At 35.9% G+C, this 52,688-nt stretch overlaps 1 protein-coding gene across 1 annotated transcript; it reads right to left on the bottom strand.

Moving 5' to 3' along the window:
• Positions 1-1,352: 1,352 nt before the first annotated feature.
• Positions 1,353-52,313, bottom strand: PLEKHH2 (pleckstrin homology, MyTH4 and FERM domain containing H2). Its single transcript, XM_082480423.1, has 29 exons — positions 52,188-52,313; positions 37,854-37,916; positions 36,665-36,814; positions 36,146-36,229; positions 34,555-34,636; positions 32,609-32,791; positions 29,856-30,844; positions 28,773-28,848; positions 28,199-28,293; positions 27,419-27,563; positions 25,079-25,215; positions 23,915-24,025; positions 23,566-23,652; positions 22,886-23,044; positions 22,127-22,207; positions 18,771-18,950; positions 17,927-18,035; positions 17,712-17,824; positions 15,324-15,503; positions 13,423-13,520; positions 12,772-12,949; positions 10,785-10,940; positions 9,590-9,687; positions 9,058-9,199; positions 8,162-8,307; positions 6,381-6,510; positions 5,440-5,526; positions 3,585-3,722; positions 1,353-2,500 (listed from the first exon to the last, which is right to left on the bottom strand). Exons 1-29 carry the CDS (start codon positions 52,308-52,310, stop codon positions 2,318-2,320), a joined length of 4,503 nt encoding a protein of 1,500 aa, XP_082336549.1. The 5' UTR covers positions 52,311-52,313; the 3' UTR covers positions 1,353-2,317.
• Positions 52,314-52,688: the final 375 nt, after the last annotated feature.

Here is a 52,688-nt window from a genome sequence, read left to right as displayed (position 1 = left end):
GAAAACTCTGTAAAAGACTCAAAATCTGCACATCAGCTGTTTGTATTGTGTATCATGTTGTCTCCAAATTTACCAAAGATTTTTAAAACTACATGAACAAGCTCACTAGCAAAATGCTCCACTTTTTTTTTTGCCTTCTAATAGAACCTGATCTGCCACATTCACTTAAAACTGGACAATTAGAAAAGAATTACTAGCTGGAGTATTCTAGGTTGACAGTTATCGTAATTTCACAATGACATGAAGATTTTTGTATTCGTAAATTGATGTTTGTAATTGTATTTGAGAAACTTTAGACTACAACCTGAATATAACTGATACAGTAGCATCTGTTTGAATTTGCAAACACCCTGCCCCCTCAAATCTTAAAAGTTAACTATTCTGCTGATTGCAAAGGGATGTTAATTCCTAACTCAATTTCATTATGGCATCTGCATCACTTCATGTGGGGTGCTGCACAAAAAGATGCTGCAGTTGATGTCAAGGTCTCTTGTAGCTTCCAATATGCTTTCCTTAATGATGGCAGGAGATTGGCTGCCCACCTGGAGGTAAACCTCCTGCTGCTGGCCCTGCCTTGTTGAAAGAGAACGATCTAGTACCACAACCCCCACCAAAGGGTACAAGTTACCAGGAAGCTCTTCCCGCATTGCAAATGTGAAAGCATATACTATGCTTGTTATTTGCTGGTAATTTTCAAGACAAAGCATTAGCCCATAGTACCGCTCATAAAATGATGCTTGAGTCCTGCAGACTTAAGTAGCTGTGGCAGCACTGACAGCTTTCAGAAGAAATGTATTTATGAAGTCAGCTTGCCAATTTGTCTTTCCACAACCTGTAACTTCCTTCCAATCTATTTTAATTCTTCAGGAGGATACATCCTACCTTTCATAGAGGGCAAACAGCTGAACAGTCGTTTTCTTTCAATATGAGTATGTATATATCTGAAATGTTTAAATGTCATAAAACAAAGGAGATTTTCACCCTTTCAATATTAAAATTCATCATTGTGAAATTACTTCAGTTTTAGGTAATTAAAAAACTCTAAAATGATGAGGGCTAGTAGTAAGGGATTAATGATCCATGCTCACTACCTTCTCTACGGTTGGAAGTGAATCATCTATTAGAGTATGCTGCTGATCCATTTCAGAGCAGGCAGAGATGGTTTTGTTGCATGGAAATGCAAATGTGAGGATTGGAAGAAAAAACGGGTGTAATTTCTATATATTTAACCTTCTGTAGCACTGAGGCTTGCAGCTGAAAAAGGCAAACAGAAAGTGCTCCCAGGTCCAGTAGTGCAGATGCAGCATTATGTCTTCAATGTGCAAGAACATTATATTCTTATTATGATATGAAATGTATAGATACAAATGAAAAACAAAAAGTACAACTTTTACAAAATATTATTCTGAATCATTGTATATACATTATACACATTATACATGGATGTTATGTGACATATGCCTCCAAGTTTAGACACAATTCAAGCAATGTCTTTCTGTGTTATTCTTGTGTTTTCAATTGTGAGTCATTCTTGCATCTGTATTGTATTATTATTATGGATTAAAGAACAAATTAGGTGTGGGATCTCATTTAACAAAATTATACTGTCCAATTTAGACTTTTCCAAAAGGCTGGGGCAGAGAGGGTTTATTTAGAAATTTACCAGACCAAGGCTGCAGATTTGCCAAGTAAAATAGCTGTATAACAAAGGCTAGAGTGTATCATGAGAATATGCTTTAGATTTATAATAGTTACATGATGTGCTTATGTTTTTTTTTAAAGGGGAAACAATTATACAAATCAAACAATTCATTCTTTTTAGTCCCACGATGCTTGTATTGCAAATAAGGAGGCATGCTGGAAGTGGAAAATATTCTGTGTTTGACTTTTTTCTTTAAACAAAGATTCCTTTTCAAAATGAAGGTTATACAACTTGTATAATTTTGGAAAATAGAGATGAAGATTTGAAGACGGTTTGGTCCCTGAGAAAATATCTGGAAAACTACTAAAATCTATACAATTGTTCCCAAGGCCACCTTTCCCCATCACTATCAACAGACACATTTATTTTTGAGCTGTAGGCACAAGCCACCTGCAGTAAAGCAGAATCCTCAAATTGGCTCATCATCATTCCAGTTCAGGCCAGGGCTTTAATTAAAGGGCTCCTCCTATTATGTACCATTGAAATGAATGTAAACCTGTCTGCCTTTCTTTTGTTTATGGACCCGCTTATGCTCTATGTCTTGTACATCAAAAAGTTTTCAATCTGGGTAGAAAACCCTGTAAGAAAGCTGCGTTATCACGATACATAATCCTTTCATAACAAAGTGGGACATTTAGTTGGTCTGTTGTTTGCAAGAAGTGGATGACTCCCCATTTCCTTGAGTTTCTGTCCACTTTGAGGTGTCAGTAATGCCGGAGCAGAGAGGTGATGAGAAGCTCCTTTCAGCTGATGAAAGTTGTTTATATAGCTGGCAATCAGTAGAGTGATCTCAAGAATCTGTAACAGGAACATACAAAACTCTGAAAAATACAGTGATGTGTTTTGACTGCTGAAAAAAATAGCTAACTTTTTAGCAAGTGACAATCGCCATCAACTGGAAAAGTACTTGTACTTTATCAAATAAATTAATGATGGGGAGTGAGGAGATGCCTAATAGAGCTTTTTTCTATTGCTCCCCGCCAATAATGTAATGTTATTCCCATTAGTGTGCTGGATACTTTGTCTTCCACAGTCTTAAACAATTCAAACAGATGGTTTCTTTCACTTCCGAGAGAGATTTTGAAGACCATAAGATGTCGCGCTCAGAAAAAACTTTCATGATGTGTTCCCTCAACTTTGCTTGAAAATACCTAGTGCTCAGAGAACTAAAGACACAGCGTAGATAAAAGGAATAAAGACTTCTGGTAGATTTTCACCATATTTTCTCTTTGCAACCCACATAACCTTGCCTATGAGGGAAGGAAACTTGAACAGATATATTTTACTATGCTATGAAGTGTTGTGTTTGGACCCAAATTTATATGTGGAATTTTGTATTCTTTTTCATAATTATTCTGACTAACAGCAAAGGACTTTGAAATCTTTACTTTTTAAAAGACATAGTCAATCTTACCAGTGAAGGAAAGAATCTAGATTTAAAAAGCAACAGTTTTCTTCACAAAAGGTAAAAATATCCTGGCATTGTTAAGAAGTGACTGATCTTTCAGACCTTTTGTTCTACAAGTCCACTGTAGAACACAAATGTACCTTCTTAAAAATTATGTCTGGTGCTGATCAAGCAAATCAACTAGTTATAAGGTACTGCATATACTTTCTGTCTTTAATAGCCTTCTTTGTCCTATGAAAAAATTAGAATGTTATAGACAGGGACATGAAAAGAAAGGGAACACATCAGTATTGTCACTGTTAGCTCTTATATTACTAATTGTTTCACTCTCTAAAACCATCTGGCAAAAGTCAATAATCTGAGAATGCTAGGAATAAAGGAGGTGTTTCATCTTTTACATCTGTTAAGGATTACCCACTAGAAAAAATAGAAAAGTAGCAGATGGTAGGAAACTATTTCAGGTAATATACCAACCTTTGGTTTTGTCATGGCAAAAAGGTGTTTTTCAGTTGATTTGTCCTTTGTCTGAGCATTGTTAACAACCAACATAAAATCATCTTGATAGCCTCCGAAAGTCATCAGACTCTTATATGTATATGTAATTGTTAATCGCTTAAAAAAGAAAACCCAAAAAACAAAATGCAAAGCTATAAGCAGGACAATGCAGGAAAAACAGATTATGACAAATACTTCTTTTAAAAATATAATTACACATGTATTTTTCAAAATGTTGTTGTTGGCCTCTTATGAATCTTGAATTTAATTGTAAATTTTGGGATAGTTTCATTCAGACCTTTGCTATGAGGAATTTCCATTGCAAATGATAACTCTTGTAAGTTTCACCTCTGTTTCTCTTCCTAATTAATTAGATAGAAGATATTGTAAGCGGGTTTCAGCTCAAGTGTGTTATTTAATTTACACAAGTCTTCACTGACTTTAAGAGAAGTTAATCTTAGGAATTCCACTTGAAATCGAAGCCGTGTCTAAATAAATTAAATGGCAGAGTATGAGACATCTAAAGGGATTTAATTCCAGGACTTCTTTTTGTGCAGTGATGTAGTTTACATACACACGAATGAAACTAAATTTTTCACACCTCTGATGAAACATAAATGCTCTTCAAGGCTCCTCTGCTTTCCATGCCTCAGCTCTTATAGTGCAGTGTTCAACACTACACTAGTGGCCTTTGAGTCTATGATTAGCATTTAATTTATCATTATGACTCTCATTAATTTGCTGCAGATGTTCACATTCAAAATTCATCGTAAGACAATATCTGTACAATAACTGATTTAACGTCCTTTAGTTACTAAACCTTTTTTTGACTCACTTTGAAATGGTGTTTTTTCTGACCACCCTTGCAACATCATTTCTGATACCCTTGATACTTCCTACAGAAAAATCAGAATATTCCCCAGAGACTGAGCATTTCTTGAATGGTGAGTAAGGCCTGCTGATACTGTAAACTGGAAGTGCTCTGCAGAAATGCCATAGCAAGCTCTATAAGTAGATAGTGTTTATAGAGCTTTCTGCAGTCTGATGCGAGCTTATTTTGCATGTTCTCTGAACAGAGCTGCTGTTTGCTCTCCTCATGTTCTTTGTTTTATGATTTCTTTAACTGCAAAGAAACATAATGAAAAGGTCCATATCAGTACAATTATAAAGTTGAGATTTTAATTTTCTGATATTCAATATTAGCACTTGCTAATAGCACCATGCCATTCTGTTTCTTTGCAGGATATAAATTAAAGCAGGGAACTTCTCAGGCATTGCTTTTTTGTACTGATTACCATGAGTCGTTTTCTATGAAAACTTTTATTGCAAATCAAAGAAAAATCAGAGCCTAAAATGACATAATTAAATAACACTGGGTTATATTACCTACTATTAAACAAAAATAATACAATGAAAATAACAATCTTTTAAAGTAACTGCTCTTTGCAGAGTGTATGTATTATGAATAATAATAGAAAATGAAGTCTCCAGGAAAAGAAAATTAATGTTATTGTAAGAACTGTAACTATGGATCTACTGACATCTGAATGATTAAAAAATTAACATTTCATTAAAAGATATAAAAACTGTATCTGATAAACAAAAATAAATTCTGTGCAAAGAATTCATTACTTATTTCTATTATTAGTGCTACTATAATGATGATAACATTAAAGTGTTTTGAAAGGCATGAATTTTTGCTTTAAGAGAAAGACTACAGATAACTTAGCAGGGAAGGCTAATGCCATCTTTTATGTAGTATGGTGGTGAATCTCTCCATATACTCAGTATTAAAACCTACTTTGACCAACATTAACAAAGAAATTTCTCATACCATGGAGTTGTAATCTAGGATGCTTATGCCATCTTCATGCACAGCAAACCATATGAAGGACTTCTCAACTGAGGATGCTGCTAGAGGCTACAAAGAGAAATGTTCTTTAATTAGTAATCCAAAATGAGGCAATATGTAAATAATTATTAACTCTCAGCTATTATAGAGCTCTCTCCATCCACAGATCTTACTGACATTTACACTGGGAGGGAACTGATGTAACGCAATTGAAGTAGCTGCCCAAAGCCACGTAGGCGGCCAGTGGCAGAACTATGAACTCAACCTAATACTCCTGAAGCCTCCCCTGGTGCTTAGTCCAGTAAAATGTATAGTCTTATTAACAAAATAAAATAAAAAGCCAGATGTTTTAAAGTTTGTTCACTAGCACATATGTCTACCTATGCAAAGAACAGAGTGCTGATAAGCAATTATATATATATATACTGGGATTACCTAATAACACATGAGGGGTGAGGTGGCAGTTCTGTTTAACATAGCTGTTACTTGAATCAAGAGAATTAAGGTAATAGTGGTTTAAGAGAAATTGAGAGAGGCCAGAGAGTGCTCTAAATACCCTTAACATTTAGTGTTTCTGCAAGGTTCAGCTTCCACAGCTAGTTAATGATGCCTTTTTAATATTCTACTAGTTACGAGGTAAAAAAAGTCTGAAACAAAAAGGCTATCTCAAACTAAGATATAAGAAAATGGAAATATAACACCTAGATTAAAAATGTAAACCAAGCAAATATTGGAAAGTTACTATCATGGTACACTTAGTACTATGGCTATTACATTTCACCAGTATATGGCTTAAACAAGTTAGTAATTTGACATGAGATTCAATCAGCACATGTAGAACACACTCATTTTCAACAAAAAGGTATCACTATTTGCAAATTATATTAAAAAACCCCCACCACTCAAACTCAGTAGTTTCTTACTTTTGCTGCAAACAATTTAGCACCAAAGAAAGACCATTTTCTGGCTACGGTGAGATAAATGCGCACACAGTCTGCAGCACTGTGCCCCCGGAGAGCCATCCATCTTGTAGACAATCGCTGACAAAGCTGTCTGTTGAAATTAAATATGTAATTTAGTTATTGAAAGGAATTTAAATGCTTACCCATAGCGAGTTTAATGAGCAAAAAATAATCCATTTGTTAAAATGATAATTTAATACAACTATCACTTATACAGTATTAAATAAATCCAAAACATCATTTAATATTTTTATGCACATGAAAATTATGAAGTATCTTCTAATTTCTACAACATTATGATTAAATATTGATGTAGCAGTTGCAGCATAAAGGGAAAAAGTCTAGGACAGCTTTTAATGTGTCTCTACAGGTAATCAATCTTCCTTTATCAGTACTCAACAGCTATGCCAGTTGTCATTCCAAAAATCCATCCAGCTTAGCACATTTCTTTACCTGTGGCTAGTAGTAGATGTGGAAGATATGGCTTAATGCTACTCTTGTTTAGTGTATCTGGGTGCTGCTACCAAAAAGGGTGCTTCTGATGCATGATGTGTTCACACTGGCTCTTTTCTTTTGTGGCCCCATGGTGAGCTGGTTCAATAAAATGATCCTATGGAAAACTAATCCTCAAAATCCCCACCCCAGAGTACCTTTCTAACACACTGACCTGCAGGAATGACTCACTGGGCAGCTACAATACTATTAGATGCAGCCCAAGAAAAGGGAGGGGGAATGTGTAATAAAGGGAGATCTTTCACTTGCAGCTTACTCTTCCTGGAAGTTTATGAAGTCAAACTGCACCCTCAGCAAAAGAATAGAAGCAACAGGGCAGGTATAGAGCGATTCTTTCCCTGCCACGGACTTCCAGCCCTGGCAATGGGTAGTTTAGGGACTACTTGAACAGTTTAACAGATGTTTGACTTACCTTCTGTGATTTAGTCTGATCTAGGACCTCTTACACTTTGTTCTTTAAAATTAATTGCACAACTTTCTATTTGTTGCGCATATACTTTTGAGTGTCCTTATTATCTTCTGAGTATGTAATAATGTTACTTTGTGCATATGATAATAACTTTAAACTTTCTCAACCCTGTAGTGAAGAATGAGGGAAACATTTCTATGATGTTTATTGGACTTCAAAATTGCTGTATCATAGAATCATAGAATCATAGAATGGTTTAGAGTTGGAAAGGACCTTGAAGATCATAGAGTTCCAACCCCCCTATCATTGACTTTGGATAATTTATTACACTGTTCTGCTCGTCTTCGTATTAGTAGATGTTGATTGAAATGATACTAATTTTAAATTAAGTGCTACCTTACTAGCAAGTCCACTAAATTAACGTATCGCAAATTTGACTGGCTGCCAGAGATTGCATGTTTGAGTAGCAAACACTCAGGTCATATCCTCATGTCCTTTACTTTCAGTAGTTCTTTAGTCTGTGCACAGACTTAATTTAGATTTGCTGCATAAGAAAAATATGAATTTCAAAATCGCTGGGTTTTGTAACACTATGTAGTAACTTGTACAGCTTTTGCTGGAATGTGTGCTTAATGATGGTCCTCTGTTTAGATTAGAAATATACAGAGGAAATAGGTTATGCAATTTAGTAAGAAAACGAGTTTCAAACACAGGTTTAGGCAAATATGACATAACAGTAAGTTGTACCTAATGACAATTTAAAACTTCCTTATTTCACTCCTAGATTTGTAGAGGATATGAATCACAAAATACATCTCACCTTAATTGTTCCTCTGAACAACCATGCCTGTACCTCTTAGGGTAGAATCTCTCCAAAACTTGTTTTAATGTTTGATTGGACTTAGACTGGGAAGTGACTTGCCCTGCTGGAGTTGAGAAGGGCCGTTCAAAATCTCCAATCTCTACCTAAGGGAAAGACCACGAAGGAAAATTTTTTTGTTACTCCAGAGTAATTTTCTAGCTGGGTATTATGAGCTGTCTTCTCCTCTGTCCTACCAAGTATAAAATGAAAAACAGTTTGTTAATTAATGTATATTTTTCACTGATATAAAAGTCATGCAAGTAATTTTATTTTTCTTATTTTATATTTCCCATGGAAAAAGGATAAATATCAAGTATCAATTGTATAAATATCATACTTACTAATTCTGCTCTGAGATTGCTACATCTCCAGCTGACAAAAAACAGTTTAGATTTATTGAGTAACACCATCAAAAAAATTTCTCAATAACCTTCCCCTGAGACTTTAATTTTTTTAAAAATATAACATCTTTTCAAGACGATGTCTGGTAACAGAGTCTTAGCTTTTCATTAAACAGCTGTTACTTTGGTGTATTAACTTGCAGAAATCATGTAAGGAATAGTGAATGAAGAAATAGTACATGATTACATGATACTTAATCAAAGAGGGCCTGACTGTGTAGGAGGTAAAGCATGTTTTATCCGTACTGGTGCCACCAGCAGCATAGGCTGTAAAGCATTTCCACTGAAGTACTGAGTTAGCCTTACACAAAGATTCCAGCCCAGTCTATTTCCTGCACTGTCACATGTAGAAAGTGGAGGTCACTGGACTGTCAAGCAATCCTGGACCCCTTTCTTTATTCAAGTTTTTCATCTGTAAAACTGCTGTGTGAGTCATTAATGCACAAGGATTACCTGAGCTAAAAGAGCTGTCAATTCCATCGCTAGTTCTTTGTTTACGGGGAAAAGTCCATTGACTATTTGATCATTTGTCTGATATACTAGCAGCAGCTTCTCTCTGTCTGTCTCCCCATGGACTTGAACTGAAAAATACAGCCTACAGAAAAGACAGAATGTTATTAAATAAAGAAGATAGGGAAATGCATTAGCCCTGAGGATTAGCAGTATCTGCTCTGAATGTGACATGTTTACGTTAGCGTCAAAACACATTAGCAGAGCAACACTTGCACTTGAACCAGTGGGCAAATATTTAATTTCAGTCTTCTGAGTTCAGCGTTGCCTTTTTTGGGTTTTTTTTGGCAGCCCTGCTCACCTCTTAAGAACTAGCAAAAATTAACTATATTTTTTTTAAAAAAATCTTGTTACACCGATTTACTATTTTTGTTGCAAGCTTTGAGTCAGCCAATATTTTTCAGATGAAGGAGCTCTGCAGAAATTAAAAACAAATCTTGGGACAAGGCAGAGATGTTATACTTGCTAAACAAACCTATTTTTGTAAGTAAGGCGGACAGTCCTTGTGCCTTCACATTTCCCAGGGTGCTGTTCTTTGGAGGCTTGCTCCCATTTTGAAATAATGTCACAGATCTAGAAGGAAAGCAATACAAAACTGACTTTGCCATGTATTCTTCTTTCAAAATACCTTTGAACAGAAATTGTCAACTTATTTTAATATCTTTTACCTATTACATATCAGAAACATACACAGCTTGAATTTTTAAACTTACTGAAAGATAACTTTACTTGCATTTCTTAGTTGGAGAATTTAATAATTAACATTTTTATTGTTTGTTTATCCTGCAACACACATACTACCTCTGGAAATGGGCCATAACATTAGTGTGAACAGCTTCTAAAGTTACATTTACCAATAAGTACATTTTTTATACATTTTGCTCTCCATATGGTAATTTTTCTGGTAGAGGGAGAGGGCTGATCGTGATGACCCTGCTTCTTTGTCACTGGGGCCTGGTTGTACTGCACCTTGTAGCTCAAAGTGCAGCTGTGAACATTGGCCAAAGGGTGCAAAAGACTACTTGGTGGAAACACAAAAAACTCATTATTCCTTAGTTGCTTAAAGGCTTGGAAAATATCTAATATTTTATGAAAGCTCAGATTGTACTGCATTTTGCCACTCTTTACTGCAAAGAATTTAATTCAAGCAATAGAACTAAAATTCAAAATTCAGAACAAAGATAAACCAAACATTGGAAATTTCCTAAACTGAATCCTAATTTTTCTGTATGTAGATGAGGAACACTTTCTTTGTTTTCTTCCCCAGGATCTCCACACCAGTATCAATGACTTTTGGACCTCAAAATGGTAATCTTTTGGTGCTATACCAAAAATGCTAACTGAAATCTCTAAAAGCATGTTGGACTCCAGTTGCTTTTCGAAGAACTGTGATTAGTAACAGTGTACTTTTTCTTTTTTAACCCAGCTGTTACTTCTCTGAATAATATCAGTCTCCTAGACAAAGCTTTTAAATATAGTTCACTGAACGAATTTCAGCAATTGAAAAAGTGATGTTTTTTAAAAAATCTTTCCTTTTACATTACGAAGAAAAAAACCTAAAGACAGTTTTCAGCCTCAAAAAGGTTTTTCTTTACATTGTCTGGAGAGGTCTGTAAAATAAAGATATTTTGTTGTTTTATATGCAGAGCTCATTAAAGGCTTTTGTTTACCTTGATGTTTCCTTGAAGACAGTGCTCTATATCTTTGCCAGAAGGATCATCAGAAAACAGTGCAAATCCTGACTGAGCTGGTTTCCTCATCCCTGTATCCTGATTCAGGGTGTTCAGAAATTCCTCCACAGTGGTAGAGGCATCAAACCCAACAACCTAAAAAACCAGCCAGAACGTATTTTGCTATCAAACTTATACACCACCACCCCCCCCCTTAAATCTGAGATTTTGAAAGATAATACATCTAGAATAACAGTGGGAATATAAGACCCATTCCGTCCTCTGTGAATAACTTACTGTCATTGGAAATTAAAAATTTCTATAAAAATATCTGTAAAAGATTCAAGATTTCCACATGGGAAGTCACTTTAGTGGAGTTTTCTTCATGCAAAAAATGAATTTCCCAGCAGATTGTAACTTACTGCATTTTGTTTATTAAATCAACGTCACTATCAAAATGCTTCCAAATGTAATACTTTTGGTTTTATTTTCTTTGTTTATACTGTTTTCTTTGCACTTGCTAAACTTGAATTTCAGCTACAGAATTTATATAACAGAAAGCAATCTAGTATCTGATTTTTTTTGTGAAAAATACCACTGAAAAATGAAGAAAACTATAATTTCTTATACTTTTCAATACAGTGGTGAAACAAGTAAGATCAATTAATCATTTTTCATCAAGTGCAACTTCAGAGAGATATTAGATGGAAGATCTACACTGGCAGATCCAAAATATTTTAGAAATGTTGCTCTGTCAGTACTACGTAGGTCAATAATATACAGGGCCTTCTGAGTTTTATTTTCCCAAACCCGAATTTTTATCTGTTGTTAGTAGTACTAAAGCATTTTAGCAAGAGATGACAAATGGCTTTTATACAGATACTAGTTGCTGATGTTTACTTAAATCTGTTTTGAGGGTGTTTTCCTGTACTTGACATATGGAAGGTATTTTAGTCTTTTAGTAGACAAATTTCTTGAAAATGGACCTTGGACTTCTGTTTGGGGCTTCTCAGTGGTTGGCATTAAAAAAAAAATCTGCTGAATCTAGCTTCAGAGATGAATACAAGATTTTTAAATACCACTATAATTGCTTATTTGCTGATCCCGCTGAAGTAATTTATGTATTTAATTATAATTTTCGTAGCCCTCAGAAGTATACATTTTTGAGCAATAAATAACTAATGAGCAGTTATTCCTTTTCTTCGTCAAACTTCAATTTTGAAACCTTTTAGGATGATTTAAATACATGTTGTTTTTTCTGTTTCACTGGTGAAGCAGCGAGCAATTAAGAAACTTAGAGGGGAAAAAAACTCAGAATTCTTCTGTGACCTGAAATGAAAGGTTTATTCGATATTGCTTTGATTTCATATAAAAACTTGCTTTCTATCTAGGAATACTGTGAATTATTAAAAAACTCTTTTCAGCCAGCTCTCACAGTTAGAAATACGAACCAGGATGTGAAGCAGTATGCATGGAAGCCCACGGAAACTTTCCTACTTTCCTACAGGCTTTGACTGATGAAGTCCCAAAAGAGTTAAGAATGAAGCTGTGTTTGTTCTGTAACAAATATGGTTATCCTTCATGACTGATAATGGGAGTTACAGCTGTGCCTCCAGGCCTTCACCAAGATATTTAACTTTCATGATGTCTGATGAAAGGAAGTGGAATTTAATACCTTTCCCTTTTCTTCAGTCTAATTCATTCATCTGGTAGTCAGGTTAAATAAGAAACAGAACTTTAGTATTTCTCACTCTTAAGACATTTTAATTTTTTTCTTTCTTTTAAAGATTTTTTCGAAAACCTTTACTCTTTGTTTATCAAATCAGATCACAAGTACTTTGTGTATGCCATTGCTAGCGCTGGCACAGGATGAAATGAACCATGTTTACCTTAACACTTATAATTCTGTTTCCAATAGACTGATTTATGTATATGCTATTAGGAAGGGGTTAGAAGAGCTCAGATTTCGTGGTCTACCTGACATTACCTGATAGATGCCGTTCATGAAATGAACTGGAATACTAAAGGGCAGTGAATGGTGGTAGGGGTTTCTTAGAAGTGTGGAAAGGATTTCCATTCTGGAAGGTCTGGCTTCTCGGTCTCCGTTCTGCTGGGTACGCTCTACACATCGCTGACAATATATTGCGTATTTCCCAAATTCAGTCCTGTGACAAAAAGAGAAATAAGGCAGTTCCTGGGGACTGACTGAAAGGATAGTAAACTGTGAGTATATCTCTCTGGGGATGCCAGATGGGAGGAGCACTCAGATTGCATTCTGTGAGATTTCCAACACATTTTTCTGTGTGGATTATAGAGAATTAGTCCACTGAGACCAACAGAATTGTGCCAAAGATGAACATGGCTCAGAGTGTTTTGTGAAACTGCCATATTTTGGTTTTCATGGTTTTGCAACATACAGTCAGAGCTCTGCTGCAGAGTATTTTTCAAAACAAAGGATAAATTTCCCAAGCGATGCATAGAAGTAACATGTAATACATTTCAGTAGCACTGGAGCACGTTTCTACTCAAATTTATTTTAAAATACATGACAAAAGATCTGAAATATTAAATGAAAGATTGAAAATAAGGTACTTCAGAAAGACTAGTTGACTAGCTGGGTAGTAATATTCAGGCACACCTGGAATCTGCATTCTTCTTTAGATGAAGTTTAAGAAGCCAAAGGAATGGGTGCTGAGGCAGAAAGAGTCCAACGCAGAGAGCCAAGAGCTGCAAGCCCTGGACAAAAGGAAGACATTCACTGTTTTAAACATCTTACAAAGTAAAACTTCCTGCTGGGGCTCCTGGCCAGCAGTGCAGCTTACTGTGCCAAGTCAAGTAACAGACAGCTGTAAATAGGAATAAAAAATCAAAACACGGAGAAAAAGCTGAGTAAATAAGCATGTCACCTCATTGGAAGGCCAAAGTGCTCTCTTTCTATTTACTTGTGTACAGCAAATTTCTTTCAGGGCTGGAAACGGGAAAGCAGATCGTTTGTATAAAAAGCAGTTAATACACAGGAAAAATATACTAAGGCTGCAAGGCCAAGCACTAAGAAATGCCTGTGTAATTTTAACTCAGCTTCAGTTACATATATAATGAAGCAACCCATGAGACATTTTCCTCCTATTAAGTAGGTAGTAACTATTGAAAAAACAATTATTCGATATTTAGGTATATTTTCATTTCTCAATATGTATCCATAGGCTGACTTAATACAGACAGCTCTCATGTACTCTGGATATACGCTTACCATCACTGCAACTACTTTTCTCAGAACTGTATCAATGCATCACACTGAAATTTAGAACATGGGGTTTCTCTATCTTGATTTATCTGACTTGTCTGGTATTGAATAGAAATTTGACAGCACAGCCACAGATACTCCCTTTCATCAAATACCTGTACTTTGATGGAGGATAGCATCGGCTCTGTTTCAGGAAAACACTGCAGTAGAGGCAAGTGTGGGAGACTACAGCATGAATTTAGGCCTTAAAAAATTAATGTGAGGCTGCAAACATTTTACTGAGTGTGTTAACTCTTAAAAATCATGCCAGTGGATTATGATAGCAACAATTTATTGATCTGTATCAGAGGGAAGGCCTTGGCAGTGGTACGAAAAGTATCAAAGAAGGATTACGATTAAATTCCATCAGCCATATGTAACTTCAGTGTGTGCTAATGGACATGAACGTGCTATATCTGTTATAAAAGCTTTGTGGATGTTTTAGTGATGCACACATACTGGCCATATCCCAAATACGGGCTGCTTCTAGATAATAGGTATGTCTCCTGGTGATGTTCTGTGTTCTGTGGCAAGAGAAAAATGTGACTATTACAAAAGCCTTAATATGGTAATTTCCTGTCTCATTTTCTGATCCATCTTCTAGTTCTGTAGGTATTGCTCCATCATAAGCACTATTGTTCCAGTTCTGTTAATTCTGCACAAACTACTAGCTTTCCTTTCCATTTCAGTTCATTTGATTGTTACATATTTGGATACCAGGGAATAGCTGGCAGTAGAAAAAGTGAAGAATTTTAAGTATGTATTTATAATGTAGCGTGCAGGGTGGATGCAGAACAGCACGACATATGAAAGGTGACATCTGTCAGAAACCCTGAGCATATCTGAGATTCCACAACATGGCACTACAGCTTTTCTTCACACTCATGCTATAGAGGCATCTGACGTGTTTTAGCCCACCAAGCTTCCTGATGCAGCACCTCTCTTTCAAAAGATGCGGTAAAAGAGAATTAGGTTCCATACATGATGTCTTACTCAACACTTGAAGATAGCCCAGCCTTTAAAACCAGCACAGGCACAGATACACTTTTATCAGCAGATACACGTACTTTGATGGAGGATAGCATCAGCTTAATTTCAGGAAGACACAGCAGTAATAAGATGTTAGCTCAGGTTTTTATCTGATTTTAAGTAAGCAGATGCTACAGAAGAGTTGAGCCCCTTTACCATTCTAAACAGTCTGGGTAGTTCCTTCACTGCTGTTGAAATAGATACCATTAAAATAAATGCTGGGTTACCTGTATTGGTCCTGCCTGGTTTTGTGGATGTCGACGTCTAGTCTGTTTAATAAGCTGACAACAGATCTCATTTTGAAGTTCAGGATGCGTGAGGCAGATCTGCAAAGCACTTTGGGCCAAAGATACATGGTAATCAATGGCAGGAGAGTCAACTGCAGCATTTATGAACAACTGGCAGGTCTAGATATAAAATAATAAGCAAGTGAGTTTACATACAAAAAGATCAAACAAATCTTTTAGATGTTCTGTATAACAAGGTGTGCTATACTTGAAGTCACAATTAGTCAGTTTACCAGTAGATTAAGGAAACCCTGCTGGCCCTGCAAAAAGGGGTGAAAAGGGGCCAGAATGGATGAAAAGCTATACAGAGAGACTTAAGACAAAAACACTTCTTAAAAAACATGCTTTTCACTTGGTATCTAAAGGAGTGAGCTCTAGCTGGAGCTGCAACAGTTGTGGTAGTAGGCAAGCTTAAGGACATGCTGAACATAGCTTACCCCTCTACCGAACTTTAAAATGCAAAGAGTACAGCTCTCAATGGCAGCCAGTGTAAAATGTTTGTCCAAGTAGTGAGCACAACAGAGCAGAATATACACAGATAAGAAAACCATAACTCAAAGCCATTTGTTTTACGTCTTGGCATTCACTGGTATTTTTACTGTGGGTAAGTATAACCTTTCATATCCTCAGTACTGTTAGGAAAACAAGGTGTTAAGCATTTGTTGTGCTGTATTAGAAGAAAGCTTATGTATCACTCATTGCATTTACTCTGTATAATGGCTGATGAATTTTCAAGGTATATAAGCAAAATATAAGAAATGGATGGAAGCATTTCTAGTCTATATGAAAATATGTGGATGCACACTACTAATTTTTATCAGCAATGGAATAAGTGAAACATGACTATCTGTTTCTACATCAGTTCCCTACCTGACTTTTAAACTGATTTATACAAAGTTTCAATAAAGGTCATACAAGTCATCTCTTATTTATTTATTTTAGGCAAGTGTCTGTGATTTGAATTAGGTCTGAAATATATTTCAGAGAGTGATTTCCAAATAGATATAAATTTATTTGTATCAGAGAAGTACATTTCCTTTTAAATTTTCATGCTGCAAGATTGCAGAACATAACATGGATGTACTTCTTTAAAGTGCTCGAAACATTTCAGAGGAAGAAGCTGGAAAGTTTGCCTACAAGTGGCTGTGACTGATCATACGGTGCTTGCCTTGAATTACTTTCTAGATCTGAACCATTACATCAAAATTCTCCAAATAGTTGATGCTTCAGGGTATTTTGTCTTTAGACTGGTATAAGTTCTGTGGAGAAAGTTCATTCATCCAAACTCCATGCCTTCCAACTTCTAATTCATTTCACAACGTACAGAAAAAGGAAGAGCAAGATTTTATTTTGTCTCTGAAATAGACTTTATAGCGTGGCTATTAGTTAACGTTCAAGAGTCATTTTACCTGGGTGAGGGCAGGAGAGAGGAGTAAGAAGATTACTGGCTTTGCAGCATACTCCCTCTCAAAGATATCAACCACCTATCTGGCCTTTAACTGGGAAAGATATTACTGGCATACAAAAATTCTCAAGAAACTAGCTGCAGCACAGCAGTTATGAACCATTAGGTGTCTCTTAATCATAAAGCCTTTTCACTACTACTGGGAGATACATTTGTGTGTTTTTAAAGGTGTATGGATATCTTTAAAAGTGAATTCAAAAAACTGTTGTGAAATACTTTCAATAATTTTACTCTGTAATATTTTCTCTATTTATATTACTAGAATACCTAATCAGTCTTTTAAGAATAACTACTTCATATGAAGATTTTCTTTTTATGAAAAAGAGCAGTAGAATCTCTAACTTCTACCTCAATTTCAGGTATCTATGACTTGCTTAAACTTAAACTTTGGTTTGTTTTTCTTCCAGTTCTGAAAATGTCTTCTAGCTGATTTAAATATATCTGCAACAAAACTTTCACCTACCACTTGTTCTTCCTGAAATCTAATTGAAAAAATAGTATTTGAGATACAGTTCTCTGAACAGACAGATCCATCAATGCTGTGATAAAATTATCATCCAGGATGGCTGTGGATTTTTCTACTAACTTGCAGATTATCAATAACCTCAGTAGAAAGGCCAAAAGTTGAAGCCTAAACTGCTCTGTCACAAGTAAAAGTGGTCTCTTTACATTGGAAGTGATAGTCTTTGGTGAGATAATATGGGTACGTTCTGCTACTGTCCATTAGTTACCTCCATTAAAGATGAGCCAACTTCTCCATTCTTATCTGTTGAACATCTCTAGTAAGCCAATTAATAGCCATTCTTTAGCTAAGAGTTAAATTGTAAGTCAGTTAATAAAAAAGGCATCTGCTGTGGTTTTACCTTAAATAATTTAATTGCTTCAGTTTGCAAGGCTTCTGATGGCAGAGTTGTAAGAGGGGAAGTAATTCCTTCTTTGCTGTGGCAAAGGGTAGGATGTCTCCAAATCTGAGAAGCTAAACAGATAAAATATATAGCTTTTGCAATTAATTCAGTTCATAGTACATTCAGTAAATAAGTATTAGCAGATTAGTATGTTGAAACAAAACCAAACTTACTGGTATCGCCTTCCACATTTAATAATTTGCAAATAAGTTGTTCAAAGTCAGATCCAACATTTACACTGGTACTTCCAGCTGCAACTGTCAGATGATAAAGCCATGTGTCCTAAAGTAGAAAAACACAGCAGCTCACTCATTCCATGTTGGAAGGAGCTGCTTCATCAGGATTTTGCTCTCAACTTGAAACACTACCAAAGGAATTTGCCTTTGTTTGAATACACCTGTATTCATGGTGTCTACTTTACAAATATTAAGCAAGGAAGATTGGACAGGGCTCTCTTCAGAAGTCTTTTACCCTCAGAAATCGTGGGTAATTATCAGGGCACTCTTCCTTTCCTCTTCAGAAAGCTAACAGTAGTGCCTTTTTATCAGTGCCAGATCCTGCTAACCTGGGGATAAGGCCAGAAAGCAAAATGAGATCTACAAGATTACTTGAGAACAATGAAGGAATAACAATAAAAATGGTTTTAACCATCCCTCTTATTTCTCCTTCACTTCAGTAGGGCAGTCTTCCCTAGTGTTAGTCTTATCAGTGAAAATAACTAACAGTTATTTTAAGGAAGGTCTGCTAGAAGTCTATCTACAAGTTAGTGTAATGTGAGCAAAGTTCTCCAATTACAGCATATTTGAAATTCTCCAATTACAGCATATTTGATATTCTGCACCACCTCCTTATGTAGGCAAGCCTGCTTACGTTAATGAAGGACCTTCTCCTTGCTTATTATATTAAACTACAAGCCAGATGACTTGTAGGTCCTCCTTCTCTTTAAGAAATGTTTGTATCACAGCACCATAATCACAGACATGTTACTGGAACTCAATAAAAAAGTCCTTTTATTACCTTCTCGTGTTTGGATCCTATAAGGAGATAAGTGGGTCCTTGATCCTTGGGGTGGATAACAACAGTGTAATGTGTTGATAATAAACTGCGACCACTAGCCTCATAATCTTCATCAGAATCACATGACCTATCAACTTCTTCAACCTTCGCCTCAAAAAGCTTGATTTGACCAAGAGGAAACTGAAAGTAAATATCAGAAGTGGTGAGAGAGCAAACACTTGTTTTAGTGCACACTGATTTTATATTTATTATTCTACAAACAAAAAGAAAAACATGAACTACCATCAATACCCATTTGTATTTATTCATTTTAAGTCCTGCCAAGGAATGCCAGATAAGCCAGCTGTTGCTGACAGCAGAAGGAGAATGGTATGTGCCAAAGTCTGAAAGTGAGATTTTTAAAAAAATCTTTTCCAGGTTTGCTTCTGTATCTAGTTAATGCAATAAATGTCTGTTAGGTGAGAGAAGTAATTCTTCAGAGTTTCCAGACCTGGTTCCAAGCAAAAATCACTGGGTCAAGCCTAGTACTTTAATTATAATCTTGTTATTTCAGAGGACAGCAGTGTACTGTCGATGCATCTATTTTGTTCATGCTATAAATTCAAAAGGTAATTTTTTTGTGTGGTAGACCTTCTCAGTTGGTTTCATTCTCCAGTCTGATAGATCACAGTACTTGAGTCTTGATTTGTATATGTAGTTATCATCATTTATCAGTAAGTATTTTAGATGAAAAGTCATTCAAAAGGAGATTTTCACAGAAGTAATTATTTCATAGTCATTATCAACAGGAAGCCAGGACGAACACAAATACAGCATGCAATCTTCACAACTGGGTGACAGGACTGACAGAGGGTGGCAGTCCTTACTGGCTATTGTAAACAAAGCTCCCTCCCTTCCCACAGCACCACTGCTCTTTCTCTAGCCCTTCAGACATCAGGATGTTCGAAAGAGTGTTATTTAATGGTATGATGAAGAAGCCTTGGCTACTGTGTTTCTGTGTTGTGATGTCTACTAATGCCTAGTGATTCAGCAGAAAGAGAGGGATATTTGTTTCCCTTTGCTAAAAGGCTGGTTGGGCACTACAGTAACTAGCATCTTATTTATGCCACGTGCAAGTGTAAGCCTGAAGTAAGTTGTCTTGAAATATCAACACCAGTGAAAAGCAGATAAGGCCTCTCAGTAATACTGTTTAAAAATTGAAAATACCATACTGGAGTGTAGCTGGCAAGTTTGACTCAATCTAGGGTGGGCTTCTTGAATAGTGATTTGATAAAGTGAGCTGTTAATAATATCATTTTGAAGAAAACATGACATAGTGGTGGCTCTTTATTCCAGCGCTTTCACTAGTAAGAACTAAAGATGCATGTGGTTATTTGTATTTTCTGTGGTGCTTCTGAAGCATTCAACTTTTTGAACAAGAAAAGATTCTGAGAATCAAGAGATGTCATGTCACATGGAAATAGTCAAGACTGAGTTATTCACGAAGTTTAACTAAGACACAGTTGGCTGATTTTTTAATTCGAATTCCATTTTGAAAGGAGGCCACTTAAATGGACTCTGTTACTATATTAACCACTGCAGATATTGTGTAATTTGTTTCCACACAGACACATTCAGCTACAGGAAACATGTTTTTAATTAGCAAATTATTGAACATTAGAAATGAACTAGCTTTGGAAAACTTTTCATACATATTCTGCTTACGAAAGCTAAATTCTTACTCTGTTACAAGCTAGCAAATTAGTTTTGGTTTTGCTTTAAAAGGGCAGCAAAACTTGTTCCAAATGTGAGGGAAATATTCACCAGACTCCAGCAAAATTCTTAAATGTTTCTAAAGGGCATGCTAAAACCCCAAAATCTTAACTGATAAAAATGTGTAAATTTAGATACTTTAAACATAGATGTTTCTTCTAGGAGGAAATGCAAGTTAATTTTAATGTCTCTGTAAAATGAGCTAGAGATTAATAATCTAGTCATTTGATTCAGCAGCCCTGTATTACACTTTTTTAAAGTGTAATTAAAATGTTTTTATGGATGGTTACTGCTTATTCATATAGTTCTAGAAATAAGGTTTAGTTTTAACGTTTAAAAATTGCTTAAAAAAGATAGGATAACAAAGGGAATAACTAGCTTTATACAAAGACTATGAATTACTGGGTCCAATGTGATTATTAGGTTAGATTACAAGTAACAAATGAGGGTTTCTGCATTTTTTTTGAAGTGTTGGTTATAATGGCTCAGTGGACTGTTACCATTTTGTCAAGTGTCAGCAGTCTTTTTGGTACAGCTAGGTAATAAGGGTATGAATCAAATATTCATAACCTCAGCAGTATTAACAGGAATTCTCGTAGTAGTTTCCCAAATCTTGTTCCTTTCCCATGTGCATTAAAAAGATGTTTCTTGATGACAAAACACAATGCCTTGGTAGCAAAGGACAGGCGAAAAGTATGTTTAGGAATTGTCCCTTTGTCCTGTCTCTGTAGGTAAATATGACTGGAAATATTAGGACCAACAATGTTCAGAAGTGTGGGTAGAGAACTAAAGCTCAGGCTCAATGTGGAAGAGCCAGGTCTTGCTCTTCCTCAGCTCCTTGTGTCCTACAGGATATGGGATGTTGGGAGGCTAACTTAACGCGGATTGGATCCTATTTCTTCCTTTTCTTCCTCAAACAGTATTTTTCCTAGGTTTTAGAAATAATTTTCTCATCCCTTTCTTTTGCTGTCCTCCATCTCTGTTTCTGTCCACTTCATCACTTGTAGACAGTGAGCTCCTTTTCCATAATCCTGATGAGGAGTGGGAACAAATCCCCTCCACAGACACACATCTGCAAAACAGCAAACTCCGCACCCTGCTAGGGTTTGGGGTTTTTTGCCTTCTTTGCAGCACTGTGGAGGTACGGTGGCATACCAAAGAACAGGATTTGGAAGTCAATTAATGGATAAAAATTTAATTTATTGGAACTCGCAGTCACTGCCCACTGCAAACATACATTAGAAAGGATCAGCTTCCAGAAGTAAGTGGCAGCCAGGTCTTTTCTGATGAGTCTCATGCCTGTCAGAAAGGGAGGCCTGAACTGTCAGCAAATTGGTGTGCCCCTTTGGCTAGAGATAAGAAGATGCAGAATATATATCATGTCCTGTAGGAGAAGACGACCCATGGGTGTGCCCTGGAGTACTGTCTATTAGATAGGAACTTTCCAAGTTGACAATCTGTGAAGTCTAAATATCTGGTAATCATGATAAAATGGGCATATACTACCCAGGCTAATTGTACCTTAATAACGCTGTACCTTACTGTTTAAAGTCTACTTCAGTATGTTATCTTCCATTCACTGAGGAAACAAGTAAGGGACCAACCTTGTCTTCTTGATTACGGAAATAATACAGAACTTTTCCAACTAGGGTACACCAAACTCTTTTGGAATATCCGTGTTTCACCTGAAATTACAGAACATTAGGAACAAGCACAGCCAGAGAAATACAGACTGCATTTCACCATCTCTGAATTTTGGTGATGTTGGGAGTAAATGCCTTAGTTCAAATTCCTTTCCACATAGACAAATAATTAAAACTGAGTAACTGTATTAAGGGCATAAGAATTAAAGCATTAGATGCTCATCTAAAGCCCAGTAAGGCCAGTGTGGGTTTTTCATTTGGCTTTGGATCAGGCCTAAATTAGTGGAAGCTAAGGAAATGGAAAAAATTAAAAGAGAACAATTCCTTTTATACAGTATCGTTATTATCTTGAAATAATCTGTTCCGGTGAGTACTATAGAAAAAGAGCACTCCTCTGAAATAAGGTAGGTCAAGTAGCTACTGAAACATGTGCTGAACTAGGATATCACTGAAGTGCAAATGAGGAACTCAACACAGGAACTCATGAATTAAAAAGACAAAAAGAAAAACCAAATCAAATCAAACATCCAGAGGAAAAACACATTGCCCAAAGTAGGTGAGATGATAGTCCTTCTGGATTGTTCACATTGTAAAGCACTGGGAAACCAAATACGCGTCTGTTTTGCTTGTATTTATTTTATTGTAGGGCCATTTTCATCTAGATATTATTCTTAAGAAATATGGAATAAGGCAGATTGGGGGGAAGGAAAGTGTTCCTACCTTTGTAAGTAATCCTTTCATGGTTGGCTTGATTTCGGGCTGTATGAAAAGTGGGCTTGCAGCCTGTATTTTAAGAACATTTTGTAGTACTTTGATCCATTCTTCTAAGATGTTGGGAGAATCTGCAGTCAGGTAGTATGTTCGTTTTTCTGTGGTCAGCTGTGTAGTAACAAAAGAGTTTTGAGCTTTAGGAACACTACATGTTTGACCCCACAGTGTGAAGATTATAACATATACTTCCCAATGTAGTTTCACAACTTTGGGGGATTTTTTTTCCCCAATGTACTTTTCATTAATGAAACATTCTGTGGCCAGACAAAGCAGACAGACCCTTTCTAAGGCTTTATCTGAAAAGTTCCAGGACAGCAGAGTTGAGAAAACTCAATCTCCTTTCAGAGAAACAACTTCTCTCAACCCTAATGGCTGGCCCCAAGACTACTCTCTTTATTTATATCTATTATGTGATGATCTGACCTTTGTAGCAATACAAACAAGACTACACATGTAGGCCTTTTTATAGTTTCTGTAACTGAAATGATACTTTGCTTTCAAATGAAGGGCACTGATTAATTCCAAGTCCACATTTGGACTTCCAGTGCAATAGGGACTGGAACAAGGGGTCAGTTTTGGGGATGGAGGGAATAAATACCCACTGAAACACAGATGAGAAAAGCAGGCACCTGAATTGTTTGTTTTCCATCACCCCTTTCAATGTGGCTAGATGCATTTAGCTCAATTTGACCTTGGGGTTTTCTAATGACATCACTCTGTATGGAAAGAATGGAAAAAGAATATTTTAAATCTACAGACAAATTGCAATAAATAATTATAGAACTCATTTAAACATTAATCTTGATAACTACTTCCTAGTTAGACATTGAGTATCTTGTACACCTCTTGAGGAACTGAATGCTGAATCACTCTCTAACAGCTCAGACACCAGGAATGCATTTCCTTTCCTTCTAGCAGCCCTAGATTCTCAGTAAAAACAACGTAATATTAAATAGCAGATAAGTTACATGTACTTACTGGAGATTTGTAGTACAGTAATTCGCCTCCTTTTAGCACAAACCAGCGTCGTTTCCAGGTCTTTACTTTACCACTCATTTTTAACAGATATCCAGATTTTTCCAAAGGTTCCTGATTATTCAGAAATTAGATAAAAAGCAGTTAGGTACACATACATACCTATACCCCTTAGAGATATGTATAAATACACACACGCACGCACAGATATTTTAATAACTTAAAAGCATGCTAAATAATAATTACACTATTTGATAAGACAGTCCAATGACAAAGTTTTTACAAGCATCAATTAAGACAAATGCCATGCATGTTGGATAGCTAATTAATACCCCTACTTACTGTTATAGTACATGAAGGAGAGTAAGTGATTTGCCCAGAACTATACAAAAGAATGAAGAATATGATGATTCCTGATTTTACTTTCTACTTATTTGTATTAAACAAGGAACACAATGAATACAATGTAAATATGTATCTTTTCCCAACTACAGGGCCTAACATACAGACCAGATATAGAGCACCATAATCCAGAGCTCCGCACAGACATACTTTTTAGTATGTACACCTATAGACAGAGTTCACAGATTTGCTCTGTGAAGAAAGCTTAAAATAAATTATCTTCATCACCAGGCAGTCAATCCACTTGTATGTTAAGACTCTAACTACCAACACAGGCCATTAAAAAACTCCCGGAGACAGACCAATACCTCATAATGGTTTGGTTTCTTTGATCTGTCCTCTCATGTTGCTGTACTTGCAGTTTCTCTGATGCGTAAAGTTTTCCCTGTATGAGGAAACTATAGAAACGTATCACTGCCCACAGATTTCTACTGATGTCTCCAACTCCTTCAGTGGAATGCCAAGCTGATTTTAGTATTTCATATGCAATCTGATACCAGATCTGGTTCCAAGAAAGGAAAATCTCAAGTGCTTTGAGTTGTCTATCTATTTCCATTCATTATATAGAAGCTCAGAATTATCCTCCGCTTTTCTTCAATCATTATAGTCTTATATGGCTACCACTGTTGGGATATTTTGCTATTTGTACTCATAAGGCAGTCTGTGAGTCAGCAAGACTGAATATAGAGATTTGGCACCAGTCTCTCAACATAAATATACACACAGCACCACAGGTACATGTTTTCACAGAACTTCAGTACTCACATTTTTTCCATTATCACTAGATGAGGAAGAGGTCTTAGGAAGTTTTTGCTCTGGCTCTGAATAGTCTGTATCTACTGAATACGCATCTGGAGGAATAGCATAGTCACTTTCTGAGGTCACAGAAGACAGAGACACACCTGCATTAAAAGAATGAAGGTTTTTTTTTTTTATTACGTTAGAAACAAATGAGATCAGAATATCCATGCAGAAAGAATATCTAAGTAGGATCTGCAGGCAAACACAAGTACCAACATAAATCCACTGGAACCAAGCATTTTTTAAAATATCAGCATATTGAACTATTAGCACAGTGCTAATATCTGAATCCCATTTTCTTCATAATTAAACAGAGTTTAAGTCACTTGTGAATGAAACAACAAATACATGTCTTCTCTATATAATCACATTCTGTTATATTACTGCAGCTTTTTTAAAGAGGGAGTTAGTGCCATGCATCAGACTCATTCTCTAGAAAATGAATACAGGATCTTTAATTAAACTAAGCAACTTTCCCCTTCCCCTTTCTATCATTCACTCTAGTATCTGGATTTCTCATGCAACTGCTTGTGTACTAAGAAGCTATGCTCAAGATCTGCTATGTATTGAAGCTGTAGGTGACTGTTTATTTTGCAATTATTATGAATTTTTATAGTGAGGATTTCTAAAAATCTGAATTCCAGATTTCAGGATATTTTTTTTTTTAGTTTATTAGCTTTAATCCTGAAAAAAAAAATGCACCTGGTTTTCAATTATAGTGAATCATCAATAAAAATTCACACTCCTCCCCTATTCATCATAGAAATAATTATTTTCAAACATGTGAACATGTCCTTTTGTCCTACTCTGAAAGGTTACTCTCCAAGATAGAAATGAAGATGCCTTGTTTCCTTTGTTTCATTAATTTCCATACTCATTTGCCAATTTTATTTTTGAAAAAAATCTTTTCTCATTTATTGCTTTGGTAAACCACCTGGGCTTTCAGTGGTCTCTTCTCTCCTCAAGCAGGATCTTTAATAAGAAATATGCAGCAAGCTAATTATGTGCCTAAATTTGTGACTGCCTAGATTTTTAAACAAAGCGATCTCAACAAACGTATGTACATATATCCTTTGTGGTTAAGAAAGGTTTCCATGCATGAAACAATGCAAGGACTATTTTATGAGAAGAAAGCATGAACAAAAGGAATGGTTCCATTTTACAGCCAAGGATATAAATTGTAGGTGAAACCAGCTATTAAATTAGCTAATTCACTTTTCCTGTTGTGCAAGCATGTAACAAGTCTGCAGCCACGACACTGGTTTTCACTCAGCAAGATGGAGCTGCTGGGAAGCAGGAACTCTGCGTCCTTTTCACACTGACGTAGCAAAACTGTAGCTACACCACTGGAAACGGGACTCGACGCCACGTGTGGCTGGCACTGGAAAACTCCTTGTGGACCAGTGACTCTGTCTACCTGCTCAAGCGTGACCAAGTGGAGCATCTGCTAACTGGGATTTTAATAGGTATAACACAGAGTACTGAATAATGTTATTTTGCATTTCTAAAGCAATGTACAATGAAGGATCTTAACACTTGGCCTCACAGGGATCTTAGTCTCCCTTGGTTTACCCAGTGAAGAAATATTCACAGGGATATAACACTGATACTGTCACCCCATGAGGAAGCGTTATATCTTTCAATGTTATGAAGCACATTATTTTCATTCTGCAGATGGAAAACACACAGTTACCTAGAGCCATGAGAACTGTCTTCCACAAAAGACAGAACATTACTGGATTCAAGTGTTTTAACTAAATCTGTGCACAGGACTTTGAGACAGTCACTGTACAAATGAAAGAAGTCCTTTATTGCATGAGATGACAGAATGAAATACTCTGTTGAGGGAACTTTTCTACCTGCTTTCTAACCACATGAAACTGTTACTTTGTTTTATAAACTTGAATATATGCATTTTTTTTTCTGATGGCAATTACTTTTTTCTCTATGTCATTTTTACCTACCTACACGTAAAGGTCATAGGAAGTCATTGGCATGACAGAGTACAGATAGAATGGAGCTTCTTGCTTTAAATGTACAAGGCACTTTGCCCTCCTGACAACAGCCAGCTCCTAGATTAATGCCTTAAAAAGGTATCTATAATAACAGCAATAAAAAGAAAGCCATGTGTAATAGTCCTTTCTCCTGCTTGAATAATAGATCTAGGCTTTGGTAGCTGAGACAAAAACCTAGATTTAAGATGTCTGTGCTGTTTAAGAAGAAGTCAATTTCTAAGAAGATCATGTAAACTGCCTAGTTTTCCAAACTTCCCAGAAGTTACTCATTCTTACAGTTTTTGCCTACCTCGTTTCATAGCCCGAGGACTACCCGGACCACTTCTGCTTCGAGAATCAGACCCAGAAGTCCTTGAGCTGGACCGAGAGCTGTCTTCTTCCTCAGATCCTGACGACTCATCGATAAATGGGCTGTTGCTTATTTGAGTTGCTTTCTGCAGAAATTAACACAACATTCCTTGCTACCTTGCACAAAGGGTATCAGTCATTTCCTTCATACTGTGGCAGAGCTCTGCTGACTTTGTAACATTCAAAGCTGTTCTTACTTGGGTTGTGAGTTTTGGCACACAAATATAACATAAAACTGAATTCCCTCTGCCCTCTGTATACTTAACCACCCCCACACTTTGAAACAGAAACCTGAGGCAGCTCAAGACATGGGTCTTTCCAAATCACAAAAGGCTGCCAGAAAATAAACAATGCTGTGATTAGTTACTGCTGGCTGGCTGACTATAAACAGCTTTGGCACTGACACAAGGACATTTCTACGCATACACACACTTTTAATTATGGCATTGAACACCACGTGGCTCTGTTCAATAATTAACAAGCCTTTGGAAAAAATCAGCAAAGAATCTAAGAAGAACTGACCTGGGCTAGTAACATTTTATAAGCAGCAGTAATTTTTTTTTTCAGCTATTTGACATTTCCATTACTTTGGAGGTTCTGTGATCTCTAAACATCATCTTATGACATATTTGGCATGGTAGCATCAAATGTGAAACAGCAAGTTCCTGGATGTGAAGCCTAATGGTATTTAAAAATTTCCTTTAAACAGTAATACAGTTACCCCTTTCAAAGTGGTGTAGACAGGAGTGGTCATGTTCTTATATATCAGAGATGTATATAATCCAGATATGGAGTATGAAGTTAGTGAAACAGCACCTAAAAGAGCAACATATTTTATAAATTTACCCCTCAATTAACCACATTCAAATGTGAGGTTTTGCATTGTATAACTGCTATAAAAAGCAAACTAACTCCTGAACTGTTTTAGATATGAGATTTATAGCTTTTTTGAAATTTACAATGGTTTTAAGGAGTACAAATAAATGGTAGTGATGACCACTAACCCCTTTTTAAACTGGAAGTATAATCTTTTACCTTGGTACCTGGTATAGAATCTTAAAAATGAATTGCAAAGAAAACTGGAGCCAACAAAGTACAAATTCAGCACAAAGTCAAGAGGCAAGGTAAGAGAAGACAATGGAAATATAACCAATGATCTTCTAGGTATTAAATAGCAGATAACTGAATCTTTGTAAAAATATCTTAGAGGAACATGGGACATTTGGTCCTTGCTTACAAATCACTAGAAGAAGAGAATTTTTGTTGATGAGATAATGAAGAGCCAAACCACTTACTTTTGTTAAGAGATTCCATGGTGAAAGCTTCAGACATCCTTAAACCAGATTTGGCTACAGCATAAATTCTGCTTTCCTATACCAGCAGAATAGATTTGATTGTAAATAATTAAAACATAACAATTACTTTTCTTCTGTTTAACCTCCCCATAGCCTCCTAGTCTTTGTATTAGTGCAATGTGATAAAATGGTTGATAAAATGGTGTCATCAGTAGCAACTGAAAAATGCATCCTTGTTTTATATGCCATACCCATCACATCCATAGTCTGTTTCACCTTTTTTTTCACACGATGCTTGCCCTGTAGGTAACTTATTTTTAAAAATACTATTATCAGGGACCAAACAAACTATAGCGAGAATATTTTTTAATGGAAGATTGTTAAGAACAGAGAAATGCCATTAGGAGGCAACTTTCCAACCATTTTGTGTTAAAAGGCCACCATAAGAAAATGTATAATGAAAAAATATGCACTAAAATATATACATAGAGAAGCTGTTACATTAATGCATTATTCCTCTCTGAATCATTAATAAATCTCTGACTGTGGAACTGCAGAATCGGTGACTCTTGACAGAGTTAATTTTGGATTTCTTGTCAGACATATTAATATCTATTTTAATTCCCTGATTGATGCCTTTAAAATTTTACTTGGAAATTTGATCAATAACTTCTGTAATCTGTAGTTGTCTTCTGTCAACTTGTCTAGACTGTGAATGGTACAATGGTTATAGCAAAGGCATTGACACCAGCACTCTTAGGCTCTGTTGGTATTAAGATAAATAAATAAATGCAGTCACAAGCATTACCTCCTTTGATACACTCAAAAGGACATATGTAACTTAAATGCGACATGAAAAAAATTTGCTTTATCTACAGAAATAGTGACCATGTTTTTCAACAGCAGAAATACTGTGCTTCAAATCAAATTTGCTTCTGAGTTTGTCTTAGTTCCAATTGAGGTAATGCCCTGTCTTGTCATCAAACAGAGAATAAGAAAGGCAGAGGCAAGAAAAATCATAGCAGAGAGGCATGAAAATGAGTTAGTTTCACCAGCAGGAAAAATATCTATAATTACACTTACCCAGGAAGGAAATCGATGTAATGGAGGGGTTGGAGGTTTGTTGCTAGCACCCTTTTTTGTCATATCACAAGGTTCCTGGGGTTCAGCATTTTGTGCTTCAGTGCAGTCATAGGTAAACACTCCTTCATCACAGCCCATCTCCATTTTCTCTAAAATATCAGTATCTTCTCCATCCACCAGGTCAATGTCTGTTTCCTGAGGTCTCCACGGACGTATCATGCTTATGGCATTTCTATTTCTACCAAACATTCTGTCAGAACTCAGCTGGGGCTGGCTTAGATGTTTCTTTGCTAATGCTGAATTTATATTAAACACGTTAGGAGTCCGTAACTTTGGAGGTGGCAAATTTGAGGGGGAATCTGATGGCATTGTGCATTGAGAACCTCCAGAAGTTGCTAGAATTGGGTGTTTGGGTGTCAGAGCAGGGGTTAAAATTGGACTTGGGGTATTTGCCTCACTGGATGAGGATGAATAATCTAGCCTCTGAGATTGAAATTTCTTATTCAGTTCATCTGAAGAACTATCTTGGTCTTTCTTTTTACTTGTGAAGTCAGAGTTGCACTTTCCACTTGGATTGTTTTGGCCTTTTCTTTGGGACCCTTGCTGCCAGGAGTACAACTTCTTGTGCTGAGTCCTCTGAACACCAAAACTCTCATCTTCAAATAGAGAACTACTGTCATCAGATGCTGTCAAATACATTTCGCTTCCCACTCTACTGTACCTTGCATTCTCTTCAGATGTGTGGCTTGAAAGAGTTGATGCACACCTGGATTTCAATCCTTTATTGTCTCCTCCATCCTCGTCTGAGCTCCAGTCACTCCCAGTAGTGCAGGAGTTCTTTGACATGTCACTGTCTATATCTTTGGATGAACAGCTTGTTCTCACATTTTTGTTCTGCTCTGATCCAGAGGAACTTTGTTGCAATGACTTCTGACCTTTATTGGTCTCGTGTGCAGGACCAGCAAAGGTAGTTTCCAGGATATCCTTCTCTAGAGGAAAAATATAATGAACATGAGAAAATTACTTTAGCAAACTTGATTGCTAAAGGATTTTGTCATCATGTCTGCAAACAGTAAGTAGGTAATTTCAAATGCGTAAGCGCATTTAAGTTTTTTAATATTGTAAATAATAAAGCTTAAGACAAATATTGTTAAATTTTTGAATGCAACTGAAGTTGTAATGATATTTCAAAAAAACTGTAACAGACATTACTCAAAGTTCTAGCCAAACTAAAAATGGCAATAAATGTAAAGATAAGCAGAATGGAGCCATATTTTAAACTAAATCACATATGTATGAAAACAAAAAAAAAAAAAAACCAAACCCAAAGACTTAAGAAGGCATATAAATTTAGCTGCTTTATTAAATCGAAGGAAAATTAAAGCTTAATAAAAGCTTGTCAGAAAAGATTTACATTAACAAATCAAGTATTCTGAGCGTTTCTACGGTGTTTATACACAGAAATTTCTTCTGCAAGCTATTATTGTATTCCCAGTGGTCAATGCTTAAGATATACAAGACAGGCTCGTGAAAAATGCCTAGGGAAAGATGCTGTATTAAAAATAGCTTTGCTTCTGATGTTCATTTTTACCTGGTTTTGCAAGAGAGAGCTACAGCTTGCAGAGTGCCAGTGAGGCCTATGCGCTCCCCCTGAGTTAAAACAGATGCAAGAACTAGGGACACAGACACTTGGGAAAGTTAATGTTAAATAGCTGTATGAAGTCAAAGTGGATTGGATAAGCCAAAGATTTTAATTTAGTCCACATTAAAGTAATGAAGTCACAAAAGTTCATCTGTTTCCATCTAGGCAAGCCTAAGGTTCTGTTTCTTATCCCTTCCCTTGAAAAAAAGATTCTTACTTCTATTCCCTCATCTATAAAAATGGAAATAATAATACAAACGCACCTTTATAATGAACTTGCTACAATATAAATATACAAAATATTAATAGGATCTATTTCAATTTCTGATTTTCTACAGACCTCAACTTGTAATTTTGGGTACCACGATTAACTGTGGAGAAAATGTTGAGGCCATAAATAGTACTGTGGGACTCAAATGAAGGACCAGAGCAACCGTCTCCTTCGTGAGCTTTTCATTGCTTCAGGGAAGTAGCAAACTGCAATGGACTTGCTTACGCTTATAACAGCGTAACAGCACACCAATTTGCTGGCATTAGCAGACTTCAGGGCCTTTTGGGGAAACTGTATGAACTGATGAGGGAGCTTTCTCCTTCTTCGTACAGGAAACAAAGGTGCGAAAAGATGCCTGAGACTCCCTTCTCTTTTTTCTGACCTTGATCATACTAAGGAAAGATTACAGAGTTGCTCTTGTTGAATTAGGGCATAAAACTAACACTGGGACACCAGTGATAGCATAGATAAAATCCACAGAAACTGGACTTACGTGAGACTCTACACAGGCATAAAGACCTAACAGTCCTCCCTGGGGGACTGGCAGCCTTAAACTCCTTACGCTACTGTGGAGCAAACCTGGGCCACAACAAATTCTTTCCTTTGCAGCTGAAGCACCCATCAGCCACCGCACGCTGCCAAACAATGTATTAGTGGTATTATGGAGACTCTAGTTCTCAACAGGATTTCTTCCTAATAATAGAGACTAGCATTAAAGAGGGAGAGAGTACTACTATGTACTGTACTTTGAAAAGAGCTAGTTTGGATACACTGACGTAGTTGTCGATTTTACTTTTCCACCTGTGTCAGAATAAAATGGCAGTATTGGTGACTAAATACCTAGCATGCTTTTGCCTTCAGTGTAGTCTGACTCTTTAGGTGAAGACTTGCTCATTTCTTCAAACTTAGGAGATTGTTGAGGACTTCTTGCTCTATTTGAAAAGCATCCAAAAGTCAAACTGCTTAGGCGTTGACAGTCTCCAGGTTTTTGTGTTGAAGTAACAGATTTCTTGCCTGTAGCTTCTGAAGAACAGTAATTCAGAAATCTGGCATTAATGGGATACAGAAAGCTATGCTATTGGTCTCTTTACTTTGCAGTGTAAAGTTGGGGTTTTTTTAAGATAACTAAAAGTTATCAAAAAGATAATAAAAATTTATTATAGGAATAAAAATCTACCCAATACCTCCCATATCAGAAGAAACCCAGAGCTACATTTCTAGTTCTTAAAGACTGATTTTTTGATATAGAAAGAAAAAAAACAATCTCTTTTAACAATTTCACAGAGATGAGATACAAAACGTGCACTTAATATAGAACGAAAAACTAGTGGAAATACCTGATCTTATTCTCCTGTGACTGAAATTAAACCTATGGATTGGGCTAGGATATATAATATGAGAAAGACTGTAGAACAATGGTATTAAAATATGTGATGGCCTTCCCTTCAGATAAAAATATTAAGAGAATCTTTAATAGGTGCAACAGCAAAGAAGTAAGTTACCAGCCTTAGAAGATATATATGGAGGACTTAAGAGAAGGTGAAAACATAAAATGATTAACTCCCTTGAGAGTATGAAATTTGTTCTTAGGGACAGATTGTCCTGGCACATCCAGGAACAAAAGGCCGTTATCCATAGCTGTAAACTGTTTAAAACAGTACCACACAATCATAATTTATAGCCTGTTACTAGCATGGACACTGCAAATGGTAATACATTTCTTAATATTTTTGAGTGTATCAGTAAATGTGTGTTGAAAACCAGCTGACAAATTCTTAGTGTCTCAAAAAGCCTTTGAATAGATCTCTCAGAAGAGGATGACTAAAGCTGTTAAATGCTGAAGTATATAGAATTGCTACTGATCAAAAAATAGCAAAGAAAAAAAAACAATCCAGTTTCCTCATTAACAGAGGTGCATCTTAGTTTAAAAGCTTCATATTGTGTACGTATGTATTTTGTAAATATTTATATTTTCATATATTATGCATAATACCCATGTATATACACATACGTATACACATATACATACATTTCTAAATGTCTGTGTATGTACATACATACATGAGATACATTATCAAGAAATGAGGGCTAGGTAGCAAACTAACAAGATTTTCAGGTGATAGTAAGTTGTCAGGTCAACCAAATATGGAGAGGACTGTGGGAACCTTCAGAGAGATTTAAGAAAGTAGGTGAACAGGCAATACAGCGGAAAATACAATTCAACTTTGATTAATGTGAAATAATGCTCTTTGGAGGGGATATTCCTCTCTCCCATTTTACGATTTTTAAAGTAACTATATTCACTTGGAGAGGAATCTAGTGATGCTGTGGCTGAATTAAGGTTTTGGATCACTCTAGTCAATGTAGTAATTAAAAAAAACTGATCAGAATTTTGACTCCCAGCTTAGCATTTGCTGGAAAAAGCAGATGCAGACTGACATTCATCTATTCCTTAACAGTGCTAGGACCACTTATGCTATAAAGAAGCAAAAGCAAAGATCTGACATAAGTCCAGTCAAATCTTACTACTTGCAGAACCTCTTAAATAACAGAGATACCTGTTCACTCAACAAAAACCAGTTGTGGTTTGTCTGTGTGTCTTTTTAATAAAAATTAATTATTGCTTGCCTAACACCTTCCTGTACAGTCACTGTGATGTCAATTCACACTAACTGAAATCTTTGCGATTTCACAGAATATTTCAATTACGTGGATGCACAGATTAATATGGAATAGAAAGAAGTATGCTATATATAGAAAAGCTTTAAAAAGATTTGTACATTTACCTTGCAGTTTAGATTGTACTGTTTGCATCTCTTTGGTTTGCTTTTGGTTGATCAAGCGAAGGTTCTGATTTTCCACCTCTAACTAAAAGCACATAAATGTAATCTTATCCATCGGTGAAACAATTTTTTAAGTCATTACATCATTTAGACTTTCTCTTTAATTTCTGCCTATCTAAGGATAAAGCAAGTTCAAATGGTAAGCTCCTCTCTGCTACTTCTCTTAATGCCAGTCTAGGCATTTGTTTATTCTGAACAATGTAATTCCCTGCAATGATTGTTTCCTCAACTTCTGTTAAAATCATGCCCCCAACCAAGCAAACCCAAGACTGCTTTAAAAAGCCTTAATAATTAAGAAAAAAGAAATCTGCATTGGCATTTTTAATTAAAGCAGAGGGCTCAGATTACAAACTTTTGTGCCGCTTGGCAAACCCAAGAGCAAGCATAAGAATTAGAGGGAATGATGGTGCTAATGCTTCCTACCATCCCACAGCAAAGATTAAAAAAATAGGTACCGAAAAACTTCATACAGAGCAGAAGACCTTCTACAGGAAGAAAAAACTCAACAACCCATTGCTGTAGCCCATTACCAGGAGGTAAAAGATGTTGGTTCAAACTCCTGGTACTAATTAGGCAAAGAGAAGATCTGAATCTGTGTATCCCATATCACATAGAGGGGAGCCAGCAATTCCACTTCCCATTGGGTGACACCCAGCCACCTCTGTGAAACTAGCCTAAGATTCTCCATGTTTTAAACTAAGTAAATAGTTTGAGTCATATTTGATTTTGTCCAATTTTTTTCAAGATAATTTTAGCTAAACTTAATTGCATTTCTATTAAATTACTTCAAAAACTCCCCTCGCAGACTAGTAGTAAATGATACTTCTAGCTTCCTACTTTAAAAATAATAATTTAATAATTTAATGGTTTTTCAATTGGAGTGACTATGATTGCCAGTTAACCACAACAGAGTAGGATTTTAACTTTTATGGGCAACTTTAAATTCTGTACACACAAGGAGGAGGAAGCATAGCTGCACACCAAAACTGGCAGCCCTAGGCAGGGCAAAGACATGGTTATCTCACCACAGCAGAGAAACAAGGGAGACAACTGGTCTCTTTACAGAATAGAGCTGGTGCCCCTGAAACTATTCATGACTAAGAGTGCTGTGGGCATCGGAAAATAAAAAATGATCAAGTCCTTTTTTCTGCCAAGCCCCAGCAGACTTGGTCGGCTTTCTGGGGATTATTCACACTTTAGGCATCTGCTTGAGCAAGCTCAGTTTGCCAGCTAATCTCTCTCGATTAGTGGAGATAAGTAGACCTTCCAGAGAGCAGTTCCGGGCCCTTTCTCCATAAAGAGGACACAGATATAGTAGCTGACCAAATTAGACATTGGAATTTAAGTGACATGGATCCTCTGCTCTCTGTGCTGTTGTTTTCATTTTTCCTTTCAAGCAATTAACTATATAGATCAATGAAATTGGGAAGCGTTTTTTTACTATGGCACAAAGCCCTTTAACAGCCAAAAAGCCTAAGGGATATCCAGTCACACCATTCTATTTTCTGTGTAAGTATTGTAGCAAGAGTTATACCTCATGGAGCTTGACTGTCACCCATTCTTTTATTTTAGCTGCTTTTTCTTCTATGATTTTTGCTTCTTGCAGTCTTATTTGCTTCTGGAAAAAAAATTGACATAAGCATATTTTTCACTGAGTATTATAGTCTGCCTGAAGACACAAATCCTACGAATGCGCGAAGTAATTCAGTCTCCTGGGCAATGCATGGTGGTTTTAAAAAAAATGATGAATAGGCACTTCACAGAGGCTTCTGTTTCCTCTAGGAAAAATGAAAGCTCTTCAGAGGAGACAGTGAAAAGGAAGAACATCCTTCCCCTCTTAAAAGTTAGATGTTCTTTCAAAGGAAGCCAGAGCATAATTTGCAAGTGAATAAACCTTATTCAAATGATATATTTCTAATGGGAACCTCTTTAATCAAACAACACAAATAATGCTACACTTTTTCTGTTTTCTATTGATCTTAATTTTTATCTTCCTTTAGTATAATTAAGAATGGAATTGATGCTCATCTTTTCTAACACCATTACTTCTAACCTGTTCTTCAAGTTGTTGCTCCAATTTTTGTATTATGTCATTTTTATCTTGTATCAGGATCTCCAGATCTTGACATCTCTTATACAACCGAGTTTCTGATTCACTTGTTTGAACATTAGCTGCTTTCAGTTTCTCTTCCATGATCTGCACCTATTTGGAAGGTCAAACATAAGACTTTAAGAAACATAATACTCCAAGTTAAAGGTAGTAATTTAATCACAAAATGGACTATGAAAATTGCCTCTACACTTAAGATTCAAGATAACCCTGCAAAGTTCTGAAGCCTATTTGAGAGGAAATTCCACAGTTTGTTATGTCTCCCAATGCATCTAATACCAATAGGACTGGCAAAACACCAACAGACCTTAAACGGATTTTGTTAGTATCAGTGACAGGCTTCTAGGTTTGTAACACACAAGCTGTTAGAAACACCAATATCAGAATAATGCAGTTTAAGTATTGGGAGCTGTTGTTAGGCTTAATAAACAACGTTTTAATAAATAAACAATTGCACAATGTCAAAAAAACCAACAAATTATCAGAAGCATTCTAAAAAATGGCTGAAAAGTACTTCGCTTGTAGTCAGGAACATTTTCTAACTCCAAATTAGTACATGAACATTTTTATTCTTACAGTTTCAGATTCCGTCTGTCTCACAATAAGATACATAGGATTTTTAGGGAATAACAGAGATATATTCATAAAATGTCTGCAGTAGCTGTATCTGCCATTTGGAATCAAAAGGCAACTTTGGTTAAACATTTACCCACAATCTCATTCTTTAGATGATGTAACTTGTACAAAAAGAACAACATAGAATAATCCTATTTAGTGACTGTATTGGATAGCCTCGTTTTATTTTCTTACAGATTTTCTAAAATAGGTCAGTTTCCTCTCCCTTTTGTTTCCATGTGCATCACGTATCAAAGACTCATGATGCATCAATGAAGCAGCTCATTACATGTATCTATTTTTGATTCATGCTGTTAGCTTTGACTTTATTGAACTGAACTGGATAGTGAGCAGAGAGTTATTAGAACATCTCTGTAAGACAAATCAATAGATGTAAAAATAAACTGTCTTCTCTCTTTTGAGCAATACTTCAGAATAATAGCAATTTTCTGAATTTCCCTTCATTACAGTAACATGCACATAGCTAGTGGAGATATTTTTCAGTTTATACATATACCTGCTGAAATGCTCTCTCTGCTTGACGATCAGCATCTATAACTTGTTTCTCAAGCTGCTGCATCTGTAGACACATAAAAACATATGGTAAAATGGCCATGCCCTCTGCTCGTCGCCAGAAATACCACAGTGAAATATATTTTCATGGTCTGTTTTTGAAAAAGGAAAAGACAGGTTATGGGCAGGAGCATAAAAATAGAAGAACAAACAGTGTGTCAGACTGGGAATATAATTCATCATTATGACCGTATTAAAACATTGTTAAGATTCTTCTACAGAAAAAAAAAAAATAATAGAATTTTTCTTCATAGTGTAATTTTGTGACTGCTACCAAGAGTAGAAATTCCATTGACAATAGCCCTGAAACTTCCCTCATGCAGGCTCATCCTCTTAGAAAGTGCTAAGCTCCTTTGTGTCCTTCCAAAACTGGCAAGAGTAAAGGGTACTTGGCACATTATAAAATGTGGCTGCTAATTCTTCTAAAGTCAACAAATTTAGGTTTTGGGAGGAACTGTGCTACGAGGCCTGTCCCAGACTCCCCCACCCTCTGTGTGAAAGCAGGTACGCAGCAGAAAAGACATGGTGGACTCATGCTCCACAGAAAAAATATGTGAAAAGCCACAGTAGGAATGGATGAAGACAGAGACCAGCATAACATGGAGGAGTGCAGGTCACTTTTGAGTGGTGAGAGACTGTGATCCATTACTTTATAATGGTGTCTAATAGGCTCAACCTTTGCCCTGGGCCTTGGAAAACCCCTGTGGATTCCTGGGGGTTGGAACTAGATGACCTTCGAGGTCCCTTCCAACCGAAACCATTCTATGATTCTATGAAATGAAAACCATTCATTTCTTCTCCAGTTTACTGCTTGGTTTTAAAATAATCAGTTTCATTCTGTCCTGGTTTTACTTGATTTCTGGCATCTTTCAGTTTCTTTTTCACTCTCTGATTCTTTTTTTCTCTTCCCTATTATGTTGTCAATCACATGAAACAGTTCTGTGTACTTTTAGCACCTCATCCAGACAAGGACACAGGGTCATCATTTCCTATCAATGAAAAACAGAAAATGGATAAAATGAGTTTTCACTAACATAAATACCAGCTGTGACTGACCACCTAGTACTTTCTCATACAATACAAAAACCTGAAGTCTACATCATAATACCACAACACACCATGGATACAAGAGCAACAAACATTTCACAGTACACATGGTTATGGACGGGTCCCCAGTGAGTTGTTTTGTCTTTGTTCCTCTCTGATCACACGTATTTAATTTCATATTTATATGACTCCATGTTGAGATTTTGAGTTTAATTATTAGCATTTTGAATGCTAAGGTTACTTTCCATCTGTCTTTTTGGTTTTATGTTCAAACAGAAGTTTGGTTTATAAGGCTCACTTTAATACTGTTTTTAAGACATTTTTTTTTAGTGAGTTGAGGATTCAGAAATCAAGGTTATTTCTGAATATACAGTCAGCTAACATTCCACGGTAGTAAAAGCACTATGCTAAACCAAGTAGAAGTGCAACTATTATATCAATAATGAACATTGTTCATACTCTATAATATTATGACAGAAAACTCCTTCAGATATTTATAATGTGAAATTCATTGTTGATGGGTAGCAAGTTGTTCATCAGTTTTCACAGTCAAATGATTTGCAAACGCATGGAATTGCTGTGGCAGTAACTGGCAATTTATTTACATCCCCTGAGTAAAATTCATTTCCGCTATAAGGTCGTATCAGAAACCTGGCAGATTTAATAAATGGAAATAAAACCTGCAAATGTTGCTTTCCAGGTCTACTCAGGTGCCACTGCAGTTCAACTAGCTCCGACTCGGCTTAAACCTGAAAACAACTAATCTCTCTAGCAGTATCTAATAATCACTAAACCACTGTACAAGTATTAAGCAGTAGCGGTGCGTTTCTACGCAACAATTTGAGTTCTGGATAATGCAGTGCATTAAAGATCTAAGTTCCTTCCATGTTTCTGCACTGACACTGCACAATGCACCTCTTGCTAGGAATATATACTGTTGCACAGGACCAGGAACGTAATAATATGTTCATGTAGACTACTGGGACAAAGTATATGATTTGAATAAAGCTGTTGGTAAGACAAATGTAAAGCTAGGAGCCAAAGGAGCTCAGAGAATAATTACCAAGAAAAATAGCATTCAGAGATTAAAAATGGAAGAACAAGGTTTATTTTTGCTTCTTTAAGAGTTAACAATTTCAAGAAGGTATGCTAAGAAGCTTTGCGTGATCTCACAATATGGGTACGTCAATCAGCTTCCTGGCAACAACTAAATGTGAGATTTTATTTGGAAAATTTCTAAAGGGTCTTCAGTTTATTTTAGGAAGTTCCTGTCAAAAAAACCCAATCTATATTATTCAGCAAGAATGGAATACCATAGGTACCAAACACGAGCACTTCTATTACAGTTAAACTGGCCAGCATTTCAATAATTTGATGCCACATAACAATTACTAAGTAAGTCCTGATTTTCCCTTTATTTAGTTTATATAGGTTTGTTCTGCAGTGTCTATTGTAACTATAATGAAACTTTAAAAATATTTTTTTTCCCATTTGCATGAATAATCTCTAAGCAATCCACAATATGGTTTTGCCTGAAAAATGAGATTTACAGCTATACTCTGCTTTGCTCCTCTATAGGCCTGTGAAAAGAAAAAATGATTGCTTTAGGATACTCTGAAGGTTATCCAACCTGTTGGGCAAAAGATTGGAACTAGTCCCAAGGGAAGGATTTCTCTTCACAAAGAAAACCTAATCTTAAACCTTCTTCTTAAGTTAGTAACAAGTTTCATAACAAAGATCACAGCATTACTGAGAGAGAGAGAGAAGGTGAAAGTATGTGATTGGACTAATAGCTAATTGTTTAAATCAAAAGTCATGCTTTGAACTTGGCAAGAATAAAATGCAGTGGTAAATTCTCTTTAGCCAGTGACTATGAAGACAATTTCAGACCACGGATAGATAGCTGAAGATCCTCAAATAAAAAAAAAAACAAAAACCAAACACCCCCCCCTCAAAAAAACCCTGAAGGTAAATAAAAGGTAAATACCACCTAAACTTAACCTCATGATGGAATAACTGTAGCCATATCCACATTTGGAGGCAAAGGTCAGTGTGCTTTACAGGCGCAGAAGAAAGAACTCTTACCTATGGCTGCAACTTGAATAGTGATGACCAACTCTGAATTTAAACAGAAAGGGATTTGAAAAACAGAAAAGTCTGTTGAATTGGACTTCTGTCCCACTAGCTTCTTTCTATATACATCTACACAAATCACCAGTATCACCAGAATTAAATGGTATGTATCAGCCGTTAGGCTAGACATTTCTTGAATGAACTACAGTCTGTAAAGTATCAACAGACATTAAGTTGGCTTCCGAGGAGAAACATGGAGGGCCAACATGTCATTGATAATATTTGGCATGTGAAGTATATTTAAGCTTAATTTTCTACCATGTCCTGAATGAGATAACTTAAAATAACATCCCAGTTCAACAAACCTCTTGTAAGGAATATTCTTGTCACGCACATGTATGATTGGTGCAGGCTCTTTCCAAAATTCATTAAGGACTCAAAGGTGTCCTGTCATAATCTATACTGGTTTTGGTTTTACAATCTTAAATATAAAAAATAAAAGTTTTAGGACCACGAACAAAAAATACACACATACTGATGGAAGAACAGTATCAACACAGGTACAGAAGAACAGACTGCTACTTTAACCTGCACTTTCTCCTTCTCTTTTTAAGTGTAAAAATACTCTTACAATTTTCAGAAAATGTGTTAGTGCACACTGCATCAATTGTCTGAATTATGGAAAACAGTACCTATTGTTAGAAAAAGATTTGTTTTTAAACTTAGTAAGGAAATAACCACTATACATCTGACACTCATTAAATTGAGCTATTTTTGTTCAAACAATGAACAGAGAAATGCCACATGTGAACAAATACTGAATGCTTTGAAGAAACATGGCAGCAATAAAACCAAAAAGGTGTACTGCCTTGGAGGTCTGGACATTAAAGCACAACACACAGTCACTGCGAATTTTTTACAGTACAAAAGCAAATCATACAGCGATTCTATTTCAAAAGTCACCTGAAAGTTTCTTGACTGTATTCAGAAATGTTCAACATATATTTTTGTTCAAATAAAGAAATTTTCGTTTTACTAAAACATGTATTGCATGAAATCACCAAAGGGTATAAACTCAAAAGTCACCACTCATGAATTTCAAAAATACTCCTTTGTATACATCTATGTGTACATATACTTTCATTTATGTACATATATATATACAGATCATTGTTCCTGTGTGTTAGAGAGAAATTACAGCACTAAATTGATAATTTCCCTGTTACTTGAAATAGTTATTTATTAATTTAAAAGGAAATCTTTTATTTTAAAAATAAAATTTGCTGGAATTCTTTCTTTTTTGAGATCTGAAAATGTATGTTCTTTGTAGGAACAAACCCCTGATTTTTTATCCAAGACAATTTTCAACATAACTTGTCCCATTCACGTTTAAAATTTACATTACAATCAGTGCATATACACTGTCTCCTCATTTTTAATATTATAAACAACACAGTTGTATCCCATAGACTTTTTGGAAGTATTTTTGAAATAAATACAGGAAAAAATACGACCATTAATGAACAACAATAAAAGCATCGCTTCTCTGCAAGCCTTTCAAAGCATGCTGAGAATAGGTCAGAGTTTTCAAGAACAAAAAATGAGTTAAAACCTAATGTTTCTGAAGCAGAAATACAGTTTGTGTAATGATTAAGTGCAGAACTTTCAGTGACTTGAGAATGGTATCTTTAGAGTCTGCGTTTTTCCTGGCATTGCAATTTTTCAATTCCTCCTCATCTGAAAAAAGGTCCAAACCACCTGTGGTTGAAAACTAATGTTCCACATAAAAAGAAAAGCAGTAAATCTGTCCATTTTTAGATTTAGTGAACTATCAGTCCTCACACCACACAGGACTTAACCAAAACCGAAGAAGCATGGGTATATGGTTGCTTCTATAAATAAACAAACAGGAGAAGCAAATGAGGGATAAACATACCTAAAACTGTCCTTCAAAGCTGCAAGCAGATATAAACAGGTGATAAATAAACATAGGCTGGAAATTAGAAGATCCTAATTTTCCGCATTGACTAAAAAAGATTTCGGAACTGCCTTCTAATAGAAGCTATGAAGGCAAAAGATCTGACTTTTTATGTGGTGCGTGATAAGTTTATAAATGGTTTGAAGAATATGCCTGCCAGCTATTCCACAGCACTGCATGTGACCAAGATTTCCCCTTTTGGTTCTATATTCCTATGTTTAAACCCAAATATTTCAGCAAATCTCTGCATTTCCTTAAGAAAAGAGCCAGTACTGCTTAAAAGCAAGTCAAAGTTTCCTTTGACGACTACCAGTTTTCTTGTTTTAAAATATGCTATGCCCAATCTATACATGTATGAAGCCTTGCATACATTTGTTAGTCAAAAGCAATGGTAAAACTGTTTGAGAAGCACGACTTACTCTTCACAAAAAGGTCTCTCATCTGGTGGTTTAGCTTAGGAAAACACAGTAATATTCCTCCTATTTCTGTAACTCATTTATTAAAAAGCTGACTGAGTATGTTCCATCCATATTTTCAAACATTATTCCTTCCATCTTGACACTGATTTCTCTTCTACGTGTTATGTATCTTCCATAAGGACAGTGCTAAATTATAAACTACAACAAACTTTAAAATATGACCTGACCAATTAAGCCATATAGACAAAACACCTAAAGAATAGAGATGTAAAATCAAGATATTAATATTTCCCAGGAAAAAGAAACACGAAGATAATTTGTAAAGAAGGAATTAGCACATGCCTTGGGTAAGATATACTTTGCTCTTTACTGGATGATTTTTTTATCCCAAAGGCAACACATTAATTAAAAATACTTATCTTTTATAGACCAGCTTTGCATTTTAACTAATTAATAGAAACCCATCTTGTCTCATAAATCTAGGAAGTAATACTTCAGACCTACCTGTATTTATAAAATTAAATATGCCTTCAGTAAAAAATGGAATTGAATACTTTGGCACCAAAGTTTTTTCCCTAGAACAAGATGAAATCTATAAAAATATTTCTGAATGGTGTGGATTTAGTCATCAAAATGAAGAACTGCTTTCTGAACCCAATCTGCTTTTTGTCATAGATCTCCCCAAAAGTGCTAATGCTACAGGCTAAGTCTTAATGGGGCTCAAATGTTCCTTCGGCTATTCACAGATCAAGCACAGCAAATCTTCTTCACTATGTTACTGGTTCATAGTGTATGGAATTTTACTGTTTGTTATTATATCCTACATGAAAAAAAAAAAATTTTTTAGATGAAAGAATTAGTTATGTGGGTTAAATCCCAGAAGCCATAGCTCTATGTTTCCTTCAAATCCCACCTCAGCTTAGTGCTCACAACCTGGCAGCTCGCAAGCTGCCACTTTTCAGTTCACTCCCATTTTTACCTTCTCCTGTCTTCTCCATTTTTAATACCAATTAAAAGGTGAAAGGCTACAATTCGTCTTGTGAACAAAGCAGTGTCAAATATTCCTCTGCAAATTTGCCATCTAACCAACCCCTCCTCTTCATTTTATGTCTTTCTCTGTTCAGACTGTTCACCACAGGGATTATCTCTTTTCTCTGCCTCAATCGTGGTCAGAAATATGGAGCATAAAAGCAATTTCGGTCTTTGACGCCAACTTTATATATATGTGTATGTATGTATACACACACACACATACATACACATATATACACTCCTCCTGCTTCTTCTGAAGATGGCTAGTAGTTCTGCAGTCTTGATGTGCAGAATAACAATCCTGTCCGTTTCTAACTACAGCAACTTCTGGCACTGCTCTCCTAGTTAGGCAAAAAGCACTTCTTAATTGCAAGTCTCTCTTAACTCTCCTTTTCAGCTCTTCAGCTCATTTGCATGAACTATGTTTAGCACAAAAGCCTTTCCTTGGAACAAAATGAAACCTACAAAAATTATCAGTCTCATCCGCTCAGTTTCCAAGATGATCAGGCTTAAAATTTTTATCAGTCTCCATGACATGAGACTGGTTTTACCACTGAGTTACATTTTACTTCTTTCATGTTCTTTTCAATAGTTAAACAGGATTTTAAGAACAATTATTTAGCTCAAAAGGTTTTCCTAGTGCTTGTTAAATGTGTGAAAAGTACATATGAAAAAGCAATCTTTCACGTTTCAGCTGAGTCCATTGTAGTAAAATTAATGATTTCTTCTGGAAACTATATAAAAGAAAAATATGGAACAGAAAAGCCCAGGGAGGCAACTCTCCCAGAATTAGTAGTCTAGGACAGCTGCCAGTAAATATACAGACTTAAAAAGTTTAATTCAGCAGTGGGATTTGGGGAGGCAGCGTAGTGAAGGTCAAATGAGCAGCATGTAATGTTGGCTGAATAATAGTGCTTTTCCCAACGTCAGTCATAGGACTTTCCTAAGCCTGGTAAAATACTGTGAACGTTCACTCTTTCTGGCTTTCTTCTTTTCCAGCTCACATCTTGTGAGTTGCAGTTAAATTGCAGAGACACAATCAAGTACAAATTATGCAGACCACCACTCTGGCACAAACATACATTATTAGAATATTCAAAATCTTGAAAGAAGTGAAGATCCTGTTTAGCAAGATGGAAGAATGTACCAAAGCACTTTGGCAGGCAAGGAAGAAGAAGTGTCACATAGTGCTTACAATGAAAAGAGAAATATATCAACAACTGGTTGTTCATCTGTATTAAAAAGCAGCTGCCTGCTTTGTTTTGTTTTGATCACTGTACCATGATTGCGGAAATTCTGCTACTTCTGTCTCGCTCAATTGTGAGTTCTGATAAGAGCCACAACATGAACATCTGAAATCGGAGGCCTTTTTTCTATGCCGCTGCCTGAGAGGTGATGGCTTAAGAATCAAAGGTACCACCGACTGCCAAAGTTTAAAAAATTGAAAACTTGTCTGAAACCGAATTTATTCATGAAATTAAAGTGTATAGGACACCTAGGAAACACAGATGGCAAAGGAGCAAGAGATTCCAGAAATATACATAAGGCAGCATAATGTAGTTTGAAGACATGACAACAGATACTTAAAGCCTGAAAATACTCTCTGAGGGAATGAAAATTAAATACATAATTTCTAAGTGCAAAAAGAGTTCTCTCCATGAAAAATGGAGAAGAAACATCTCGTAGATCCTACAAGTGAAATGGTAAACAAACAGCTGCCCGCTATCACAGCTTCCACAACTTCCAGCAACTTACCCATCTTAGGTGGGCTGGAATAATACGGATGCTCTCATCTCCGTACCACCAGAGGGAAAATATTCATCCTCTGGCCTCACAGCAAGGGCTGTGCTCTTTCATGCCATTACCCAGCCTGGCCTCTACAAGAACAGCTAATTTATTGCTTCCTGAGTTCTCTTTTTTTTTTTTTCCCCCATCTTCACCCTCGCTAGAAAGAATGTAGGTTCAAGACGTACAAAACCAGTAAAACGCCCAAAAACCCCCAGCTCACTGTTATAAAAAGGCATGGCACAAACTTTTAGACAAGGGATAGAAATAGAGTTAGAGGGGAAAGAGTATAGGTATTACAAAGGCATAAACAAACCAAAGACTCTAACCATATAGATTTTTAACTTTTATTCTCTTTAACTCTCCTCACTTTCTCCTATTTGTATCTTCCTAATTGCATCTGAATTATTGTCCATGACAAGAAGTTTTTTAAGAGCAACTGAAATACTGAAAAATAACCTTCGTTTTAGTAAGTTTGGTACTATGGTATTTTGCTGCTTTTTACTTTAACCTTCATAAACCTTTGAATGCAAATGGAAATACTCATTGTGCTTTTTTACAGTTTTCATATTGGCAATCACTACAGAAGTCAAATGCGTTACGGACTTTTCCTCTGAAAACATTAATCTCAAAATTGTCATGCCACAGATAACAAAACGCACTGAATCTGCTTCATTCTGAAATTTCAAATGACATACCATAAATATGCCTGCGAAATGAATAAAAATACAGTGTGACACGGATTTAGTGGTTGGTTTATAAGACAAAATCAGGAATGTGCTATGCTTTGGAATATATTGGAAATAGCATTTGGCCTAAAAATCAATTATTTCAATTTTCGTAATCTGTCCAAAAAGTATAAATATTATTGCATTTGTCATGTACACACTTGGTTGCCAGCTGAGCATGAATATACAGAGAATATCCAAATGAAAGGTTAAAAGCAAACAAATCAATGCATATATGAAAAGAATCCTCTCTCTTAATCATTTATATTTGTTGAAAATCATTTAAAGTATAAAATAATGACCCTCAGCACTGAAGGAGACAAACCCAGAGACATACATGTGAATGTTGAGTATTACTGGACAGCCCATAATGCAACATTTGGGATAAAGCCATATTCAATCCTTATGGGGTCTGATGAAAAAGAAATTCAGTGGAGGCAGCCCAAGAGGAAATTTAACGCAGCTATGTAGTTCTTCTACTGAAATGATTTTTTAGTGACAGGAAAAACATTACCTTTATACCTGATGTTGCATGCATATTTTAGGTGAAAAATGTACTTATGGAAAGAATGAGGGTCACCAACTTTTCCTGTGACATGAAATGCTACCTAGGAGCTAAACTTGCAGTAGAATACTGTAATCTTTTATTCAATAAAGGATTTTTTAGTAAACTCTTCATATGCGTATAAGACTCAAGCTGCATTATAAAAAATACTTCTACTTAAAACTCAGTTCCACAGCCATCCTAAATTTGGCGTATTAGGGATACTTTCTACATCATTCCTTAAATTCCTGTGAAGACCTCACCCACTTACAGCAGCAGCTTCTGCTTGAAACTCCAACAAGGTCTCTTTCTTTGCATGTTAGTTTTATACATATAGACTCTTGGCAAAATGAAAACAAATAAACAACCCAAACAAATAAACAACGGTGAATGGATTATTTTTCTGAAAACATTGTATATTCCTCTGCTCCTCTCTCTTCTTCTCCCCAAGTTCACTACAAAATTAAAGTTCTGGTAGCCATACTGATGAAATGCATGTATAATGCGAATTTCTCCAACTCCTTGACCACTGAGGTTCAAGGATAAGTATTTGCTGGACTTAAAAAAAACAGTAAATAGCTTGCTTTTTTAAATTAGAACACATCTATTAGAAGAATATACTGAAGACTTCCCATGTTGATCGTTCATTTATTTGCAGGGACACTATTAAATAAAACAACTTTGCAAAGGTATTTGATTGCCAGTGTATAAGAAAAGTATCTCAATTAATCCGCTGCATGAATATATTTACAGAAGCACACAGGTCACAGACACAAGTATTAATAAAGGACAGATTCAAGCAAACCCTTACCAAAATCTGGTTTTAGACTGCAGTAGAACAAATATAAGGGGAAAAACCCAATTGCAGTTTCTGATAAGTCATACACACAGTGTAATAGGATGTAAACTCCTTTTCCTGATTCACTGCCTTGAAGAGATACCTCTCAAATGCATGCAGAGGAGAAAGACTGGAGAATTACCACCAATTCGCTTCTCTCGCCTTCCTGTAGAAACCACCTGTTTTGTCACAATATCACTCTCTCTCCATTTTCTACAACAATTACATAGTTTAATACCCACGGGGGTTTTACGTCTGTCACGTCATAGTATTGTGATTTCTGTTGCTATTTTGAAGTAGAATGCTGTCTGGTGCTATTGTTCAATGTTTTACTATACATTTCATAGCATAGCGATGATTGTAAACAAAACCACAAATAAAGGCCTGTGCTAATCAAAGCAAGAGCGAGAAGTATTTGTGTGCTTTGCAAATTTGTTTCTTTCTGTAACAAGTAACAAATCTAGAAAGTACCTACAAAGACTGACATCAGCTGCACTCTCCTCTTGTCATTAGTATCAGGATGCCCATCAAGTATTGGCCTAGCAGGTCTTCATTATTCACTTTGCTCTTTCTCAAATGTATTTTTGAGTAACAATTCCATGCAGTTTAATCTCAAACTAGCGGAAGTGTATCTTTCCCTTTACAAATACTGAGAATTGTTTGTTTAATTTGGAATTTTAAAAATAAAAATATGCGAAAAATAACTACTGGATTGTTACAAATGAAACCAACATACAAATAAATACAGCTAAGACTTTAGCGCCTAGTTTGAAAATTATTGGTTTTGAATTGTGCAAGAGTGATAAAGCCGGAGATGAGTATGATCTAATCTTGTTGCATTCTGACCAGTCTTTGATGCATATCCCAACTGAATTCCAGTTGGTGAATGAAAGATTCATATAAAAAAGTCAAAGTGACAAAGTGAGGAGAAGGATCATTTTTCAGGAAGTCTGCTAATGCTTTGCTCTGAAGATTAATACATCAAATTATCCCAACTGAATACTTGTTGGACCTGTGGTATTCAACAGAAAATATTTCTCCCTTTTTTACCTCCTGTAGACACTTTGCTTTTTTTAGTTTCCGAGAAAGCTACGGCAAACTAAACCAAGATGCAGTAACATTACAAGTTTTTTTTTGGTCTATTTTGGAGTCATGTTTCTCACAGATGAGAGAGCATAAGCAATTTTCCTTTGAATGCTTTATTTCAGGCACAGGGCTGAAGACTTGTGATTTTATCCCTCTTATTCTGAATTTTTTTATATGCTGACTTCTGAAATTATATGATCATGCATACATTTCTATTAATTTAAGAGGACATTTCTCGCAGTTAAGAGCCTGTAAATACAAACTGTAAAGGAATAAAGTGAAAAGTCAAATAGAAAACATTCAAACTTCTAAAATCTTTTTTTTTTTTAAACTCAGATAGTTTTGTGAAGTGCTGTTCATGAATCTGAACTTTTTGCTTGCCAAGACTATAATCAGCAGCAGCTGCATAAAACATGGTAGTTATCACTGCTGGAAAGTCCCTAGAAAAGTCATGTCCAGTGTTCGGCCACTTGACTTTCCTCCCAACCAGTAGTGATCCAACAGGGGTAACAAGACAGAAGAGATACTTGACATCTAACAGCCCCGACTGTGTAAGCATCCAATCATCTGCTGAGTGTTACAGCAGCCAGTATTGTACTCTCAGATGACTGTTCTCCTCCAAGACTGATGAGAATGATTTATTAACTCATCTGTGGGCCTTACTAACTGGAATGAAGGACACAAGTAATTTTCCTTTTTTTTTCATTTTTAAATGAAATGTCAAAGGATGGAGTTTGTACAGCTGGTCATGCTTTCGAGACACAATATTCTGCAATACCCGTTCAATTAGAGTTTGCCATACAGAAAAATTGCAGGATTGGGTAAAAAAATAAGAGTTTTCAACTACACTGTTTTCTAACAGCAATATTTTTAGTCATGCCAAAGCAGAGATATTTAGATTACTAACTGTAAAAATACAATTCCAGTGGAACTTAGTATTATTATACAATGATTTTCCATTGCCGTAAATTTTCATCTTCACTTTGATAAAAAAGACCTACTTAATGAAAAAAGTCTAATCCAGAAAATATTTCTTTATTGCATTTTTATCATCTCAAATTGAGGTTTTGTACCTCCATAGAAGAGATAAAGGCATGAATAGATAACATGAATAGTAACAAATTGCCAAATGATATTCAGTCAAAAACTGGATGATATATTTGAACCGACTGTTGGTCTGTAAGTCTGATGTCTGTAGTAGGCAAATTAGTGGGAACTATACGAGCAGAATTATGGGGCATGTGGATAAGTATAGTAGATGAGGGGAGAGTCAAAGTGGCCCTTATAAAGAGGAGAGGTAGCTCACAAACAATTGAAGTTCTTTGAGAGGATCACCAAGGCTGCATATAGGGGAGATCTGGTTTATATAGTTATTTGCATTTTGGAAAGTGTTTAAAGGAAACAAACAGCCACAGGGTAAGAGGGTGTGTCCCTCCATGAATTAAAAAAAATGGTTCAACAATAAAAACAGTAGGTGACTGGTTACTTCCCACAGTGACCAGTGGCTATAAGTGCAGATGTGCAGAGATTTGTTCAAGGCGTATGCTGTCGAGCGTAATCATAGACATTTGGTAACGGGTGTCTGGCAGTGAAGCGACCAAGTATTTTGATGGTATTGTGTTATTCAGCGTAATAGAAGCTTTCTGACTAGGAAGACTTCCGAGAAGGTCCTTACAAAATTTAGTGACCAGTCAATAAAGTAAAAAATGATGCATAACATAGAAATCTAAAGGACTTCGAGTAAGATCCTGGAATTAAGATAGATATCTCCATGAAAACATACTTGATGGTTAATTTAGCTGTCAAAGAAAACAAAATGCTAAACGGAGCACCTAACCGTGCACATCATCCACAGTTCTTCATAAATACAAAAATACATGTTTTTCCCCCTTGAGTACTATTTAGTTCTTGGCCCCACCAAAATATAGTAAAATAGGAATGAATCAGACAGCTACATATGGATGCTAAATGTATTTATGGCTTCAAAGGGAGACTGGGTAAGTTCATAAAAGAGAAGCACTAACATAAATGTATAAAATAAAACTATTGTCACTCTAACATACTATAAAAGGTTCTGACTTTTTATTTTGGGGAGGAAAAATTGATGGAAAATTTAGCTCTAGGAAGAATAGGGCAGTTTTGACGAAATAACTTTTTAACTAGAAATTCACTGAAGTCAGTATTAATGATAACAGAGTCCCGAAGATTCTCTAGAATGTTTTGTCCCTTGCACTCTTTTAATTGCCTTATTCATTAAATTTCCCACGTAAATACAATGGTGGGGTTTTTATATTTCAAATATGATGAGCCATAGTTGGAAACGTCTTATTATAGGAAAAACAAGTCTGGTAAATTATATGATTTGGTAAGGAATACTGTGGGAAATAATACTTCTGCATTATCTCCCCAATGACTTCTCTTAAATCAGATATTAAATACTTAGAAAAATGTGTTAAATATTAACTTCGGTGTTGTAGAAGTGATTACTGGATACATGTTTTTCTCTGCAGAAGAGTTGCCAGTGTGCTCTTACTTGAAAATGAATAGTTCTTGCTGGCAAATCTCATGTGTGAAATTCTTTCACAGCATTAAAACATACCTGTTTTCCATATATTTTGTTTTAAAACACTTTTTTTTTTCTCCTGAAAAAATCCCAGTAGTTGTTATCTCAAACCATTACATGTGATAAGCCCCCATCATCAAATAAAATTATGTATACAGCATTAAAATTCATACCATGAGACCTACCTTTTCTGCTAACAATTCTCTGATCTTGCTTGCCTGGAGACGAAACTTCATTAACTGTGACTCCAGAGTTAAACATCTTTCCTTCCAGTTTACAGTACCTTCTGGCTCTGAAAGTTCAGCCATATTTATGCTGGAAAAAGAAAGGGGAAAAAAACCCACGTCAAACTGAGTCTTTATTTAATGTCTGACTTTTTTTTTTAATATACATACTAGCTTATTTTATATAAATCTGAAGAACGCCCCCAAATTTTGTACACCTACAGCTTCATAAAACTTAGTGAAAGTACATTAGTCTACAAATGCCCTTGTCATAACTCGGAGATTTCTGAAATCTGTGTTGATAATATTTAGGTTTATCTTAATTTAATTTCTTCAATTATTTTGGGACTGCAATATGTTTTCCTTGATAAGCAGAGACACATCACGCATTTTAATCTTCAGTTACTGTATATATCCTTTCTTACATAGAACAGGCTTGTAAAGAATTGAGCTTTTGCTAAG

The sequence above is a fragment of the Vanellus vanellus genome (genome assembly GCF_965231255.1).
Source record: "Vanellus vanellus genome assembly, chromosome: 3".
In the NCBI taxonomy this organism is placed as follows: domain Eukaryota; kingdom Metazoa; phylum Chordata; class Aves; order Charadriiformes; family Charadriidae; genus Vanellus; species Vanellus vanellus.
Note: the sequence above shows the minus strand (reverse complement) of the source record. Positions and strands in the feature narration are given on the sequence as shown.

Coding starts and splice junctions, on each gene's coding strand:
- PLEKHH2 (XM_082480423.1), bottom strand. CDS start 52,310: ATGGCTGAACTTTCAGAGCCAGAAGGTACTGTAAACTGGAAGGAAAGA. Junction 36,815..37,853: donor CAGAGAGAGCATTTCAGCAG/GTATATGTATAA, acceptor CCTTCCAAATAG/GTGCAGATCATGGAAGAGAA. Junction 2,501..3,584: donor TTGCCATGACAAAACCAAAG/GTTGGTATATTA, acceptor TTCCTGTTACAG/ATTCTTGAGATCACTCTACT.